At 39.7% G+C, this 72,089-nt stretch overlaps 1 protein-coding gene and 1 non-coding gene across 3 annotated transcripts; both read right to left on the reverse strand.

The window, feature by feature from the left end:
* Window positions 1-7,620: 7,620 nt before the first annotated feature.
* Window positions 7,621-34,047, reverse strand: LOC110735150. 2 transcript variants are annotated; one of them, XM_021915308.1, is made up of 9 exons: window positions 33,815-34,047; window positions 32,314-32,339; window positions 32,067-32,151; window positions 31,775-31,984; window positions 11,111-11,233; window positions 10,976-11,033; window positions 10,817-10,890; window positions 8,078-8,166; window positions 7,621-7,994 (listed from the first exon to the last, which is right to left on the reverse strand). In XM_021915308.1, the coding sequence occupies exons 1-9, from the start codon at window positions 33,905-33,907 to the stop codon at window positions 7,925-7,927; spliced, it is 828 nt and encodes a 275-aa protein (XP_021771000.1). In that variant the 5' UTR covers window positions 33,908-34,047; the 3' UTR covers window positions 7,621-7,924. The 2 variants fall into 2 exon arrangements, with proteins under 2 accessions (XP_021771000.1, XP_021771001.1); XM_021915309.1 differs by having other exon boundaries at window positions 32,314-32,365; window positions 33,815-33,986.
* A 4,633-nt stretch (window positions 34,048-38,680) lies between these two features.
* On the reverse strand, window positions 38,681-38,752 carry TRNAN-AUU. The gene has a single exon. It is a non-coding gene; the product is annotated as a tRNA-Asn (tRNA).
* Between the last annotated feature and the right edge of the window lie 33,337 nt (window positions 38,753-72,089).

Below are 72,089 nucleotides of genomic sequence, written 5' to 3' on the forward strand. Positions count from 1 at the left end.
CGTACTGCTGTCGAGGGAGTTTGTACTGCACCAGGTCAAAGTCGGACATGTTGGTCTCTCCCTTATGTTCCTGGTCCAACATTGCAAGAGATTTGTCTGAGTAAGAGAAAATAAATAGTGTTAGAATATTTTCGAAATGCAAAAAAATTCGAACGACTAAGTCACAAGGTTTCACCTTGGGGGTAGTTCTGGTATAGACCACAGGCCGACATGAATTCCGGGCTCCTAAGCCAATCGGCCAAGGGGATCTAATTGGGCGGCACGGTCACAGACTTCCTATCCCTTACTACCTTCTTGACTTGGAAGTACTCCAGTTGATAACTATAGTCAGGATGGACGGGTGGCTTAGTGGGTTTATGCAGCCCAAGACCGAGCTGGATAGGATCGGCGTTGAAACGATTCATCCGCAGGTTGAATGCTTCGTTGTCAGTCTTGATGCGGTAGAATCGGTGCTTCTAGTCGCGCCACTAGGACGGCTTGTGCATAACCACCCAGTATTCCTTCAGGGTGCTTTAAACAAACCATCCGTCCGTCCCAACATCCAACCGAACCATGGAATGCATTTCACAGAAAACTAGGACATCCGACTTGAAGCCTTGCCAAAGGTACGTCACTAGATAGCCAAAAATGTTTACCCAGCTGTTTGCTACCAGCTGGAACATTGAAATGTTGTATTCGTCCAACAGACCCTTGACGAATGGATGTAAGGGGAAGCGAAGGCTCATTTCCAAGGCGGCGCAGTAGACACTAAAACATTTCTTCCGCTGCCTCTTGCTCTCCCAGGCGGCCACTGAGTAAGAGCGGGTTGGCACTACGATTTCGTAGCCTTCTCCAAGATGGAGGAACTCTTTAAACTTCTCAAAGTTCAGATGCAAAAAAGCCAGGGAAACATCGCCGACTGTACAGGCGTACGAGTCCTTAAAATTTTTAGCGTAGGCCGCCTCGGCCGCCTGATCGGCGTCTGGGTTCTCAGCTTCTTCCTCGGTGGCTTGGGGTTCAGGGGCCTTGACTTAGCCAAATTCAGAGGACAACATTGTGTCCAATTCTGCAGCTTCGGCAGAGCTCCCTCCCTTGGAGCCCTGGCTGGCTTCAGCCACTACGGTGCCTTCAGGCACCAAGGGTTTCTTACCCTTATCTTGTTTTCCTCCAGCGTCCACCTGATTTCCAGAAGGAGGAGCACCATGAATGCCAGTTCTAAGCCTGGCCGACCTGGCTGGTAGTTTGGATTGAGGGTTATAGGGATTTTAGTCGGACGACCCCCCACGGCCGGAACTAGCATCCTCCTGATTTTGTGAAGGATGCCTTTCAAAAGATTACAGCTCGGACGACATCAAGACTGAGCTGGTATATTAGGAGAGGCATTGTACCGAATTTTGTCCGGACGCCTCCCTAGGAGAAGTGTCGTGCTGATTTTGGCGTTCAGAAAAGGAGGCAGTCAATTCTATTACGGAGCATGTACTACTACCACTAACAGTGGCGTCCGTGTCCTCCCCATATATATTACTCACATCATAAGGGACTAGAGGGTCCACCATATTTTCGACCGGATTCCAGGGGACATCCCGTTCGTATGTACCTCTTGTACGCGCCATGTTCTACTACAGGGACAGGGACAAAGAAGAATAAGGGGGATGAGTTGGTAAGCACTACAAATGGACCCACTCTAAAGATACAAGGAATCGTCTCCATCCACTCTAGACTCCTCGGTCCCAGGCGAACAACCAACCTCATGAGGAGAAACGGACGAAGCAGAATATTGTGCCAGTTCGTGTTTAAAAAATAAAACAAGTATGAAAAAAGAAAAAAAAAAGTAAAGAAAAGCAGGCGGTTACCTTTGTACGAGTAGAAAACTTGGAAAGTTTTTGAAGATCTTGAAGGTTGACCGAAAAACTCAAGGAAACTCGAACAGAAAAATCAAAGGCACAGCGGAGCTCTCGAAGATGTGAAGAAAACGCACTTTCTCTCTCTAAAAAGCTCTGACTTCTCTTAAAAAATGCAAAGTTCCAAAAAGTGAAGTCAAACAAGTCCTATTTATAGGCAAATTTATGGAGGCAAAAGGGTAAAAAACCTTTTCCTTCCCAGAAGCTCAAACGACTCTTTTTGAAAAAACATAACCTAGAAGCTCAAACAGTTATTCAAAAATGTTTCGTCTATATAAACGGGAAGATGTACGGTGACCCAAATGGCGCATTAAATTAAATGGTCAGGTCAGCAAATTTGAACCGTCAGCCTTGAAAACACGGAGACCAGGTATCTCACTTGATTACAGGCGGCACCCCTCATCCGCCTGACTTCAAGACTTAGGTCCAAAGAAGAAATCGGGCAGACAACTCTAGGAAAATTTCCCAAAGGATCTTTCCAAAAACTGGGCGGACGTTATAGTCTGCCACTTCCAACCAAATTGCTCACATAGCCTAGTACTCGAACGCATCCGGATGAGTGATTATCAGAGGAGGCGGCTTGTATGGTACGAACCACCCCCTCTGAGGGGCAAATATTTAGGGTAAAAATCACCCCAACACATGGTCCAATCCCATAGTGACACGTGGCCCAATAAAAGGGCGACACGTGTCCCTATAGGACGATGACATGTAGCTAGAGGTGTCCACCGTGCGAGTCGTGCGAGCTGGGTTAGGGTTAGGTGGGTCGCGGGTTGGGTTTCATGACACACGACACGACACATGTAGGGTAGGGTGGGCCGCGTCGTGGGTTGGCTCGGAGAAGTTGGACACACCAAGGTTAGGTTCGTGGGTTAGACGGGTCGTGGGTGGGTCGAGCTGGGTTCGTGGGTTAGAAGGGTCGTGGGTGGGTCGAGCTAGGTTTGTGGGTTAGGGTAGGTCGAGTGGGTTAGTGAGTTAGGGTGGGTTAGTGGGTTAGGTGGGTTTGAGTTGAGCTGGGTTCGTGTGTTAGGGTCGGGTGGGTTCGTAGGTTAGGGTGGGGTAGGCCAAATGGCTAAATGGGTTGTGTGGTGTTTTAATTTTTACAAAATTAACAATTTGATGGCTTGCTCAGTCGCTCTTAATTAAGATGCCTACGTATCCTTATATCATAAAATAAAGAATCAAAGCCAACGTAGTTCTTATATTGTACTTCTTTTGGATTTTGGGGGGAAGGGGGGCATGGACCTATTTTTAGAAAACTAAAATTTAATTTTGCAATTAAATTGTAATTTTCGAAAAACAAGTTGCCTACGTATCCCGAAAGAATCAAAGACCACGTAGTTCTTAGCGCACCTGATTTAGACTTTTCTAGCCACCCATGTTTGTTGCATCATCATCCCCGAAAGCTGCATCATCCGTTGATGACTCTAATATCATTACAGGATCATCTTCATCGTCTTCGTCTTCCTTTAAACCTTGAGTTCTTCTTTCAGTTTGATCCCAATCTTTCTTACAAACACAAATTTGAATGCTTTCCGGAGTTAAGCGAGATCTTTTTTCATCTAACACTCTTCTACTTGCACTAAAAGCAGACTCGGAAGCAACGGATGAAGCGGAAACTGCAAGTATATCTTTTGCAATTCTCGCCAATATAGGAAAACTTTTTTTATGTTCTTGCCACCATTTTATAATTTGAAAGTTGTTGTTGGTCTCATGTTGATATGACAAATAATCATTAATAGCAAGTGTTTAAGAAGATGATGATGAGAATGATGTAGATGCTTTGTGTTTTTTTTTTCAATAACTTTATCAAGAAAACCAAATCTAGAATCGTAAGTGCTAGTAGTAGTTGGTGTTGCCAAATCAAAACCATAAATATATGCATAATGATCATAAAGGTCTCCCAAAACAGATTTGCATTTGTTAATATATTTACTAACATCATAATCGATACTTAAACTTGTATAATAAAATTCTAAGAGATTTTCCAAACCTTCAGCTTTGACACCAAGGTCAAGAATAGCAGCAATTCCATAAATACTTGGAAATCACTAAAATAAGTATGCCACTTACGTTTCATGCCATCAAGAACGGGACGAAGTCCATCAATCTTCATATGCTCTTCAATGGTGTGAACAATTTTAACACACTCAATTATGACTAAATGAATGTTAGGCTCATAAATATAAGAGAAAATATGAGTTGCATCATCAAAAGCATTTAAAACATCACGAACAAAAGAAGCATTAGTCCAATGACTTTCGGTTAATAACTCAGTAGAATCAACACGAGTCTCATTGTAAAGTTGGGTCAAAATGTCACGATACTTTATAGCATCATTCAACAAATTGAAAGTAGTATTTCAACGGGTAGGGGTATCAATAGACCATTGTCTTTTCTTAAGACCTCTCTCTTTACACATAGCTATGTACTTTCTTCTAACTGACTGAGTAATCCTAATCCATTTTATAATTGTTATAATTAGGTTTAGCAATGGTCGCAACTCAGCGAGACCCTCTTGAACAGACAAATTCAAAATATGAGCACAACATCTAACATGCAAGAGACTACCACCCAACAACAAATGCAACTCAGAGTCATTTTTCAAATAGCCAATATACTTTGTGTTTGCAGTTGCATTATCAAGAGATAAAGAAAAAACTTTATTATTCAAGTGAAATTCTCTTAAACAATACAAAATACGAACTTTGATGTTAAAACCGATATGCCTTAGCTTGAAAACATAGTATACATTTTTTAATAAACCAATCATCATCCACCTAATGAGCAGTAATGCAAAGAAAAGGTTTGCCAAAACTAGAAGTCCATGTATCACTTGTAAAACTAACACGACCATCAAAAGTACGAAATAATTCAATCAAACCACTCTTATACTTATAATAAGAAGTTTGTGTATAACGTCTTAGGGTATTTCGGGGGACACGAGTAAATGCAGGTTGTAATGCAACTTTATTAAAATGCTCAATGTTTGCATTTTCACCGTAACTAAAAGGGTATTCATTAGCAATAACTAAAGTACTCATTTCATCAATCATTCTATCTTTATTATAAATGAAAGGTGTACCTCTGCCGGGTAAATGGTTCATGTATCCACCAATTGTGTTTGGACGGGCAACCCACCCCCCAAAAGATGGGGACCATTTTCGAACAAGTCGTGTTTATTTTGCAAATGCCGACTCAAGGTTCCGGTTCCATCTTCCATTTTCCAACTATATGACTTGACATTTGCACCTAGAGCCTTGCAAACTAGGCATGTACACGTGAACCTCTTTAGTTGACCGGGTTGCCATCCCAGTGGTGTGACCTCAACTCGTTCAACATGTTTCCACAACCAAGAAAATGGTGCTCGACCTCTACTTTCACGCTATTCATGAAAATAAGCTTTTAAATTTTAAATATTTTAGTTATAATTATTTAAACGCATTTTTCATGGTAATTATAAATCATAGAAAATTGGAAACTAAATTAACTTTATAATCATTAATAATAGTTTTTTTAAATATTCATAACAATAAAAATTAAATTAGAAATTACCTTGAGATGAAGATTGAGATGTTGGTTGTGATGTTGGTTGCGATAGAGGTGGCATAGTTGAACTCGATGATTGGTGGGAGAAATGTTGTGGTGGAGACGTTTGAATATTTTGCCCATTTCCTAAACCATAATCTCCATATTTCATTGACAAATTGGTTTAAATTTTCCGTATTAATTTCATACGAAAAATTTGCACCACCACTCCTTTGGCCACCATTTCGACCACCACTTTGACTCCTTCCCATTCCTCCTCTTGAGCCCTTTTTTTTTTATGATTACTAATTATAATGTGGAGAAGAACTTTTTTTTTTATAGAATCTTAAGAATACTAATAATAATATTGAGGAGATTTTTTTTAACAAAAATAAAACTTTATATAACACTAAATAACACTTGAGAATTTGAGAACAATTAAGAATTTTTGAGTAAGAGAGAAAGAAAGCTTGAGTTGTGTGGAAATTTGAGTGAAATGGAATTGGTATTTATAGGAAAAGTTGAGGGGATGATCATGCAATACAAAAAATTAGCCAGTACACTAAAAAAACTAGTTGTTACTAACAATTAAAAGTAGCTATTAACTTTGTTCATCAAATTCATAAAAAAAAAGTAGCCGTTAGTTTTGAAAAAATATGAATATGGCTGTTAGGCTAGGCGGGCCGTGCAGGTTGGGCGGGTCGTGTGGGTTGGGCGGGCCGTGCGGGTTGGGTGAGTTGGGCGGGTTGAGTGGGTGGGCCATGCGGGTTAGGTGGGTCGTGCGTGCGGGTGGGCTGAGTCGTGGGTCGTGCGGGTTGGGCGTGCAAGGTGGGTCGGGTTAGGTGGGTTCATGGGCTAGGTCTGTCGAATTAAATGAGTCAAAACGGGTTGTGCGAGTTGGGTCGAATCAAACGGGTTAAAACGAGCTGCGTTGAAATGGGTTGTGTCGAAAATTTTGGACCCACGACACAACCCGGGTTATATCCGGGCTGTGCCGGGTTGGTACAGGGCTCAAACCGGGTCGGACCCACGTGATCCACCAGCTGTGCGGGTTAGGGTGTGCTGGGTCCAACCCGGCCCACTGGCCACCTCTACATGTGGCAGAGCTAAGAGCACCTTAATGAGAGAAAGGCCTCCTTACATCAGGAGGCCCAAATCCCGAGAAAGGCGCTAAAACGGCGCCCCCAAAGGACACTTGTCCTTTGCTTATTGCGCCGTCAATCAGAGCACACATTTTTAGGGCACTTACCCTAAAGAGGCACACATTCCCACCCCTATAAATACCCCAATAATTTATGATAGGAGGGGTGAATTGTGACATCTCATTTATTGCACAAGCATAAAAGCTCTAAGTTCTCTCTCTAAATTACTTCGTTTTCCGATCACTAACTTGATCGTCGGAGGCGAATATTCCGTCAAACGAAATATTCGTTGTTTTGCAGGTATTTAAGACCGTCCGACTATATTCAAGACCTGTATCCCGAGGGATTTAAAAAAACCCCGAAACACTATACAAAAAACTTCCATAGAAAGCTAAACTAAAGAAAAATATATACTGTAAAATAGAAGCAAAGACCCAAAAATATTACTACGTATGACTCATGGAGGTTTGCCGACAATCAAACAGAGGTGGAGACGCGAAATTTGATGCCCATTTTATAGGAGACGACTCGTGAGCCCGTAACAATAGATTTTATATTTTACCTTGTTGGAGCTTGATTTTTGTAGGATTCAAGTTTTATAATGAAGGTCTTGGACTAGGAAAAATTGAATCTCAATGTTGAATTTAGTTTTTACATTAATATATATATATATATATATATATATATATATATATATATATATATATATATATTATTTTTTTGTTAACTTGCATTGATATGAAATCATCATTTTTGTATGTTTAACCAAGGTTGTTTTGGTGGAATTTGAAGGCTGGGTTTTAAAGTGAAACGAGATCCATTATGAGTCAATTGGTAGAAGTTTTTGTTTAGGCTTTTACTTCCGTTTATTTGCTCATGCGAAATGTCATTTTTGGAAACTGAAACTTGCAACTCTTTGCTAATGTGCAAAATCATTGCTGTTGTAAAAAAAAAAAATAATAAAAAAAAAAATTATATATATATATATATATATATATATATATATATATATATATATATATATATATATATATATATATATATATATATAGTAATAAAAAAAAAAGGTGTGAAATCAATGGTTAAGATCCTCATGTGGTATAGTAGTCAAATGTATCTTACAACTTAGTTTCATGTACCACCTATCTCTCTATCAACGACCTTATATAAAGCTAAAGATATCACTCATGACAGATCAAATGAAATACTTTGCATCTAACAATTGGCTTGAACAATTTCTTCTCTATACATGCACACCAAGCAACCACCAAAAAAAAAAAAAAAAAAAAGAGTATCATATACAAATACAAGTAATACAACATCGAAGATAATCTAAAACCTTGAAGACATGCCAACAAAACTTATGTGCAACGATCATGAGGGTTTCTTCTTACGTCCGGTTTGTGATATTCGTTTTAGATCTCGAGTACTCCTTTGCAATCCCCTACAGAATGAATCTCAGAGCATTAACCCTATTGGAGAAGATTATGCTAGAAAAGTAGAAAAGGCTGCAGAATGTATGATTACCTCTGGTACAAATAAACAAAGCCGTAGAACAGTGGGAGCAGCAGAAAAATCAACACTGAAATGGCAACATAAAAAGCATTCGTCCGTTGCTGCAAATAAAAAATCAAGACAACAATTAGGGTATCCGTAAATGAATAAATGCTAAAGCCTTGTTGCTGACTTATGTCTGATGCTTAAATCAGTTCAGATGTATATTGACAGCAAAGTTCTCTTACAACTCAAATCTTTTCCTTTATAATTCGAGTAATAATAAAAGATGAAGAGAATAATAGGAAGAATAATACACCCAATACAAAGAAACACCAGCAAAGGTATAGTAATGTATTGTTCATCACTGCTCTTTCAGCAATTGCAATGAACAATAAACAGAATGCTTTCAGGCTCCCCTTTAAGTCTCTTTCCTAGAATAAGCAATATAACATCCAAAATAATGCCATAAAAAAATCTGAGGATTTTTCACCAAATGCCCCTGAGTTTTTTTTTTATTCACCATATACCCATGAAAATTTTCAAATTCACCGTATAACACTGAGTTTTACAAAAATGTCACAAGATACCCAAATGTCCGTTAGTCATTAAGGCTAAAATTGCCACATGGCAACATATTATTGGCTCTTTTAAAAAAATTAATAAATTATTAAATAATTAAAAGGAAAAATTCATGGGAATAATCCCACCTTTGGGCCATTCGTTTTTAATAATCCCACCTTTGGATTATTATTTAATAATCCGACCTTTGCCTTTAATTTTTATTGGTCCCAACAGGTCATGTAACCTGTTATAACAGGTTACATGACACGTGGCGGCTTGTAATTGGTCAAATTTTTTTTTAAAAAAATTAAATTTATTTAAAGAAAAAATAAAAATAAAAGAAAAAATTAATTCCCAAGCAACCACCCACCACCGAACAACCATCACAGCCCCACCCCCTTCATATGAAACCACCGCAACCCCACTCCCCCTTCACCTGAAACCACCCCTTCCACTCCCAAATCCGACCACCCCACCCCCTTTCCCTCCCAAATCCGACCACCCACCCCCTTCCCCTCTGAAATCCGACCACGCCACCCCTTTTCCCTCTACCTGTTAGCCACCGGTGACCAGCCCACGTTCCCACGTTCCCCCACCCTGAACAAATCTCCGACCACTGCACCGTCAATCACGCATCAAGCCCATCATCACCGTCAAGCTAGTGGTTGCTCTGTTCTTTAGCTTCACGCATCATGCCCATCATCACCGTCCATCACGAATTTCAACAAAATCAACGGTGGTGGGCGAAAATGTTGAAATCGGTGGCGAATTGCTGATTGGGGTGGCGAATTGGTGGCGTTGGCTGTGATTTGATGCGCAATTAGGGAATTGGTGATGCGGCGTCACGGCGAGGCTTTTATTGTTGGTGCGAGGAGAGACAACAGCAGCAAGGCTGCTATTCATGAAGGAGAAGGGAGTTGTGGTAAGGTGGGGTGGGGAGTTCAGGCTCGTTGGTGGGGTTTGTGGGAGTTTTTGGTGGCGGGGGTTGGCTGCGGTGGTTAGGAAGGGGTGGAACCGGGGCTGCAGAAAGGTTGGGTGGAATAAGGACCGGTTGGTGCCTTGGTGGGTGTGTGGGAGTTTCAGCCTGGTGGTGGGGGTTGGCAACGATTGTCGGGAAGAGGAGGGGCCGGTTTTGATGGTGGGGATGGGACCGGAGTGGTGCAGTGGTGGTGGGTGGAGCACTGGTGGTGTTTCGGGGAAGGATAGAGAAAAGAAAAAAAAATTAAAAATTTTGACCGGTTTAACCGGTTTCTGGTCAAATGAGACCAATAAAAATTAAAGGCACCCAAAGGTGGGATTATTAAAAACGAATTGCCCAAAGGTGGAATTATTCCCATGAATTTTTCCATTTAAACTAAAAAAATTTTTAAAAATAAAAAAATCACAACACCCCAGCCAGCCAGCCACGTTCCCCACCGTCGTCGCCGCCCAAACCACCCTATCCCTGCGCCGGCGACTCCCGCCGCCTCTCCCTCGACGTCCCCCTACCCCGAATTCACAACCCACCCCGAAACCTCCCTCACACTCTCCCAAAACCCTTAGAAAATCTCAATCGTCTCTTTCCCAATCGCCGCTAGGGTTTTCAAGGGTGGGAGAGGAGCGGTTGGGGTTTTATAGTGATTTTCATGGGAGGGAAAGGGATTCGGGAGGCGGTGGTTTAGGGAAAGGGAAAGGGAGCAGGGGGTTGGCGTCGGTGGGGTACGGAACAGGGCTGCTGGGGTTCTTTTGTTCCGGCACCGGAGCGGGGAGGGGTCGGGCTTGTGCTAAAGGAGAGAGAAAGACTTGTGTTTAGGGAACTCAGGGAGGGGTGAGGATGTCTCGCCGGCGGGAGTAGAGCCTAGCGCCGGCGGCAGGGGGTTGGCCGGTGCTAGAGAGGCTGGCAGTAGAGAGGGGGAAGGTGGGTGGTTGGCTGGTGGGGTTAGGGGTGGTGAGTTATTTTTTTTCGGAAATTTTTTTAAAAAGTTTTTTTTCTTAATTTTTTTTATAATGAATGAAATAATTAAAAAAACTAATCAGGTGCTGCCACGTGGCATAATTAGCCCTAATGACTAACGGAGTTAACCACCGTTAGTCATTAAGGGCATTTGGTGACATTTTTGTGAAACTCGTGGGTATATGGTGAGTTTGAAAAATTTCATGGCTATATGGTGAATAAATAAATTACTAAGGGGTATTTGGTGAAAAATCTGAAAAATTTACATGGCCTACCTTGCCACCCCTGGAGAAAGGTTTCTGACTTCTAGAGCAAGTGTGTGCATCACAGAACTGGTGCAAGAAAAATTCTGCAATTTTCAAGGACAAAAGCAAACGTAAGTTACAAAAATGGTAGCACAGAAAAATGTGTAAAACACCGGTGAAGCGAAATACCATGAAGACGACTGGCTGATGGACCTCCGGTAACAGGAAAACAAGTATCAGCAAGACTCTGCACACAAGTTACTTTTTATTAAAAGACAATGCATAAATTGTTGAATTCTACAGCTGGGAACACAAGTAATGTACCTCACATAGATGGCGATTTCTCACTGCTGCAGCTGGATTACACTTGGTCTTTCTTGGTTGCAAATCCATCACAAGGTCACAGTGTAATGCTCCGCACAAGTTTGCCAGACAGTTGCCTTCTGTCTTCAAGCATATGTTCAGTTAAGAATGGCGCAAATCAAAAACAGAAAATGAATCACATTGGCTATAGAATATGTCTATCAATTCCAAACAGAAAACTGAAAAGAAGCGATTAACAGGCTGTTGCATACTAAAATAGCAGTATTGACAAACTTATGTACCTTGATTATGGGCAAAGTAACAAACGCAAAACTGAAGCACATTTAAGTATTTAACAAGTAATGTGAACTGATATATAAATTCTTCAAAAGTACTGCAAACATACAGTACAAATCACAAACTGCAACTGTGACGAAAACAAGTTCCTTCAACATAAAAGCAGGCTTTTTCAAACGGGTACATCCATGAAACTTACACCATTCCATTAAGATATCCTGCATTTTGATTATGCTTATCTAAGATCCCATGTAGATACAATTCTAACCAGGGTTGCCTGAATTCACAAGCTGGCCGCTATATCCCAAATATCAATATATTTAATCTACATTTTGGTCCACCATTATAATGCCCAGATTCACTAAAGAGTCCGATTCATGTATGTAGGGGTGTGCAAAAAAACCATAACTGTTAACCGCTATAACCGACAAATTTTATAGATTAATTAACCGAATTAAACGGTTACGGTTAAGCGAACCGTTAAATGTAGCGGCTAACGGTTACGGTTACAGTTTTGAGTAAACGGTTAACCATCGTTTAACCGTTAAGATAAAAAAAAATATTTTTATTTACTTTTTTGAGGAAAAAATTATATATAATTATGTAAATTAACCCTAAAAGAATTTTTATCGGTTTGTATCCAACTAATTGGAACTTATTATTGTTTATATTTAATATGTATTAGGGTTGAAACTATTAGAAGACTAAAAATGTATTGAAGTTAAATTTAATCAATGGTTAACCGGTAACCGTACCGTTAAGAAACAGTTAACCGTTGCGGTTAACTGTTCCTTAACGGTGCGGCTACGATTCGTGTTTTTTAGTAACCGATCTAACGGTTAACCGTACCGTTAAGGCTTAACAGTACGGTTAACCTAATGTGAACAACCCTACATGTATGAGTCAAAATATATCACTTGGAAAATTCTCAATTTGAAGATGTTCGCACATGTTTAATAGTGGTCCAAGTTAGGATGTGAGGATTGGGGAATGACAAATGAAATTCTATTCTAAAATTAGTACAAATGAATGCTAATGTGCTTTTTTCCATGAAAGAAATGAATAACTAAATTAAATATGCAGAAAAATGTATTATGGTGCCTTGAATCATCATGAGAAAATGAGGATAATATCATACACTATTGTGCGCTTTTAAATATCTCAGTATTTCCCATCTCCTTCTCATTTCTTTTGACTTAAAAATGCCCAATCTCTCTTTTTGGAGACAAACCAGTAGTGACCACAATACCAGCACAAGAGTTTAAGCCAGTAGTGATTTCTCAAAGCTGGGATGCCATTTCACTCATATCATAATTTACTGTTCTAATAAGATAGTAGCCAAGAATTTCCCTGATACTCCTGCAGTAATGTATTTTATAAATGCGCAACCAGGAAGATTTGTGATAGGCTGAGGGAGGTGCTACCTGACTTAAGCTGAGAATGAGGGTGGCATTATTCATAGGGAATATATATAATTTACATAGTGAGCAAGGATTTAGAGAGGACTGAGGAGTTGTGGAAGGAAGTCAGCTAAACTCTTATAGATTTAACCTTGACATCATTGACATGTGATTTTACAACTGGATTTTCTTTGATAATAAATGGCTCGCTTCATGGTTTTTTTGAATCATATAGTATGAGGCATACAGAACAGACACTCTCCCCCTCCCCTCTTTGAGTGTCTGTGTGTGTGTTAGGCATATAGAACTCTCGTCCCCCCCCCCCCTCCCCTCCCTCCAAAGAAGATGAGATTGGTAGAATTTTTTCATTAGTCTTCTCGTTTATCTAGGAGTTCCATCCTCCAACAGCAGTCTCAACTTCATATTGTGAATGCTTGGCATAAAAAAAAAAAATTGACCACCAAAATTAAAGTCTAGAACTGACGAGTGTTTCATATTTATTTTATGCTTTTTATAAGATAAAAACGCAACAGAAGAAGCTAAAAACGAGCATCAAATAAGGGGGATTCGAGTTCCATTTATGGCACTCATCAAATTCCCCACAACTAAACTTTTGGGAGATGGGGTCTTTCGAGTCCCCCGGAATTTAGTGATTGGTCTCATATCTATGAGGCGGAAAAGGCGGCCAAGCTTGAGAGGGAGCGAGAGATGAAGGCAAACGAGGATAGCATGATTAATGAGTTTTTCAATATGGGTGGGGGAATTTCTGCCCACATTACCGACCTCGATTGATGTCCTTGTATGGCTATCCTCCCCTTCGCTATGCTCTACTTCTTTCATTTAGGACAATCAATTTCAAGCTTTGGGGGAGGGTGGGGGGGGGGGGGAGGGTTTGTCTATTGTAAGCTTGGGGGGAATTCTTACTCTTGTGGTCTTGATATTTGGTTGTTTTGAGTTATGTTAATCAAGTTTGTTGATGATAGTATTGATGATTGATTTTTGATGATTAGTGATTGTTGTTTGCTTTTTCTCCCATGTTTCAAATTCCAAATTATTATGCTCTTGATTGGTTTCTTGATGACTTTATTTTTCTTTACTTTTTCCTTTGATTTTTCTTTCTTAACTAAACTTTTTGTTTTGTGAATAGTTTGTTTATTCTTTCTTTTCTCACATTGTAGGTTGCGTTAGAAGTTTGGAAGTGGCTTGCAAAGGATGGTTTTCTTGGCATTTCTGACTTCTTTTCATTCTAATTCACTTCTTGTGCGGAGAGACCATTCTATTTTTCATTCCCTTTTAATTTTCATTGTTGGGTGTTTAGGATAGGAGTAGTATAGATTGAAGTTGAATGATTCGAGGATGTTTGCTATAATACCTTAAGGGTATTTGGGACCATTGGCGTTGTAGTCGAACGACCATTGTTTGTCGATTAGCATTTCTATGTTCATGCATGGGTCCCTGAATTTTTCCTCTTCCATGTTTTCTTTCTACAAAAAAAAAAAACCAAAAGATTTTTGTTAATCTCAAAGAAAATTTGCAATGTTCGTTTGTATTGTTCTTGCTTTGACATTTTAACCTTGGACTTGTGTTCTTGAATATTTTTCTTCCAACAAGGTAGTGGTTCTTACGCTTCTTGGGTTGACTCTAAGATATTGGATGCTAAGGTAATCATTTGTTTTTAGAACTTTGGGAACATGAAGCCTTAGTTCATTTGTTTGTGGTAAGATGGTATTGCTCTTTATATTGGATATGAAACCTAGATTTAGTAATTGTTATCCCTAGTGAGGTTTATTTCTTCAAGCCTTCATAATATTTTGTTAAGCGGCGCATTATTAGATCCTTGGTTATCGCATTCTCATATCTAGAATTTGACTTTTAGCTCTCAAGATCGCGACCAAGTCACTTTAAGGAAGGACAAAAGCATTTCTTCGCAGATTATAACTTTCTTTTTCTAGAATAGATTTTCTATTTTTGGGATTTTGGTTTACATTTGCCCTTCTTGCTAACCCCTTTGAGCTATATCCTTTCTTTTCTCTAGCACATTACAAGCCTTTTTACATTTTTGTTTCATTCCACACCTTTACTTTTTGTGAAGCTATTTGGTTTTTAGACTTGTTTTGTTGATTATCATGAAAAATATATGGAATTATGGGCTCAATTGCAAGCAAGTATGTGCTTCATAAATGTATGTGAATATAAGCATGGGAAAATGGGAAAAAGCCGTTCAAAAGTTAGAGACATGCGTGTTTTCTGTGGTCTTCTTATCCTTTTTACACATTTCTTTGCTATTCTATGGCTTTCCCTTTTATTTGACGTGTTTTGTAGGTGTGTCGGGTTATCCTAGGATTCAAATATTGAGGAGGAAGCTTGAAATAGCTAAGGAAGACAACATGACAAGTTCGATAAGTTAGAGCACAAGCAAGACATGTTTCAAGGCAAAGCATAACACTTGGGGCAAGTACCTACTTGCCCTAGGATTAGGAACAAAGTTCTTGTTTTGGGCAAGTTTAACCCCCGCGCCCGCGGCCACCAGCTTGTTGAGCTCCCTCATCAACGCACCAACCATACCGGCCTAGCAGCACGCAAGCAGCGGCATTACAACTCGCACGTTGCAGCCAAGATGGTCGGCATCTTGCCCGAACCTAGAAATGGGTATCGCGGGCAAGATACCTTGCTGCATCCGCGGCCACTTGACCTTCCCGTGATCCCTGCTCGGCTTTTATGCTTAGTTTTCTTCTTATTTTCTTTTAACAATAAATAGTATATACGTATTACTTTGTAACTAACTTCATTTTAGATCAAAATTTTTGAGAGAATTAGGCTAATTAGAGAGATAAAGTCTTGATTCAACAAGTTTTCTCCAAATTCCTTCAATTCAACTTTGAATTTCAATATTGTAAATCAAAGATTAGTGAGTATTCTTCTTAATTCTCATTTTCAGCATAAGTTTGATAGTTTGATCTTCTTAATTGTCAGATAACTCAGATTTCTTTTGTTTTGTTGAGAATTCAATTACTTGCTTGATTACTAGGAATTAGATTGTAGGATTCAAGTATTGATGATGATGATGCTTAAAATTGATCTTGCTTTCACATTAATCAAGCTTAATGAGTAGATTCATTGCTAGAGATTAGGGTGAAATATGTTGAATTGATCAATTTGAGCTTAATTTGGAAATTGGAGGATTTTTTATGGTAATTAAATTGATTGGATGAGGTTCGCTTTATGCTTATATTGATTGGATTGGCCTCCCTTGATTATAAACATGTTTGGATGATTGGATTCAATTGACATGGAAATTAATATTGACTTCATCATAATTGGTTGAAAATTTGATCATGTTTCTTCTTATTGTATTGCTTTAGAGGGATCTAAGCTATATAATATCAGGATGATTGATTAGATGCTCCTACTACTAGCTTGATTTGATTCATTATTTGATTTCCATACGTAGCTTGATTGATCAAGACTGCATGTGGATCCTGATTCCCTAGTACTTTTTATTGATTGAATTTCCCTAGCTTAATTGATACTTGGCTCGGTATAATCAAAACATTTCAACTCTTGATTCCAAAATAGCTTAGTCATAGACCTTTTACAGTTAGGCTCACCTTTCCTCGCAGTTTGACCTTGGACCTGCCACTGTCACTAGTGTCTAGTTTGAGTTTAACAAATTTTGTTTGATATCTGGGATTTAGTGACGACCTATTTTCTAGCATGTCAGGAGCACAAGAAACCTCTCATTCTCAGCCGGTTCAGTTGATCAACTCAGTGCTACTAAGGATAGGCATATCTGGAACAAGTTTATGCTCTGCCTAAAAGTGTTCTGCTTAAATTTACCGTCATAAGTGTGGTTATGTGGCTTGGCAGGATGTATGTAGTCCATAAGCTAATATAGGGCTAGGAATATAAAATGTGCTCTACAAAATATCATAATTATGGGAGAATATGTCAACCTGTGGATTAAATGGGTGAGTAGTGCATACATTAAGGATTCTGAGTGGTGGAAGACCTGGAAGTACTACACTTCTCCTGACAGCAGCTCGTCTAGGAAGAGAGTTTGTGCTATTAGAGAAAAGATAAAAACACTATTCTCTTGCTGAGCTAAGAAAGATGGTGAACTATAGTGTGTATCAGAAAATTTGAAGGCGAGATATACCAATTCTTGGGCTAAGAGCATCTGGAATAAGATTAAACACATGATTATTATTTGTTCGCTAGCTATGCTAAGAAAATTACAGATTAGAGAGAAGCTGGTAAAGGTGGGTGTTAGGGAAATACAGGATTGTTTGATATGTGCTGTTGAATACAATTAGCACTCTTTTTACCTCCATTAACAGTTTGAAACATCTGATCAAAGTCAAGATTGAGTAAAAGCTCTAGTTTTCAGAGGAATGTCCCTAGGCTAAAATTACACACAAACACAAGTGATGCAAGTATTTAGGAATGGAGAGATTATTAGGCAATGGCTTTCACAGTTAGATACGGTAGATGGAGAGTTTACCACATTTACACCATAAAAATGATTTAGGAGGTATGAAAGGATTTAGCTTCTTATTCGAAGATAATGAGGGCAATTGAGAAAATCTTGCAACTCTCATCTAATCTACATATACAATAAAAAAGCTACTAAGTTTCTTTCTTCTTTTTCTTCTTTCTTTTTTCTTTTTATGGCTTGCAAGTGTTGGTCGCAGTGGATAGAAGTGGATGAAGAGGATCCATGTGGATGACCTCAGGTTATTGATTCTTGATCCATGCAGCTGACCCCATCCATCTACGATTAAAGTTTTGGTTTAGTTTTTTTGCTGCTACGCAAGAATTATTTGTATTGCTATCAGTATATATATAAACATATCTAAGATGAATTTTGTAAGAGAGGGAAGAAACAGACTAAGAGCCTCAGGCTTATATCTATAAACAGAAATAAACTTTTTACAGAAACTTTCTTTGGTGAAACACTCTTTTCTCTTATCCTATGTACACTTGTACTCAGCATGCTCAATTATGTCATCTTATGTTTCTGAAATGAATCATTTCTTGCTTTCCTAGCAAAATAGCCAACTACTACCACGGCTGCATTGCTGCAGTAGTTAGGAATTCATATGGGAGTGTGGGCAGGAAATGGAAAAGAATACACTAGTATGCAATTATGCATGTGGGTTGATGAGAATATATTGTTGCACAACTTTCTAAATATCAGTGGGGACCAATGGGGGAGATAAAATCAATCAAATAACAGTGATTTAATGTGAAATTAGGAAGTGTTACAAGTATTCAAAAACAGTCAAAAGAGGCAAGTGGCAGTATTTTAGCATTATTGAATATGTACCGCATCTTACTAACATTACCCCAAGAGTATAAGTGCTGTCTAATTGTGTGTAATTACCCAAAGGCCAAAGCAGCATATATCCTCATAGATGCCTATCTATACAACTTTGACCTTCACCAAAAAAAGTGATAGTCAACATTAAGCCTACCCTCAATAATGATGAAATTATGACACCTATGGGCATGAACCTATATGAATAGAAATCTGCAATAAAACTGTCTTAGAGAAATTAGAGTAAACAAGCCAGACAATGGTTGAACACATGGACAAAAGATCCTGAATTGTGACTGAATATTTTTTATGATGTAAATGATATCAACTCTCCACCTACCAACTCTACTATGAAAAGTCATCGCTCCATAATCTCATACCTGGTTAGCATTGAATACCCAATAAGCCATTCAATCACTTCAATGCATATGCCAGACTCCCAAGTGGCTAATCCATGACGTAAATCCTATTAACAGATTTAACACTATCTGAAGAGTAAAATTGTAGTGTAAGATTACCCAAAGGCCAAAGAGGCAAATATCTTCATGGATGCCTTTTCATATATAAATAAAAGCTTTACTCTTCAACAACCAAAAAAAAAAAAAAAAAAAAAAAAAAAAAAAAAAAAAAAAAGAGTGAATGTCAACCTTAGCCCTACCTTAAATAATGATGAAATTTATGTGAATGAACTTGTACTATTGATAGAGATCTACTACTTTGTTTGTTTTTATTTTTATTAATTGTAATACTTTTCATTTCATGTTTGACAATACGTAAATTCACTTACATTTATCTCTAATAATTACGTAAAAATTTTAAATTTGATATTATGAAAGTATAAATTGAGACGAATCTAACAAGACTGCACGTAACTATATTTTAACTTGAGTATAAATCATCAAAAAGAGTCAAAGTGAAATGTGTGAATAGTACAAAAGTCAAACCGTTTCAACTAAATAAAGACGGAGGAAGTACTAAAGTTAATATAAGATATCAGATTAAACATGCTTCATGCTGACCATATCTTATGAAGGTGGCAGGCTTTACCATTTTCTCTTTCTTTCTGGCAGTGGTTCTTCCTAATTTTTATCATTCAAGTAGTGGCAATTTACACTCTACAATACAATACAATAGCCGATATATGGTCATTATGGAATATATATTTTAGTGGGAATAATGCTGAGGAGTAAAACAGATTCAATGATGGTATTGAAATACCAAGAGGAGGAAAGAGACGGGTCTGTCTGTTTTGTTGGTGGGTATGGAGCCTGTGGGTAGAATTGCCTCAGATATTGTCGCATCCACGGTGTTTCTTAAGGTTCCTCCTTAAACATCGCTCTGGTGAACATTGGAATGGTTATTTGACTTATGTTCTTTAGTTTTGTAATTTGTCCCGAACAATGCCTCAATTTTTGTCAACATCAGGGGATACTATGTTTGGGAAGCTGGGAAAGTTGTTACATAATTCATTTGTTTAGGGTTTTTGTCAGCTTACTTGTCATGTTATATAAATGTTTTAATGGTTTTTCCCTTTTTTGTAGGGGTATATTTTGCTCATGAGAACACAAGAGGCTTTCTTGTCTATCCTAATTTGGAAACCAATACTTATTAGGGTTTTTTTTTTCTCATTTAATTGGGTTAATTGATGCGATATCTATTCAGATTTATTATCTTTTAGTTGTAATTTAAGGATTCTGGCAGATGCTTCTATTCTATTTTTGAAAATTTGAGCTTAGAATGATATATGTCAATTTTATCTTTTCTTTGCAAAATTCACACTTAGAAAGTGAACAGTATCTTTAAAGCACTACATTAATTTGACCAATAATGTTTTAATAGTGATACTGATACATGCAGCCGATGCCGGTTCTGTGGGATTACTGCAGCAACCATAGGTCCAGTCACTTTTTCTATCAATTTGAAGTTCATCAATTTATATATATATATATATTTTTTATTATTTTAATTTTTTTGAGAGAGAGGCTGCAACTCAACAATGAGGCTGTCTCAGACCAGCAGGAAATTGGTGCAGCAGGTTAGGGTGACAGGATGAGAAAGAATTGTAATAGTTCTTGATTTGAGTATTTTTACCCCGCCACATGGACCAACCAGAGCGTGACACGTGTCACCCTAGGGGGAGCCCAAAGTGGACCTACCAGGGCTAGCAGGCAGATATCCCATGTGGAATTGGCAGTCTACAAGGCCCAATTCCTTAAACTACCCGGAAAACCGCGCAGCCCATAAGTCCTAGGTTTCTGTAACCTAGTACGGGTGCGCGAATCCCAATGACCCTATAAATAGGGAGATTTACCCCATCTTGGAGAGGACAATTAATCTAATAATTGAATACACCGAATTCTCTCGAAAACGGAGAAAAACACCTGATCTTGGAATCCGAGAAGATCCCACTTTACTTTCCGCACTTTTTTACATTCTCCGGACACGTTCTAACTCGATCGCCTGATCAGAACTCCACCCAACCGGAGTCTCCGTTGTTTTGCAGTTACCGGCGCCCGGAATCCAGTCTTAGTGACGTAACTCTCCCGAGGGACACAGAAAACCCCGAAATATTTGGCGCCGTCTGTGGGGAGAGTACCTCTAAGATGGCTTCACAAGAACTTGTACCGCCTCCTAATGAAAAACGGCCTACGGCCGAAGCTGAGGTATATTCGGACCATGACACTGATAACGACTTTGAAGTCGAAACATATGTGGCCGTTGATGGGTCACTCAAAACCAGATGCACCCGTCCTATAGAAAGAAGGGAACGGGGTGATGAACAAGCTTGTCCTACTAAATCATCCGGGCAACCGTCGCAGAAGGTACAGCCCTAGTCACTCAAGACGAACTCATGAAATTCATGACAAGTTTCAAGGGGGAGATAGAGGACGTCTGGCTCCAACAGGATCAGTCGGCCAAGAAACCTTCTCTCCCTTTGAGAAGAACAAGCCGGGGACCAACAGCCCACTCCGCATCCTAAATCAAAGGAGGGGAAGCGGTCCTTGATCGATCTTACTAAAATCCGATTCCCTGAGACAGGGAAGAGGAAGGCCATCCGGCATGTCTAGCCGGATGGCTCAAAGAAGTCATACTCTGATGCCCGGTTCCTAATCGAGCATAAGAGAAACCAACAACAGTCTGAGTCGGCTTCAACGTCTTCTCAATCTGCACAAAAGAGTCTTGCGGCCCGTCCGTCCACACTGGCCATGATCCATTCGGTCCTGTATGTGCCTCAGCAGCCATACATGTCGTACGGACAACCTTACATGCAACCGGCCCTCTTCGGGGTCAGGCGGCCCAAAACATCCAGCCTTTGAACTGGCAGCTTCGTCTGCTAAAACTTGGGGAACAACCTTCTGCGTCCTCCAGAGAAATAGCCGAGGCGGCACAGCCGGCCAAGGTTAAAAATGTTATGGTGGGTACTTATGATGGTACCACCAACCCAAAGATCACCTCATGGCTTACACCAACCTCATGTACTTGCAGGGGTTGGATGACGCCACCTGGTGCCAATGCTTTCCGGCTACATTGAAGGGCATTGCCCAACAATGGTTCGGCAACCTGCCAGCCAGCTGCATAAACAGCTTCAAGATGCTTGCGTTCTTGTTTGCTTCAAACTTCTCTATGAATATCCCTGCGAAGAAAACAAGTCTAGACTTAGGTGCAGTGCAGCAGGGGGATAGAGAAGGGCGTCGGTCATACGTCAAGCGGTTCAATCTGGTAAGAATCCAGATTTATCTGACGAGGTGGCTTATACAGACTTCTTCAAGGGTTTGAAGGACGGGTCGAATTTTAAATTTGACCTAGTCAAAAAGAGGGTTGCCACCCTCTAAGAAGCGCTGATGGAGGCGGAAGTATATATACAAGCGACCGAGCTCTGCTCCATCAGCAAGCAGTCGGACTCCAAGAAGTCTGACAAAAACGAGAGTCGGCAAGCTCAGCCGGCTAAAAAAAAGCTGAATAGAACAAGAAGAGAAAAGAGATATGGCCGGTTAATGATTCTGATGAGCCATCCCAGAAGAAAAGAGATCTAGCCGGTTAATGATTCTGATGAGCCACCCCAGAAGAAAAAGAAAGAGTTTAAACCGTACGTCCCAAAGTAAGAGTTTAACAAAGACTGCTACTCCATCCTCATGGAGATAGACTAGGTGACCATAGAGAAGCCGGCTGTTATGAAAGGTTCCGTAAAAAACCGGAACAAAAACAAGTACTGCCATGTCCATAAGGACATTGGCCATGACACCAACGACTACTATAGTCTCAAGCGGCTGTTGGACCGTCTGGCTGATAAAGGGGTGCTGAAGTCTTATATTCTGAAGTCTAACCCAACCTGCTGATAGTTCGGACACTGATCAAGAGTCGATCTACACAACAGCAGGCGGCTTTGCTTGAGGGGGCCCAACCATCCGGGGCACCAAAGATCATGTTAGGCGGCTGGACGTTAGTTCAGCTGATGAGGGTCAAGCGTCTACTGACACCTTTCCTTAGGTCATCATCACTGAAAAAGACAGGGGCAAGGTCAGACGACCGCATGATGACCCTATTGTCATTGAGTGCAAAGTGGCTAACCAGAAGGTTAGCCGGATCCTCATAGACACCGGAAGCTCATCTGACATCAGCCACAAGTGCTTGTCAAAACTGAAGTACAAGCCTGGCAGCATGCACAAGGTGTCTCACCCCTTGGTTGGTTTTTAGGGAGTTGTGCATCCGGTAGGACGAATTGACCTACCCATCCGGCTGGGGAAGAAGGGCAAAAGAACGCCACATGGTAGTCCGATTCTTGGTCGTTGAAAAGTTGACCGCCTATAATCTGATATTGGGTCGTCCAACTGTAAATGAATCCAAGGCCGTCATTATTCCATCCCTCATGCCGTTGAAATTTGAGAAGAATGATAGGTCTGTCGGCTTTGAATGGGGATCAAAAGACAACTAGAGAGTGCTACCTCTCAGACGTCAAGCCCATAGTTGCCGCAGCCGGCCAGAGTGAGGAGCCAATAAACCTTGGCGATGTCAAGGAAGCCGAGCCTGCTCCAAAAGCAGCCGGCAAGAAGAGAAAGGTCGACTAGTTGGTGGCCTTGAAGAAGGAAAAGCAATAGAAATCATTGACCAGAGAACGGTCAGATGAACTTCGTCCCTAGCCGGCTGGTGAACACATTGATATTGTTCTGGATGACACACATCCGGAGCGTGTTGTTAAGGTTGGGACGGTTGCTTTTGCGAAATTGGGTGCAGACTTGCACAATTTGTTGAAAGAATTCAAAGACATCTTCGCCTTTGAAGTGGAAGAGATGCCAGGCATCAGCCCGGATCTAGCTGTCCACAAGCTTGCCGTGGATCCCAAAAAGAAGCCGGTTAGGCAAAAGAAAAGAAACCACGGCGAAGAAAGAAGTCAGGCGGCAGCCGCCGAAGTAAAAAAGTTGTTAGACGCCGGGTTCATTCGACAATGTTACTTCCCAAATTGGGTTGCGAATGTTGTGCTCGTAAAGAAGATGAATGGTACCTGGCGCATGTGTGTTGATTACACTGACTTGAACAAGGCATGTCCGAAGGATAGTTATCCACTTCCAAAGATCGACAGTGTGGTCGACTCTACAGCCGGACATGCTTTGATGAGCTTTATGGATACCCTTGTGGAAAAAAGAGCAAGAGAAGACGGCATTCGTCACTGATCAAGGGTTATTTTGCTATACCGTGATGTCGTTTGGCTTGGAAAATGCGCCTGCTACTTCCCAACGAATGATTAATACATTCTTCATTAATCAAATTGGAAGGAATGTAGAGACGTACATTGAAGACATGATAGTCAAATCCAAGCAATAGGCGGATCACCTTGTTGACCTCCGAGAAACATTCGCCACACTCATGCGGCACAAGGTCATGCTCAATCCCAAGAAGAGTGTCTTTGGTGTTGAGTCTTGGAGTTTCTCGGATTTTTGATTCATCAAAGGGGGATAGAGGCCAACCCAGAGAAGATACAGGCGGTCATTGACATGAAGTCACCCCGTCCTGTCTAAAAAGTTCGAAAGCTAACAGGTTGTCCGGTGGCATTGGGGAGATTTCTGAGTCGGTCAGGTGACAAGTGCCTCTATTTTTTCCAAGCTATCAAATAGAAGACTATGTTTGAATGGGGGGATGATGTCAGGCAGCCTTTCAGAAATTGAAAGAACATTTGCACTCATTGTCGAGGCTTGTTAGCCCTCTGCCAAGGAGGTGCTTTACATGTGCTTGGCCATCTCAGACCATGCTCTCAGTGCTGTCCTCCTCGCTAAGAGAGACGACACCCAGCTCCCGGTCTATTTCATCAGCCATGTTCTTCGAAATGCTGAACTACAGTACCCAACAATTTGAGAAGTTTGGCCTTGCTCTTTTTTCATGGCAGTCAAGAAGTTAAAACCATACTTTTTGGCACATTCGGTTGTGGTCTACACAGATGAACCTATCAAGTGGTCAATGACAACTATGGAGTCATCCGGCCGAATGATCAAATGGGCTATTGAAATACAAAGCCTTGAGATCTCTTTCGAACCAAGAATAGCAGTGAAGGGTCAGGCGTTTGCCGACTTCATTGTCGAAATGACAAGGCTGGTTGAACCAGAGAATCTTAACCAGGTTTGGAAAGTGTATGTGGACGGGAGCTCTACTATGAACGGTTGTGGTGTAGGGATTATAAGCTAGTCCCCTGAAGAGGATAAGTATGAATATGCACTACGGTTCAAGTTCCAGGAGGCGGAATATGAAGCCCTGTTAGCCGCTATCCGCATGTGCAAGGCAGCAGGGGCAAGAAAGATTGACGCTTGCTCTGATTCACAGCTGATCGTTAGCCAATACCATGGTGACTATGAGGCCACCCATCCGACTATGATCAAATACCTGCAAGCGGTCAGAAAAGGGCTGGGACTCTTAATGAATTCCATCTAAGTCAAGTGCACAGGTCAGAGAACAATCAAGTGGATGCTCTTTCTAAGTTGGCATCTTCCGCCTCCTATGATACACCTCAGTCGATCTATTGGGAGGTAATGGAAAAGCGAAATATTGAAGAAGATCCCATTGGAATACTAGACCAGAGTTCAACCTGGATGGATGGCATCCGGGCCTATCTACTAGACGGCACTTTGCCGAATGCATATCCAGAAATGGCTGCAATGAAAAAACGCGCGGCTAACTTTGAGATTCATAATGGAGAGCTTTTCAAGAAGGGTTATCTGCAACCTCTTTTGAAATGCATCACCCTAGAAAAGGGGCAAGAGGTTATAGAGGACCTGCACTCGGGCTTTTGTGCCTCCCACATAGGCGGCAGGTCTCTAGGAAGAAGGGTCCGGCAAGGTTACTTCTGGCTTACTCTTGAGGCAGACGCCATGGACATGGTTAAGAAATGTGATAAGTGTCAAAGATTTTGCAAACTCATACACCGTCCGGCCACTGATCTGACGGTCATTCACAGCCCAGTATCATTCGCCAAATGGGGCATGGATATTCAGGGTCCGTATGCGCCGCGGACGGCGGTATATTCTAGTCGCTGTTGACTACTTCACCAAATGGGTAGAAGCAGAGGCGGTCAAAGGCATTAAGACAAAGGATGTCATCTCCTTCATCTGGAGGAATATCATCACTCGGTTTGGGGTACCTATGTCTATGGTCTTTAACAATGGCCCTCAGTTTGAGACGCCTGCTCTCATGAATTGGTTGGGAGACCAAAGGATCTCTCATTACTTTGCATCAGTCGGCCGTCCCGAAGCAAACGGCCAGGTTGAAGCCTTCAACAAGCTAATCTCAGACGGCAATAAAAAGAAAATCGAAAGAGCTGGCGGTCTATGGGCGGATGAGTTGCCTCATGTCTTATGGGCCATCAGAACAACTGAAAAAGGGGCAACCGGTGAAACCCCGTTTCTCATGGCATACGGCGCAGAAGTCGTCTTGCCCATTGAACACTATGAGCCGACTCTTCGAGTCATGCTTTATGACGAAGAGGCTAACTAGGAGGCCATGCGGCTAGCATTGGACTCACTCTCGGAACGTATGGGCAATGCCGCCTTGCGTCATGAGATTTACCGTCTGAGAATGACAAGACCCTACAACAAAAGATTACACAAGCGGCCCTTGAAAGTAAGGGACTTTGTGTTACGAAAGATGGAGGCAACCGGTAGGGCCAATGAACAAGGAAAGTTGACTCCCAATTGGGAAGGCCCATATCGGATCTATGAAGAAGTCAGAGGCAGCACGTTCCGCCTAGAAACTCCAAACGGCAGACAGCTAGCCAGAACTTAGAATGTAGATAACTTAAAAAAGTATTAATTCTAAGACTAGTAAATTTTTGTAAATAAAGAGCCCATCAATAAAAAGTTGCTTTTTAAAATCAATGATTGTATTGCTTTAACTGTAAACATCTCCCAATGGAAAAAACTGTATGTGCAATGTACAAACGGCCTTATTAAAACTCAACATCTGCTCCAACATGAGTGGATATAAGCTAAGTCCAAAAACTTAGCAGCTAAGCATTGGTCGTTAAAACGACCTGATGAGGCCAATAGCCGATAGCCGGATGATATAAAAAACCATCATCTGCTCCAACATGAGTAGACATCCGGCGATGCTCATCTGGGTGAATTCGTCACAGAGGGTTGGGTGATACGTTGCTCTATAAACTTAAAAAACAACGGCTCTACCAACTGTCTGGATTAAGATAAGCTCGCAGTTGTTTAAACTGAACTATCTAATGAGACCTAGATAACTAGAGACTACCACCTGTTCTATAACAACTGGTAGCCGGCTATTATTTCATTTAGATAAAAGAACTTACTTCTGTACTTACACCATTAAGACGCCTATTATTACTCAGAAGCAATACAGAAGGCTAAATTTGAAAATATAAGCTAAGTCAAAAACTTAGCGGCTAAACATGGCTCGTTTAAAAACGACTTGATATGGCCAATGGCCGTCTGTTACTAAACGTTTACCCATCTACTCCAACAAGAGCAAGACATCCGGCGACGCTCATCCCGGTGAATTCGTCGCAGAGAGCATCTTCCATCCTGGTGGCACATTGCTCTATAAATTCAAACACAAGCGGCAACGACTGATTAACCCAATAAGAGCTAATTCACAACCATTAAACCAGAATAATCTAAAATGGAACCTAAACGGCATAAACAAAGCCGCATGTCTTATTGACACCAGCCGATAACCAGCCGTTATTCCAGCTTAGATTAATATCTCATGATAATTGAGTAACCTAAGAAATTCCCACAACGGGGCAAAGGGACTTTGAGCAGCCTATTCTAATACAAACGGTCCAAGATCAGAGTCCCTTTGGCAATATTGATACGGTCAATGATCGTCTGATACTATATTCGGATGCTTAAATGGACGACTGTCCGCTTGATTTGGGGTAATCAACCCACTTTTGGAACCAAGTGCACATCCGTCCAGGGCAATTACATTCGGTATACCGCATGTTCTACGCACTTAGCAAAATTGATGCACATAAAAAAAAATGCAGGGAAAACCGACCCAATGGCCGGCTGCTTCATATAAAACCGACTCCATGATCGGTCAAAAGTAAGTGTTAACCGATTTTACAATCGGTGAGAAGAAGAAATTGTTAATCAAACCCGACTCCTCAGCCGGTAAAGATACATATATACTCAGCGCGCAGGCCGGAAAAGTAATTGTCAAAGATTTATATTTGATCTGGAGGGGAGGACTCTTCTACATTCTCATCCGGCTTTTCACCAGCATCAGCCGGATGATCCTCTTCAAGCTCAAAGTCCTCATTCTCAGCCATGTCCTCTTCATCATCAGCTCCGCCATTTTTCTTCGCCTACAGCCGCTCCTCGTCAAGCTCTTCGGTGGCTTGCTCAAAACGATACTCCCAAACGGAGTAATCGTCGTCAGGATACAAAGCCTTCCAAGCCATTTTCATCCGGATGGCAGTCGGCTTCGTTCTCCTTGACCAGCTGCCTCTTTTCCTCCTCGGGCTAGCTTGGAACTTCTTTCTCGGCTGCTCCTCCTCCTCCAGGTTGGCGAGTTTTCTCTTCAGATTCTCGTTCTGGCGGCGGAGGCTATCTATTTCCCTACTGACATCCTCATGCTTATCAAGCTCGCCCTCAAGCTCAGATACCCTCTTCTGGGCCTCCAGGTTGGCCTCCGCCAAGAATGCAGGATATCACGAGTCAGTGCCTCATTTTTTAATATGTCAAACATGGCTTGATCAAGAACAGAGGCGGCCCTTTCTTTGGTTCTCTTTACCTCTTTTTGTTTGTCTGAGAACGGCTTTTTGAGCCCGTTCACTCGCAGCATGGCCTGCATTCGGCAAAGAAGATCATCAATAAAGACGGCATGAGAGGGGTTAGAAATATTTTCTAACTTAAAAACAAGTTACCTCAACTAGAACTGTCAAAATGGCATCAAAGTTCGAGGGTGTCAACCCCCCTCACAGTAGCGGTGAGTGGCTTGGCTTGGCTTGCCACTCTTCGAAGCCGCCCAAAGGGCGTCCGGATTTTTAAGGGCTCCAAGAAAAGCAGGCGACTTGCCGGCAATGGAGGGGTGAGAATCATTCCCAGTGGCAGCAGATGGATTTTTCTGCGTCACGGTTTTCCTCGATTTAGAGGGCATCCGATCCTCCTCTGCAAACAGGTGCTTCAGTGGCTTGTCGCCAAAGGCAGGCGGCCTCATTGATCCCTCCTGAAAATCAAGAAAAGCCGTCAAATTTAAGACTATAAGGTCCGCTTGACTGCAACAATTGTAGAATACTTACATGTTCCGGCTGGTCTTTTTTGAAGATCTGGTTTTTCTGCCGGATCATTTGGCGATAGGTGGCAGCAGAGCTCGCGGGTTTCTTACTCAGAGATAGCTGCGACATTGCTTCTTCTACAAAAAAAGGCCGGATGAGCGTCAGTAAGAATTAAATAAAAATAAAAAAATAAAAAAACAAGAATCAAATATATATATTGCTAGGTGTTTTCATCCGGCCAGCTACCTTTTGTTTTTTCCGTGCTAAGACCACAGGCGCCTAAATAAAAAGGGTCCCTCAGCCACTCAAACCTAGGGATGTAACTATGGGGAACTATCTCCCTTTCGTTCCCACCCTCTAAGGTTTTAGTGGAAACCTTAACAAGCCGGGCGTCAAAATTTAATCCTAGGCGGGAGGATCGCCTTCTGGCCTAGAAGGTGTGGGTTCCTATTCCAAGTGTTATACTTCCGGTTCTACCTAGGATCTGGAGAAGAGATGACGTAAAACCGGCTTCGCCAGTCCTTTCACTTTAACTCCTTCCCCAGGGTCATCATGAACCCCTTGTGACAAGTTAAGGTGTACCACCCAGGCCGGCTGACTTAGGAGCCTTGCTCAAATAATGCATTAAAGCAAAGGCCTCAAAGCCCGGATTCACCCCCTACATCTTACAGGCGGCGACGTACCCCAGAATGTTCACCCACGAGTAAGGGGCGAGCTGCCAAATACCCAGGCGGTATCCGTCCAGGATTTTCTCAACATCTTCATCAAGCGGGAAGGCACCTGTATCGCAGCTTCATAACAGCCGAAGCATTGATCCCCGTAACTTTGATTGAATGGCCAGACGACCGTCAAGGACATGAATCTTATATCCGGCCCCCATGACATAGATGTCTCGGATTTCCTTGAGTTTTTTCAGCATATTTCTCTTAATCCCAACAGAGACATGGGTGAAGTAGGGGGTGAGTTCATTTTGACTAGAGGAAGAAGCTTCTCCTCTTTCAGGAGAGGCGGCCTCCTCCTCAAGTCAGGGAAGACTCAGAGCTTTTTAGCTCTTCATGGGACACAGGCGGCTCAGTTCTATCTTCGGAACCGCCTGAAACAGCATCCGACTGGGATGACCCTTGTTCAGAGAGTCGGATGCACTATCATCAGCCCCATCATTTGACTCGTTCAGGATGGAGTCATCCGGCGTGCTTGGAGTCCGGGTGGGTGATCAAAAACCTCATCTCTTGGCACCCTAATAGCGCCGGCATCTTCCTCATCAATAGGGCCCTGGGCCGTCTTTTTAGTTCTGACCATAGTGTCCTCCACAGAGACGGTCGGATTCGGGGATGTTTGCAAATGGGAGTCCAAGTGGGGGCAGGCGGCACTCTTAGTTCTAGATTCAGCCGTCCCAGGTGACCGCCAAATAGCTATCCTTTGTCGTGCCGTGTGTGTTTGTGAAACCATTTTGAAAAACAAGGTATAACAAACATAAACGGAAAATTAAAGAACAAGAAAGAGATGAAGCAGGCGGTTACCTTGTATTAAAGGTACTGAAGGAGCCTCTTGGAACGTCTGTAATGTAGGCGGATCGAACTCAAGCGGCAATAAACAAATTCTCTCAAAAGTCAAAGATTCTCTTGTCTGAAAATTTCCCGTGAATATGCGAAAATGAGGGGATAAGGACATATATATCGAGGGGTAAAAATCCATTTACACCAGAAGGTAAAGAGTAAAAATGTTGTCCACCCATGCATGCGTGACACTTGTCACAGGCGTCACATAGCGTACCACGTCACCCCTGCGAGGGGCAAATAATTTGGGTATTATTACTCCGCCACGTGGACCAACCAGAGCGTGACACGTGTCACCCTAGGGGGAGCCCAAAGTGGACCTAACAGGCAGATATGGGATTGGCAGTCTACAAAGCCCAATTCCTTAAACTGCCCGGAAAACCCGCAGCCCATAAGTCCTAGGTTTCCGTAACCTAGTACGGGTGCGCGAATCCCAATGACCCTATAAATAGGGAGATTTACCCCACCTTGGAGAGGACGATTAATCTAATCATTGAATACACCGAATTCTCTCGAAAACGGAGAAAAACACATGATCTCGAAATCCAAGAAGATCCCACTTTACTTTCCGTACTTTTTTACATTCTCCGGACACTATCTAACTCGATCGTCGGAGGCAGAACTCCACCCAACCGGAGTCTCCGTTGTTTTGCAGGTACAGGCGCCCGAAATCCAGTCTTAGTGACGTAACTCTCCCGAGGGACACAGAAAACTCCAAAACAGTTCTCATTATGGATGAAAGGGAGGCAGTTTGCGCTGACAATGAACAAAGCTTTATGGAAGCGAAAAATTTATAGGATAAATATAGCAGTGTAACATAAAATTTCAGATGTAAGAGATAGCAAAGTGAGTCAGCAAGATCAAATATGGTTCGATAGCTTATAGAGTATTGTATGTTAAGACCAAGCTAGACAGCTTTGTTTGTTAGTCTTGTCCCTTTTCAGGACTTTGGAGTCCTTCCTACAAGGTTTATCTATTGGGACAAAGACTTACGATGTAAATTTTTGTAAAGATGGGTAAGTAATACAAAAGCTTACTTGCTCATCAGAAACTATATACAATATAATTCTAATAATTAAATCATTATTCATTGCCATAATCTTTACTTGTAGACTCAATTTCTTATTCGATATCTACGAGTATGGCCAAAAACAACGATGGAACTTCATTCCAACAGCCTTTATATTCATAACATGCAGAAGTTGGTCTTCCAATTAAGACCATAATTTAATATGTATGACACCAACTTCAAATTACTAGGCTACTAGCTATTCTACATATTATCCAAGTTTAAAAGGGTGTAAAGACTGTAAACAGTAAAAGACATAGTAAAACACCAATAGAACCATACTAAAAATAAATAATAAAAAAGAAAAGAAAACTCACCGAATTTAACAAACTGTAATGTCTGTTATCAAAATGCTTATCAACATACTTTTCTGCATAAAATGTCTTTTTACAGTAGCCACATTTCCATTCATTTACGTCAGGATTTATCTTGTGCATTTCCTGATCCCTGAACATGTCATTATCTGGGTGAAGTCTACACTTGGTTGATACATGATACTTCTCTTTCTCCACAAAAGGCATGAGATACTGCATTGATAATATATTACTCCTTAGGATTTTAAAAGTAGCATTCAGAACTTATTTCCTACTTAACAAAGTAAAAATGCACCTCATCAATAACTTTCCATGCCGCCCTGCTCCTCTCTCGTGAGCAATGTATCTCATGAGCATTCTCCTCGTGTTGCTGAATTTTTCTGACATTCAAATCCAAAGATAAGAGTAAAAAGGAATATGGCACAAGTTTAATCAGCACATATATTTCTAAGCACCTACATTCCCAAAAATAAATTGTAATGAAGCTAGGTGAAAAAGTAGTGACAGCACATTCTGCTAGAAATTACTGCAAATCCTATTACCTTATACCTGTACGATCTTCAAGTTCCTGCATATCATCGTAAGGAAAAGTCACTGTTAATCATCACAACATGCAGTTATTAAAATAGAATAGTTTTAGAACAAGATATCAACTAAGATAAACCAATCCAATACAGTATAGACAGTTCACTTGCCTAAGTAAAACATTATAGTCACAATTCAACCAATAATGAAATATCGTTAATGTTTCTAAACTAAATATTTTCTATAATTGCAAATGAGGCACACTTTACAATGTTTACTCAGCTGCCTGACTAAATTCACCTAGAACTCTAGCTTCGGAATTTCTAATAAATGTGAGTAACACCCCTTGAAACCTGCATTGAAATCCATAACCAATACAAGATCCAGGAAACCTCTTGATCAAAATTGGATTAAACTGAATACTCAAGCGGTCAAGCCTCATTCAAGAATTTCAAACCAATAACTGGAATCGCAAGTGCTTTTCGAGAATGCTATGGAAACTGATTTTGGGTTCCATGAAAAAGCAAGGCTGCAAACCCCCTCCACAGGTGAACTGCTTGATATCCTGAAGAATTTGCAGATTTTTATATAGAAAAGATGGAATAATATCATGATTATCATCCTTACATCCTTAGTTCTAACTCAAGTTAGGAAACTTCTTACCCATTGCATCCAAACAGGCCCCGAAGATCTCGAACCTATAATATTGTATCCAAATACAAGCACCTGATCATTGCGACTACCTTATAGAACATTCAACTTACCCAAAGAAATCCTAACAGACCGGCGAATGATTTGGATGAACAAGGAAAAAAAGAGACTGATCCAATTTTTAGCGCTAATTATCATACCAACCATTGATAGAATAAACTACTACTAATCTGGGTATCACAATCCTTCTGTGAATGACTAACTAATCACTTTTATTCTATCCAAGTTCGCTTTGCATACATAATCATTGTAATGATGGTTTCCAGCTTTAATCTTACTACCTCCATTCATATAATTTGGAACGATTAGACTCTTACTACTCACACTTTATGTCAAATCGTTGCAAATTATATGAAACAGAAGTAGTACAACAAATCAGCATTGCCAATAAAATTGATAGAGCAGGTATAAACCATCCATCTAATTCAGCCCACATAAATAAATCAATTGGGGCATATGCAGTCTTTTACATCACCCCTCATAAAACACAGAATCGCCAACATCTTTGGTTTTAATAAAGTCATATACATTACATAGCTAAGATTTGTGTCCCTAATGTCAAAGCTATGTTTACTTTGTCGAATTTAGTTGTCACATAATACACGATAACTTTCTTACTTTTACATAGTTACTTGTCCGAATTTAGTTGTCACATTACAAAATCAAGTGAAGCGCAAAACTTGCTCATCATAGCTCAAAACATGACTCCCATTACCCAATTCAACAATATTCGAAAATTACAAAGGAAGGTACTCAAATCAGGAAATATGCATACGATACATTAAGATCAAAATCAAAAGCAATCACCTGAGATAGGAGAGAAGGAGATGAAGCTTTGATCCATTGGAGAAATGGGAAAAAGCAGAGGAGAATGACAGCGAAAACGAACTGGTTACCCATTTCACGAATAATTAGGAAGGGATTAAGGAGCTATTTTCGTGGGATTTCTGCTACCATTTCTCTCCGATTCACATTTACACCATGTGTTTTTCTTAATCAAACTTTTAGAGCATGGTTTGTAAGAGTAGGTTTGAGGGGAGGATCTCAAGGACTCTATTAATTAGAGTCATAAATGACTCTAATAAGGGTATATTCGTCCATTTACTTATACCGCACTTGGAAAAAAAATGTCATAACACGCGTTGGTATTTCACATGATACCAATAACAAATTATATTAATATCAACAAAACATTTTTGCATTCGTTAGTATTACTAAATAAGGTTATTGGTATCATGATGATACCATCTAAAGTATAATAAAATTCCAACGCGTGTTATGACAAAAAAAAATTTCCTAATGCTGAAATATAAATAAATGGACGAATATGCCCTTATTAGAGTCATGTAATTACTAGAAATCCTCATGTTTGAGGTTGGAATTTGAAAACAAATACTAAGAGCAACTTTAATGACAAGTTCAATTTAGTTTGTCATGCCCACATACTTTCTCTGTTCTTTTTTATTTGGCTCTCTTTGACTTTTACATTATTCTCCAACGTTCTTTTGACTGTCTTTTGTGAATTATGTTTAAGAAAAAACATATTCACGTGAGATCTTGTTAGAATTGTTTTATTGAGTATTATCATAATATATAACTTTTATATTTATTTACGTTGGGAGAATAAGAGTGATTGATGGTTAAAGTTTTGTATTGGCAAGCGTGATAAATGAAACGGATAAAGTAAAAAAGAACATAGGTTATTAGCTTATTATTTAAATATATACTATATATTAAAAGGCGTTCATTTCGAAGGAACGGTGCCACGTGGCACTATTCAAAGTATTTGCACAATGCCATGTCACTATCCAAAGGTTTATGCGCCACATAAGCTTGTCACTTCATTTAACAAAATAAATTATGTTTTGAGCGAAAATCGAACCCGTAACCTCCAAAATACAAAGGTCATACATTTACCATCTCAACCACCTTTGATTAATGTCTTAAATTTCACATAATTAACATTATATATTCCTTTAATACATTAAGTAAATTAGAGGTTGTATTATTTTATTTATATTTCACAAGATTAGAAAATAAATACATACAAGGTAATAATAATAATAATAATAATAATAATAATAATAATAATAATAATTATTATTATTATTATTATTATAAAAAAAAAACAATAACATCCGAAACAACGCCCGAACCACATACTAACTATACAAACAGTAGAACATAATTATCAAATTAAAAAAGTACAAACTAGCAACCCAGGGCATCGCCCGGGCCACACACTATTTATTGCATTAATTTATTGTTTTCATCTTAATCACTAATTTCTTTTGTATTTTCTTTCGGGCAAGTTAATTTGTTTGGTCAACCAATTGCATAATCTAGCTCCCATGGTCAAGCTAGTAGTTAGGGACTATTTAAATTGTTAACAAGTCCATAACTACAATCACTGGAGTTGCTCTAATAAAATCATCAACCTTTTATTTGCACTCGATGCGTGCAAGAACATATAAACATCAATAATGATATAAATAATACATAAAAGTACTATAATTTTATCATATTAGGTAATTATTGTTTTGTAGATGAAATTTTGATTAATGGAGGAGTAATTTTACCATAATATGAAAACATGATTTGATTTTATGGATTGATTGATTTGTTAAATGCACTGACTGTGGGTTTGATGAAATTATGAGGATTGATTAAAGATTATGGAGTAAAACATGACATAATCTAATGAGATCATTTGGTAGAAGATTAAAATTAATTGATTAAATTAATTAAAGACATAATTGATTGATGATTAATGAATGAACGATAAAAAAATTAAAATGTAAAAGTATTCTTTAAGAAACCTCTTTTTTGTACAAGTCTAGAGGGGTTTTAAAGTTTTTTCGGGGGGGTTACAACAGTCTCATTCCTTAGCTTATATAATAGAGATTATCATTACCGGGTGTTTAGTTACAAAGTTTAGGTAACAATTAATATTACCCCTGGATAATGGTTTCCACCCATTTACTTCCTAGCCAAAGCGCAATTCACCACGTGAAAGTTCGTTACTACCAATAGATCCTTACTTAGACTCTTCCTTCCCAATAGCCACTTGCTCACGACCTTTCGACTCTCACTAAAGAAAAGAAATTCACCCTTAACTTCTCGTACCGGATAGGTTCCTGGACTTGGAGCTGACAAATGCGCCGTTTGAGTGATCAAATCCGCTGTTATGAGCTAACGAGTTTTCCTTTTTTTTTTCTGCTGAACTCGGAGAAGAGGAGGTAGCGGTTCATGCTTGAATTGAATCACTTGACTTTGGCCCATCTTTTTAAAACCTAAGGTCACCATTACTCTTACCGTCGTCAAACAAAAAGAAACAGAACTATATATATTTGCAATTTACCAAAGAGAAAAAGAGGAAGTTGAGTGTTACCAAAAAGAATTTCTCTAAATTTTTTTTCCATTGTTAAACTTCATAAATGAAAATACAAGTGATGCCTTCCCTCTAAAAATTCTAAGGTGATAAAAAAAATTTGATCACCATAATGTGTCTTATGTGGCAAACTATAGTGGTCCCTCCCTTTATTTTTCGCCTCAAAATTCATTTATGTAGTAAATGATTTTCAAAAATGTTACAAAAATGTTTTCAAAATCAAATATTAATATTTATGAATATCAAAAGTTGTAACATAATTAATTAATTAATTAGTTTATTAATTAAAAGAAGATAATGCTAATTAATCTCTCTCTTAAGGTTACTTTACCCCTTTATCTCTCCTCCCTATCTCTCTCCTCAATCATCGTAATCTATCGCTGACGGCTTTTTGAAAATGGCAAAGTCGTGGTGAACATCACCATGGTCTTTATAAACGTCTTAAATGGAGTTCATATTCGTTGAGTCTATCTTAATCTCTCTCTCTCTCTCTCTCTCTCTCTCTAACCCCTTTCTCTTTCCTCTTAGCCACCGTACTTCATTTTTCAAATACGACAAGGTCGTGTATAGAAATCTTATTACTTGTGTTTTGGGTCTAAATTGTCCGAAATTGAATTTTAGATCTTAAAAATTGCAAATTTGATAAAATCATTTTTTTTTAATAAATGTGTTATTTAGAGTTATTATGGCGTTTTCAGAAATATTAACGACTTATAAGGTAGAAAATTACTTAAAATATCCAACAACTTACTTCCTCCGTTTCTTTTTAGTTGACATGTTTCTTTAGTCGCGTTTGTCAATGCATAAATTAAATCGTTAATATCTTTAATTACCGATAAGAAAAAATTATAAAAAGTTGATACTTTGAAAGTATATATCATGACAAATCTAACAAAACCCCACATAACTATATTTTTCATTACGTATAAATCACAAACCCTGGTCAAAGGAAAGTGTGTAAATAGTGCTAAAGTCAAAACGTGTCAACTAATAAAAAACGAAGGTCGTATAATGTACTCCATATTTACCAAATAATCATTATGTAGGCGTTGTCATATATACAAGTGGTAGTTACTAAAAAAATATTAATTCTAGTGATCCAAATTACTTATCACCTTAAGTTATTTTTAAGTGATATACGAGCCCCCTCAATTTTTTTGGTAGAAATATACTTAGCCATGTCCAAAACTTATAAGGTATTTTCCAAATAAATTTTATGTAGGTATTGTCCATAAATACAAAATGGTATTTACCAGAAATATTACTTGTGGTGATCAAAACACGTTAAGTTATTTTTTGTCACCATTAGAAATACAATGTGATAAGCACATATTATATAACTAAACTATTTGAGTTGTTGTTTCGATGGCAAATACCATCTACCATGGTTGGAAGTAACCATAATCCAATCTACTATAAAACCAAAATAATAACGGCATCAAAGTTAGGTAATGTCCATATACGTTGTTGGTTGTAGCCAACATACATCTTAGGAAAATATTTGATCACAGATATGGAAAGTACGTAAATCAAAATTATCACAATTATGTAATTTGGTGAATATTATGTGTCTAAGTTAGATTCCAAAGTGGTAAGTAGATGATATTGGCTAAAATATGTGCATATTATAAACTCTAGCTCTAAAATATGTGCATGGTCTATAAACACTAGCTCTAAATCATGTAATTGTAAGATATTCCAAAGCATCTTGATGGACCTGGTCGTCTCCGGCTGCAATTATGCGATAATAATCTGGACCTGCAACACCAATAGAATTATCATGTACAGAAAATCCATTTTAGATTACTAGTTGAGTTTGTCATTTGCCAATCATTTATATATATATATAGTATTCAAAAGCCACAAGCATATTTTTTTGTTTTATGCCCCAAACCCCTTCCTCCGCCAGGCTTGGGCAGAATAGCAGAGCAAGTACAAGTATTAGTAGCATAGCAAAAATGCGTTCCTCGTCATGTCATTAATATGTTTTATGTTTGCTCGCGGTAATTGCAGCCTCTCGGGAGAATCAATGACTGCATCTTTGATGCACTGCTAGTACATCTGAGAATTCTTAGTTGGCTAGTTGTAAATAGCCTCGAACAAAAGATTATTCTACACCTACACCGAAGTATTGACGGAGATTTTCAAATAGCTCAGAACAAAATGAGAATGTGATATGACGAGATAGAAATAAAACAGGGATGGGGTCACTCACTTACCTACTCTTAACGGTCAAAGTGAGCCCCTTCATTCTGAATTAAAGAATGAAGAATGAATCCAATCTCCCCAAGTAGGATTCAAACCTACGACCAATTAGTTAATAGCCGACCGCTCTACCACTGAGCTACTGAGGAACAACGGGAGACTCGATCTGATAGAGTTCAATTCCCGTTCTCAAACCATGACCAATATGAGCTTGAAGCTTCTTTCGTAACTCCCGAAACTTCTTCGTAGTGGCTCCCTTCCATGCTTTATTATATAGGGAACCTCAAAGTGGCTCTATTTCATTATATTCCATATTCCATATTCCATCCATATCCCAATTCCATTCATTTAATATCCCTTTGGTGTCATCAACATAAGAGATGTGGGTTCTAGTCTATCTCTTTCCTATATATGGAAAGTTAAAAAATCATCATTTAATAATCCAGAAATTGCAATATAAAAGAAAAAGGGAGGTTTGTGATGATTTTTCAATCTTTTCTACTACGTAATCTAGTATATTTATGCATGAAGATAATCAATTCGGTCGTTGTGTCGGACTCTATTATGGAGTTCTGACCACATTCTCCATAGGGCCCTCTTATCTCTTCCTTCTCCGAACTCAGGTTATGGAAGAAGGAGAAGAAGGAATCGAGAAGAAGGTATCAACAACAACTGGTTTTATTATGGGATAGCTCATGATGTTCATATTGATCTATTATACGCCCCTGCATCTAGCATTGGGTAGACCTCATACAATAACTATCCTAGCTCTACCTATCTTTTGTTTCATTTCTTCTGGAACAATCACAAACACTTTTTTGATTATGGATCGACTAGCAGAAATTCAATGCGTAATCTCAGCATTCAATGTGTATTCCTGAATAATCTCATTTTTCAATTATTCAACTATTTCATTTTACCAAGTTCAATGTTAGCCCGATTAGTCAACATTTATATGTTTCGATGCAACAACAAGATGCTCATTGTAACAAGTAGTTTTGTTGGTTGGTTAATTGGTCACATTTTATTCATGAAATGGGTTGGATTGGTATTAGTCTGGATACAGCAAAATCATTCTATTAGATCTAATAAGTACCTTGTGTCATAATTGAGAAATTTTATGGCTCGAATCTTTAGTATTCTCTTCTTTATTACCTGTGTCTACTATTTAGGCAAAATGATGTCACCTATTTTTACTAAGAAACTGAACGAAACTCCAGAAACGAAAGAAAGTGAGAAAGAAACAGATGTAGAAATAAAAAATACTTCCGAAACGAAGGAGACTAAACAGGAAGAAGAGGGATTCACCGAAGAAGATCCTTCTCCTTCCCTTTTTTCGAAAGAAAAGAAGGATCTGGACAAAATCAAAATGGATGAAATGGGAAAGATCCGAGTGAATGGAAAGGACAAAACAAAGGATGAATTTCACTTGCACTTAAAAGAAGCATACTATAAAAATAACCCAACTTCTTATTCTGGGAATCAAGATATTTCGAAGTTCGAAATACTTGAAGAAGAAAATGAAAACCTATTCTGGTTTCAAAAACCCCTTCTTTTTTTTCTTTTCGACTATAAACGTTGGAATCGTCCAACACGATACATAAAAAGCAATCGGTTTGAAAATGCGGTAAGAAATGAAATGTCACAATATTTTTTTTATACATGTCAAAATGATGGAAAACAAAGAATTTCTTTTACATATCCACCTAGTTTATCCATTTTCTGGGAAATGATAAAAAGAAAGATTTCCTTGGCTACAACAGAAAAATTCTTATATGATGATGAACTATACAATTATTGGATTTATACGAACGAACAAAAAAAAACAGCTTAAGCAATGAATTTGCTAAACATTTTCAGGTGTGTACAGAAGCCCCCACTTTGACTGAGTTTGTAGAAACGTAAGTTTCGAAAATGATAGTCAAAGTAGTCGATAGGGACGCAGAATGATTTAAGACGTTCTGCGATCTTAAATCACTCTGTACCTGCAGAAAAGCGTTAGTTCCACAGATAAAAGAGTGAAGGGTATAGAATGCGTATCTGACACCAGTGCATGGAAACAAACACGTTTAGTAGTTTTCTACGTAGACTCCTACGCCTCGAGTAGCCTATTAAATGATGATCACTAAGTATTTGAAGAATGATGACTGTTTGATTATCCCCGAACGTGGGCCGAATATGGTTCACTTATCCCCTAACGTGGGTCGTATATGGTTTGCTTATCCCTGAACGTGGGCTGTAGATGGTTCGCTTATCCCTGAACGTGGGCTGTAGATGGTTCGCTTATCCCCGAACGTGGGTTGTAGATGTTGATGGTTAGATTGTTGATAAGTCTATTATATATACATATATATATATATATATTCCCCGTCCCAATGGTCATAATTGTGTTTATATGAACTCTACGAAGCTACTTTAATTACTAATATACGTTTTCTAGTGTTTTTGTAGTTTTGGTACTATTTTATAGGAAATTTCAGATTTTGAGCATTTTCCCGTACTTATGATAAGCCACTACGAGCATTGGAGAATTATGACCATATTTCATAGCCCAAGACCGGTTAGAGTCGTCAAATCGGTGATTAAGGGCTCGGCAAGAGGAGATCGAGGCAATGGACCAAGTATTCAAGACCCAAGAGGAAATTCGGAATTAGGCCGAGAAAATAGCCCAATTGAAGAGGTCCAGCTCTTCCGATCGGGCAAGCCCTCGCCCTGAGGCGCACCCGGCTGGGCGAGGCATATAGAAGAAAAAGAGGCTTCGCCTTGTCTCGCGCTCGACCAGGCGTGAGTGAAGATTCAAGAATTAAAAGGCAGGCCCGGTCGGGCGAAGCTCCGCTCGACCGGGCGCGTGTTTCTGAAGAGTTTTAATGATTTAATTTGTTTTATCTTTTTAGCCTAAGTATAAATACGTTTTAGTTTAGGAAGTTAAAGGACGTCTATCCTCATTAGTTAATTTCTAGATTTTAGTTTTAAGCTTTGGTGAATATTCTTATTTTTTCTCTACACCTTTGTCTTATGCAATTTATTACTTCCATTAATTTTGGTAACGATTCCTTCCCTTTCATTTTCAGCAATTAATTTCTTAGATTAATTATGTCGTATTTAATTGCTTTGCTTAGTTTAGATTTTAATATGTGTGAGTAGTTTATTTTCTTGGGTTGTGGGGATCCATAAATAATATGAAGGGGTAATTTACTGTTGTTGATTGTTAATGTTTGGTTGATTTCCTATTGATTGAATTAATGCTATGCAATTAGATTAGGCCTGGTTTAATTGTATGAGTTATGCAATATTGATTCGAGATTCGAGAGATGAGAATTGATGTTTAGGCTTAGTTTTAATAGGCAGGTTAATTTATAAATGGTTAAGTCAAGATTCGAGAGATGTGATTTAATACCGGCAAATTAATTATGTGATTGTATACGTAGAGAAAGCCCTTTATGATCTGATTAATTGATACATTGATAATTGATTGTTGTGTTTTACCGTGGAATATTATTTATTGGTGAACCTATATCCTAGGCCTTTTATTATTGATTTCTTCCCTTATTCAATTTGCCTTAGTTTAATTATTAGTTCAATTTTTATAAAAACAAATTGGTTACTTGATAATTTAGATTATATTAATTGATTAGGAGTAGAAAGACTTGTTTCCCTGTGGATTCGACCCTACTTCTCTATCTATTTTAGTTAGTGGTTTTAGGAATTACTTTTGATTAGGTGATACGACTTTAGCCTGTCAAAATTTGGCGTCGTTGCCGGGGAAACGATTTTATTTTTATTTCTGATTATTTTTGTAGTCTAAATTATTTTCTTTAGTCTCAGAGAACGCAAGTTCTGATCTTTGGGACAGTTTCTCATACTTGTTTGTTCAGTTTTGTGTTTATGCCCAGGAGTTCTAGATTAGGTTATATCCAATTTGATCCTGAAATCGAACGTTCTTTTCATAAGCAGAAGAATATTTTTAGACTGGTACGAGCTAATTCCGAGGGTATTACACCTTTGGAACCCCCATCTGATTCTAGTGATACAGAAGTTTCTTTAGAAGTAGAATCAGAGATGACGACTCAACCACCTCGTAAGCTCAGCGATTTCTCGCAGCCGTCCCTGGCATATTTTCCACACCTTGCCCCTACACCCGATCTCGAGGGAGTACAATTCGAGATTAAACCCCAGTTTATTACCCTGATCGAAAGGAAGCAATTTAGCGGAGCTAAGGGTGAAGATCCAAATCTTCACATCTTGGATTTTTGCCAATATTGCAACACTATTAAGCAAGTTGGGGTCACGTAGGACCAAATCAGGGAGATTCTTTTTCCCTTTTCTTTATGTGGTAAAGCTAAATTGTGGTACAATGGTTTAAATAGAACTGCACTTGGTATTACTGACTGGGAAACTCTTGTTTTGAATTTCTATAACAAATACTACCCTGCAGAGTGAACTGCCTTGTTAAGGAGTAAGATCCTAAATTTTTCCCAAGAAGCGGATGAATCTTTATTTGAAGCTTGGGAAAGATTCAAGGATTTGCAGAGAGAATGCCCCCATCATCAGCTAGCACAGTGGCAGATAATGCAAGCTTTCTACAACGGGCTTGGATATAATTCAAGAATGATTTTGGACTGTGCAGCTAAAGAAGATTTATGAATTTAGATGTGAATATAGCGAGTAATATTGTTGAAGAGATGGCTATTCATAATTCCCAATATGGGAATCCAAGAGGATTTGCAAATAAGGGAAAGCACCAAGTCGATTCTATATCCTTTTTGCAAGCACAATTGACTGCTATTAGCCTGAAACTAGACAATATTATAATTCTAATTTATCTCCCGTTGCCAATGTTTCTACTGTTGGTACTAACTCTGCTATAATTTGTGAAAATTGTGGTCTTGTAGGTCATTGGGCTCAGGAATGTACCAGTTCGCTTGAGAAGATTAATGCTTTTCAAGCTTATAAACAAACTAGTCCATATTCTAACACCTACAATGCAGGGTTGAGAAATAACCAAAATATGTCATACAATAGTATGAATGCGACTAACCCCCCATCATAGGTACAACAGCCGCAATAGAGGTACTATCAACCTCCATATCAGAGACCACAACAGACTGTTACTCCTCTTTCTGATTCTTGCTTATCAGAAATCAAAACGATGTTAGTTGATATGCAGAAACAAATGCAGAGTAGGGATGCGCAAATTGATTCAATTCTAGCTCATAATAAAATCATGGACAATCAAATTGCGCAACTTTCCTCTGCTCTACAAACACGCCAGCAGGGAGCCCTACCATCGCAGCCAGTACAACCTACAGATCACGTGAATGCAATTACCCTGAGAAGTGGTTCAAAATACAATGGGCCTTCTATGCCCAAAGATGATGAACCTATCATCACAAATATTGCTAATCCTGATTCTGTTATACCAAATATTGTTGTTACTAGCCCTGTAGGGCTCCAGGGTAAAACTAACATTTCGGATGATACATTGCAGGGTATAACTCCAAAGAAGGATAAAAATCAAGACAAGAGTGGAGATTTACATAAACCAGCTATCAAACTACCATTTCCAAATAGACATCTTAAAAGTAAGCTAGATAAGCAGTTTGGTAAATTTCTGGAGGTTGTGAAGAATTTGCAAGTAACGGTTCCTTTCACAGAATTAATTACTCAAGTTCCTACATATTCTAAATTTATGAAAGAAATCTTGACCAGGAAGAGATCTATTAGTGAGGTAGAGACAGTTGCTTTTACCAAAGAATGTAGTGCTATGTTATAGAATAAATCTCCACCTAAACTAAAAGATCCGGGTAGTTTTTCTATTCCTTGTCACATTGCTAGTGTAAGTGTCATGCCATTATTTGTGAGCTCTAGATTAAATATGGGTAATTTAAAAGCTACCAATATTACTCTGCAAATGGCCGATCGTTCTGTTAAATACCCCTTAGGTGTTTTAGAGGATGTTCATGTTAGAGTAGGTAAATTTAATATACCTATTGATTTTGTTGTTCTTGATATGGAGGAAGATTCACAAATTCCGATTATTTTGGGTAGACCATTCCTTCATACTGCAGGGGCAATAATAGATGTGAAAAGTGGTAAACTTACATTATGTGTAGGGGATGAAAATATTACTTTTAATCTACATAATGCCCCTAAAAGCCCTATTTTAGAGGAAAAATGCTTTAATATTGGTGTGGTTGATGTAAATAATTTCTCTAATAAGCACCAAGCTCTCGTTAGAGATCCCTTGGAGCCGGTATCTTGTGTTGCATCTTCCGCAGGAAAAACTACTACATGGAAAGATGAAGTGGATGCTATAAAAAGAGCTCTAAATTGTGTAGGGCTTGGGTTTGAAGATGAACAAGTGGAGGAAAAAGAGTAAGTTGCGATAATTGAGCCCGTAGTGAAAGTCCCACCCGATCGGGTGGCATTTGCTCAATCAAGTAAAATTACGAAGAAATCCAAGGCCAAAGAGAAATCTCGAGCAGCTAATAGCAAGAAACCACCTGTCTTATGTCAAGAAGCGGCTACGATTGGTGCAGTTGAAGAAACCACCTGTCTTATATCAAGAAGCGGCTACTTCACCTAATCGATTCCATCTCATCTTGATCGACATATGGGGTACAAAGGTCGTGCGGGACCTAGATAAACCAGCGCTTTGCGGGAGGCAACCCGTACTTTCTTGTTTTTCAGAATAGTTTTTTCCCTTGTTTTTGTCTTTTGAAAGGAAGAGAGGAGGGAATTTTATGTGTTTTAGAGTATTGTGTATAGGTAGGAGAAAAGAGTTAGCCAAATTTTGAAGAAAAGAAGGAATAATTCGAACTCATAGTGCTGTAGCGTGCCCGACCGGGCGAGTACCCGCCCTACCGGGCGCGAGAGAAAGAATGATTTTGGCCTATAAATCGCCCAATCGGGCGAACTTTTGCCCTATCGGGCCCGAGAAAAAAGAGGGGAAAGGATTCAAATTCGCCCAACCGGGCGAATTGGCGCCCGACCGAGCGCGCCTATTTTACACGGAACCCATCCTTTTCTCTCTCTTCTTTCTCCTTTCTTCTTCTTTCTTTCTTCTTTCTTTCTCTTTCCACCATTGTTTCTCTCATTACAAACCTCCATTTTCATTACCTTCTCTCTTAGATCTCTCCTCCAATTCTAAGCCAAAATAAAAAAAATTTTACATCCTCTTACTCCTTTCTTCATCCTCTACATTCCTATACCAATTTGGTTCGGTTTTGAGAAGATTTTTTTTAAGACCCATATTCAAGATGACTATAAAGAGGGCAAGAAGTCAAACTGGTCGTGGTTTGGGGTCGAGTACTTCATATGACTCGAATTTGCAACTAGAACAATGGCCAACGATCAGGATTACAACCTTAACGCAACGTCAATGTCTCATCAACCTATACGAACATGAGGTAACTCCCTCTCGGTGGTTACACTGAGATACTCTTGAAACTTTGGGATTGTTTGAACATGTTAGGAGATTTATGAATGACATCGGAAAGCAAAAATTTGTTGATATGCATTATCTGACCTATCGTGAAATTACGTGTGAATTTTTGTCATCATTAAATGTTGTTCAAACAAATAATGGACCAATTATGCATTTTAGATTGAACAATAGGAATATTAGTTTAACATATGTTGAATTTGCCAAATTGTTTGATCTTGATCCCCACCCCCCCTACTCAACGGCATGAGGACTATAAATTGAACGATATATATTTTGCTTTGACGGGTTTGCCTTGTCCAAACTCGCAACATGCCAGTGCACGAACCTTTCACCACCCCGTCCTTAAAATCTTTCAAAGATTTTTGAGGACTTATTTCCTAGCTCGTCATGAACCCCACAACGCCCAAACTAACGAGCTAGCTATCCTAGGACACTATGTTTATGGGTACGGGAAATTAAACATTGCCAAATACATTATTTCCCATTTGAGTAGGCATGCCACCGCTTGTAGCAGCTCTGCCAAGACCCCCATTCGCTTTGGAGGCCTAATCACTAGGATAGCACTTAAAAAGGCAGGTTTTGTCGAGTCTAGATACGAGGGGTTGACCAATTGTGGGGGCGGGACTCTCATGAACTTGCCTATTTTCAGAGCTTGGAACGGGTCAAGACAAACTTCCAACAGATTCTAGAGTGGCATGTGAGGGTAGGAACAACCCCTTTGCCCATATTTCCCCTTCCTAACCCCGAGCTAACTGCCTTTCCCCCTGGGCAAGAATCTTATACTTATGAGATTCTAGTTGCCCATGCCCAGGGGCTGCCAAGACCTCCGCCCCGTGCACCATCGCCACCACAACCACAGCATGAGGTACCAATACCTCATCCTCATGTACCTCGACCACCCCCTAGACCAGACCCCGAGACCATTTGTGACCTTCAGAGCATAGGTCAGGCTATAGGTCGCGTAGAGCAGGCCTAGGGAGACCTTAGGAGGATGGTTGGCTCTCTTGATCAGAGGTTAGGGTACGTTGAGAGGAACCAGGGTAGGGCCCTCTTTCCCATGTATGATGACTATGCTCGTCGGGGTGCTATTCCCGACGATGTTGTTTACCCCGACTGGTACTAGCCACCACCCCAGGGATATGTGGATCCCACCTCCCATGGCATTTACACTGACTATTTCGCATTTGCTGGCTATGGCCATGACTTTCCTTTTGGGGGGATGGGGGGGAATGTTAACCCTAACTATTTTGGTGGTAGTTCTTATGGTGGTGCAGGTGGTAGTGGAGGTGGTGCCATGGATGAGGATGGTGATGATTAACCATGCTTGGCTAATTCCCGAGTCAATGAGGACATTGTCTGATTTTGGCTTGGGGGAGATTTTTGGATTGAGGTTTCTTTCTCTTCTCTCTCTTTTTGTTTTTGATGTGTATAGTTTAGTTTTATTGCTTTTTAGGTTAGATTTTATTGCTGTGAAAAAATTAAAAAAAAATACAAAAATACGATCCAATGAATGATAAATCATGCTTCCCTGTGCCCCATACATGAAAATTGTTTTGATTCTTGGTATATGATGATGAGTATTGTGGATAGGTTAACCATGATTTTATGTTTAATTGCTTGGATGCCTTAACATGAGTCAATTTTGCCCAACTACTTGTGAATATAGTGCTTGACTAGTTGATTTGGTTAGGAATGTGCGTTAGTTCCTGGTATGTCAATGAAGTTGAGTATTGGTTTATAACTTTGAGTAATGTTTGTATGACTCATTATTATGCACATTGAGGAGGAGGAAGGCATTTGTTCTCTTAGGTAGCCTTCAGATGATTTTAGATACATTTGTTCCCTTTTTGCTGCCCATGTTGTTGCTTGTGCCCTTTTATTGTCTATTTAGCCACATTACAAGCCTATTTTTCCCCATTGGTTACTAATCCCAAGCTTGGCTTGGGGGAGCTATTAGTAAGTGAGGTGAGGGAGTTTTAGTGTGCACTTAATTTGCACAATATGGGTGGATTTGAGAAGTTATTTATTTGTTCTTATTTTTGTGGATTGGAAATTGAGAAATTGTTGTTCAGAGTTGAAAAAAATTCCAATGTGAGATAAAAGAAAAAAAGAGCAAAAGAAGAAAAAAATTGTTTCAATGTTCAAATGTTCTAAGTGAAGGTTGATCAAGACAAAAAAAAAAGAAAAAAAATCAAATTCAAAAGAAAAAAAAAAGTTCAAAGTTTGTTTGTTCACTCAAGTTCTATAGTGTTATATTTTGTATATATGAGTGAAGTTGTAGGTGTTGGGAATTTTTTATATAGTTGGATGTTTGGTGAATTTTTGGTAGGGTTGAGTTGTGTTGGAGATGATTTGAACATTATTTATTTTTTACCTTGGTTTTATTTATTAGGATTTTGGCTCCCTTAAGCATGGCTTTACTCTCACATTTTCCCAATTATTTCCTACCCTTTACCTAAGCCTTACATTACAAGCTTTGAAGACCTTCTGACCTTTGTGCATAGAGTTGTATTAATGTGAAATTAGTTGTTTATCAATGCAAAGAATGATTTGATATATTCCGAGCCGACTACTAGGTTGAGTGTATGTCTCTTAAACACACGAGTGTTGTGAGTTGGTAGGGCATTGTTCACATATAAAGGGGTTGGATGGAGAGTGATCGGATACATTTTATATCCGCCACATAAAAGAGTGAAGAGTGCGTGAGCGCTAGTCTTGAATTCCATATACACTTGTGGTTCACTCTACTTGACAATTGTTAGGGAGGATGAGTAGTTGGATGGATTTGATTGGTTGACTTTGATGCATAATTGTTGGATTTGCCTTGAATCGATTGTGCTTGATTTAAATTATTTTTGGGGTGAAGTTTTGGTTTATTTATTCATTGCTTTGCTTAGGGACAAGCAAAGGTTTGGCTTGGGGGAGTTTGATAAGTCTATTTTATATATATATATATATATTTATTCCCCGTCCCAATGGTCATAATTGTGTTTATATGAGCTCTACGGAGCCACTTTTGTTACTAATATACGTTTTCTAGTGTTTTCGTAGTTTTGTTATTGTTTTATAGGAAATTGCAGATTTGGAGCATTTTCCCGTACTTATGATAAGCCACTACGAGCATTGGAGAATTATGACCATATTTCATAGCCCAAGACCGGATGGAGTCGTCAAATCGGTGATTAAGGGCTTGGCAAAGATTAGATCGAGGCAATGGACCAAGTATTCAAGACCTAGGAGGAAATTCGAAATTGGGCCAAGAAAATAGCCCAATTGAAGAAGTCCAGCAAGCCCTGACCCTGAGGCGCCACCGGCTGGGCGAGGCACATAGAAGAAAAGAGGCTTCGCCCTGTCTCGCGCTCGACCGGGCGCGAGTGAAGATTCAAGAATTAAAAGGCAGGCCCGGCCGGGCGAAGCTCCGCCCGACCGGGTGCGTGTTTCTGAAGAGTTTTAATGATTTAATTTGTTTTATCTTTTTAGCCTAAGTATAAATACGTTTTATTTTAGGAAGTTAAAGGACGTCTATCCTCATTAGTTAATTTCTAGATTTTAGTTTTAAGCTTTGGTGAATATTCTTATTTTCTCTCTACACCTTTGACTTATGCAATTCATTGCTTCAATTAATTTTGGTAACGATTCCTTCCCTTTCATTTTCAGCAATTAATTTCTTAGATTAATTATGTCGTATTTAATTGCTTTGCTTAGTTTAGATTTTAATATGTGTGAATAGTTTATTTTCTAGGGTTGTGGGGATCCATAAATAATATGAAGGGGTAATTTACTGTTGTTGATTGTTAATGTTTTGGTTGATTTCCTATTGATTGAATTAATGCTATGCAATTAGATTAGGCCTGGTTTAATTATATGAGTTATGCAATATTGATTCGAGATTCGAGAGATGAGGATTGATGTTTAGGCTTAGTTTTAATAGGCAGGTTAATTTATAAATGGTTAAGTCAAGATTCGAGAGATGCGATTTAATACCGGCAAATTAATTATGTGATTGTAATACGTAGCGAAAGCCCTTTATGATCTGATTAATTGATGCATTGATAATTGATTGTTGTGTTTTACCGTGTAATATTATTTATTGGTGAACCTATATCCTAGGCCTTTTATTATTGATTTCCTCCCTTTTCAATTTGCCTTAGTTTAATTATTAGTTCAATTTTTATAAAAATAAATAGGTTACTTGATAATTTAGATTATATTAATTGATTAGGAATAGAAAGACTTGTTTCCCTGCAGATTCAACCCTGAAAGGAATGGTGTCCTTCCAACAAGTGTATTCTTCCGATAGAGGGTTCAAAATTATTACAGAGCTAATTCTTCAGTAAGGTCAAGTGATCGGAATGCCTAGGTGGAGGCCGCTTCCGATCAGTAATATCAATGTGCAATTGATGTTACAGCTTAATCTTAACTGAACCTTTCGGGTCGAACCCAATCGAATCACCGATCCAAGACGATGAATTAATCCGAAAGGATTTAATGAGTCGACAGAGTTTTACGAATACAGACGTCGGAAATCGAGCCTAGGGCGTCGAGACCGAGCGTCGCAAAATCACAAGCAACAAGTATGAGCGTAGCCGTAGCTAGGCTAGACTAGCTCATCGCAAGCCTAGGCGCACCATGTGTATGCTAAGTGCACCATGGTGTGCTAGGAACTATCGCAGCCTAGGCGCGGCCTGGCAGCCTATCGCAGGCACCAGGCGCACCCAGCAACCTATCGTAGGCACCAGGCGCACCTAGCAACCCATCGCAGGCACCAGGCGCACCATCGCAGGCACTGGGTGCTGCGTGCGTGCGTGCCTGGCATGGCAGCACCATCGCAGGCACCAAGTGCTAGCATGGGTGTCTGCCTAGCATTGGCGCACCATGTGTGTGCTGGCTTGTGTGCTAGCCTTCGCGTGGCAGCACCAAGCATCGCACCATATGCGAGGGCCTGGGCGCCAGCATAGTGCTAGGCCACGCACAGCAGCCCAACATCACCACGCACCAAGACTGCTTTGTGATGCGTGGGCGTGCGTGTGGTGCGAGGCCAATGCACGTTGCGCATGGTGCGTGGCTAGTGCGAGAGGTGCTGCAAAGGTGTGTGCGTGGTGTGCGAGACAAAGGGGGCCAGCATGCGTGGCTCGCTAGCAGCACGCATGCTGGGAGTGCGAGGCATGTGCGTGCGTTGGGGAGTGTTAGGCAGCCAGCAGCGCCCAGCAGCTAGCACTGGCCAGCATCAGCGCCTAACACAGCCTAGCACCAAGCATGCGAGGCTGCTGGGCAGGCACATGCTGGCTGGCTGGGCTGGCTGGCACATGCTAGCTGGCGTGCTAGCTGGCAGCAGCCCAGCACCCCCTTGTGAGTGGCGGTTTAAGGAGAGGTGGGGACCAAAGCCACCAAGCTTCCCTTGGGGAGCAAGGCAATGGTCCTCCCCATGGGATATGGTCCTCACCTAACCCATTCTCTCCTTTTGCCACTTGTTGGCTTGTGATTGCTTTTGCCTAATTATTTATTTTGGGATTAAATAAATTATTGCAATTGCACATGATCCCACATTGATCATGAAAAGGGGTTTCAAGTCCCCATTCTCTATAAATACCCACTTGGTTGGGATTTTGAGAATACAACCTTGAGTGGAATTAAAAAGGCAACTCTAAGAAAGAGTAAACCTTTGATTCGTAAAACTCATAGTTATTTTGTCCGGGTCTTGACTAACCTTCAAGACTTAGGACGCTCGGGTCGGGTCGAGGGTACGATCCGTCGGGGATCTCGTCTTTTCGGGATTTTGAAGTAAGAGCTCTTTGGGAGCGAAGCACGTGTCAAAGGTATAATTCTTGTTCTTAATCTTGTTTGATTAAGTTTATTATGCTTGTTAATTGCTTTAATTAAGGGGCGGGTCTTGGTGGGTTTCCTTCCGCGTAGTGTCGGGTCACTACGAAACCCTACAGCGGTATCGGCGCCACGCTCCTTTTAATTTTTGCAATTATTTTTTAATTAAGGTGTTTTAAAAGAATTATAATTTGCTGGTTCATGTTCATCTAATTGGATTAGATGCTCGTTTTAATTAATTTTTAAAACTCGATTTTATTTTCGATTTGGCTGTTGAACCCAGATTTTGGCTCAAAAATAGTGATTTTTGGGTGGAATCGATATTCTGGAACAGATTCAACCCTTTCAGTTTTGTCCAGAAGCCAAATTCAAATCAGAAACCCATTTTTTCTGGGGTTTTTCGTTTTTCAACGAAAATTTTAATTCTTTTTAAGCCTTGATTAATGCAAGCATTACAAGGTTAGATTATATGCACATTTGCATCACTTATCTACTAGTTTTAAAATATCCTTGAGCATAATAATGGAGTTTTTTTATTAGTGCTTAAGTTGATATACCAATTTTTCATATAAACTTGTTTTCACAAATTTTGCAAATAAATTGCAATAAAGTGTGAAAACTTGTTGTGATTTTGTATTTTAAGTACCCAAATAATGTTAAAGTTCTAATCTTTAAAGGTTTAAATGATTGGAACCCTAACCCTAAATTCCATGTTGAACAAAGTTTGGATTTTTTCATGTGTGGTTGATTAAAATCCATTAAGTTCAATTACTTGTGAGTAAAATTTGATTAATCTTCATAGTGGAAGATGTAATCTTGGTATTTTACACAAGTATGCAAGTTGGAAATTTTTTATCATTGGATGGTTAATTTATTTTTCCAACTCCCATTTGTCAAATCCATTATTAATTTGCATATTGGCAAGATTAATTTTGGACATAGCTCATTTTATTTTAAGCATAATGTTTGACCTAATTTTTGTTCAAAATTGAAATTTTGGATAAATTTAGGCTTGTGCACCAATAAAATAAATTTATTTAAGTTAGAATTTATTTTATTTTATTTTTCCCTCAAAATTAATTCTAAAATGTAATTTAGAATTGATTATTTTCACACACAAATCGGAATTAAAATTCCAAGTAAAATGCACGCAAATCGATGCAAAACTGCAAGCGTCACCAAGGCTAGCCAGGCTGCCTAGCAGCCCACATGCAGGCTGCCTGTGGTGCGCATATGGCTGTGTATCGTTTGGTGCGTGGCTGTGTGACGAGGGATGTTATGGCTGGGCTTGGGCAGTGGCCTTGGCTGCTGGGTGCATGGAGGCGCTGCTGGGCAGCGTGGTAGCAAGCACCAGCCAGCCCCCACTTGCTGCCAGGCGCCAACATGCGTGCAAGCAAGCGTGGTGCTGGCCAGCGTAGTATGCTGTGCAAGGCGCAACATGCTAGCACCAAGCGCCAGCCCACCCCCTTCAATGCTGCTAGTGCATGTGAATCATGAGCTGCTGGCGGGCTTGTGCTGCTGCTGGGCAGCAAGGCAGCAAGCCCCAGCCAGCCAGCACACACTGCCTAGCAGCCATGGTGCGCTATGCATCATAGGATGGGGCCTTGTTGCTTAAATTTGAGCTATGATTTTGCGATAATTTTTGCCGTTTTAATAATTTTAAATAATTATTTTAACGAGGCTAAAAACCTCGATTTTAGATTTTGCAAAATTTTGACGAATTATGGGTTATGCCGACTTAATTAATCGGATTAATTAAGTACGGATGCGGAATTTAGTGGGAGCTTAATTAAGTGCGTAAGCATTTTGCGTTTAGAAATAATGGATTAAACCACTTTGACTAGTTTTAATTAGGCGCGTTAATTGGATTAACCACCTAAGTTAGTTACTAGTTTTGCGTGTTTAATTATGTATTTCGTAAAATTGCATGGGCCATTCACAAATAGTGAATGGGTGAATGGAAAATTGTTTTTAAAACAGGTCTTTGAAAATGGCAACTAGTGGGGCCCGACTGGGATAGAAAATACGGACTGCGTTCCGTTATGTATTTTTGTAAATCTAAATACAGTTTGCGAACCGTTAAGTATTTTTGTACTATTAGATTAATCTTAGTCGTTCTAGCTAACTTCTTTTATTTCATTTTGGCCAAGATGTCTCAAGACGGCGTTTCGACGAAGACGAGCCAAGATGAAGACCCATGGAAATTGAAGATTTCAAGGGGTCATGCTAGTTGCCAAATGCATCTATTTTTATGCCTTATATATTGTTATTATATATATATGATTGCTAGATGCATGTCTAGGATTTCTATTATGTTGCGACGATTAGTTAAGTTCACTTAAATCAACCAACATAGAAACCCTAGGTCCCTTAATAATATTGAGCTAAAATTTGCCGTTCCAAGAACAACACTTATCGAACTAATGCGCGTACGTGATGGATTACGCCAAAGCGAGTCATCACTACTTCCCTAGGAACGTAAGGTATACTAGGTATACAAGTTGTCTTGGTTAAGCTCAACGATATCAGTAAGGAGTCCTTAGATGTCGTGGCAAAAGAGATAAAATGTCAAGAATGCATTAGATGCGACATTTTATCAAACCGAGAGTAGCTTGGAGCTATTAGAAATTGGATTGCTTACCTTAAGATATTTAATGATTAAGACAAGCCAAAGCATGCTTAACCATTTCTTGATCTTTGGGATCTCGGAATCATTTTATTCTCGCCCATAAGGGACAATTTTAAATGCGTGGATAAAATGTTCAATAAGTTTGAATATATGCATGAACGTTTTAAATTTCAACTTGTTGATGTATGAATGGTTTTTCACTTCAAATTCTTTCAATTGTAGAAAAATGTCTGCAAGTAACTCAAATAACAACCAATTGTGCCCGACACTCCCCGAAAAGTTAGCTATCAAGCTTAACTTAACAAACCTTGATGAATGGGAAGAAGAACTCAGGAGAACTCTCCGGAGTTGTTCCAAAGAGTATGTTTCGGATACTTCCCTCCCAACCCTCTGTTCCAAGACCCTCTTGAGTGACGAAACTTATTGTGCATGGTCGAAAGACTGCAAATTAGTGTCACAACTCATGGCTAATTCCATCCCGGAAGAATGGAAAGAAAAACTTCCATTCTCTTTCCCGGACTTGTTCCTTGGAAGACTAAGGGATGTTGTCGGTGTGAGATTCTCTAAGAGTTTCAACGACAACAATGATGGACTCTTGTTTGAAGTGACTAGGTCACTTACGAACATGAATGTAAAGCCATCAGATCAAGGTTGTCTTGCGAAAGAGAGGTACCATCTTTGGTCTACAGTCTGCAACACTAAGTTGAGACCGGGTATGCCCCTCCGACCCCATGTGGCAAGAATGACTAAGCTCTTCAAGCACATGGAACTCCTCAGAATTCGACTAGAAGATGGAATGGCTGGTCATATTTTGCTCACTTCACTCCACCCAGGATATGATGCGTTAAAGGCATATATTTCTGAATCAAAGGAGACACATTCCTTGAAGAATGTGGTGGAGCTACTTCACCGGGCCAACTCATTTGGGGCAACCAAAAGACCGTCAAGAAGGAGGGATCTCAAGGTTAAGGCTAAGATGCGTTGCTTCTACTGTGGCGGGCAAGGCTACTTCAAGAGAGAATGCAAGCTCTTTCGGGAAGAGGAGGAGAGGAATGGAGCATCCGCCTCAGGTATCTTCCTTAAAACTTGTGGATTAAGCTTATCATAGGTATTAGATACCAAGTATGACTCACTTAATGTTGCCTTTTCAGGGACCAAGTGAGAAGCTTATCAAATGTTGGTGCATGGACAAGAAGACGACGAAGATGGTTTTTCGGTCGTGCTTGCATGCACTATTTTGTCTATGATATGTAATTAAACTAATTCTAGTTTTTCATCATGCCTTTGAACATACTATGATCCACGGTGTTGGACACCTAGGAATTTTAAGTGTAAGACTTTGACAATAGTTGTTTCAAGTTTGCCTTACAAATTTATGTTTAATTAAAATTGCATGATTTTGCATATGATTAGACAAAAGTTGATACCACTAGCTATGACCATCGAGTCGAATCAAACCTACTTGTGGCATTGTCGTCTTGGCCATATTAACATCAAACGCATCAAGAAACTTCTTCAAGAAGGTGTTCTTGACTCATTCGACTTAGAGTCGTTTGAAAATTGCGAAGGATGCTTATTAGGCAAGATGATAAAACAACCATTCTCCAAGTTGGGAGAAAGGGAAAGTGACTTATTAGGTCTAATACACACGGATGTATGTGGACCAATGAGCACACCCGCAAGACAAGGTTACCGATATTTCATCACTTTCACCGACGATTATAGTAGATATGGCTATGTCTACTTAATGTCGAATAAATCTGAATCCTTTGAAAAGTTCAAAGAATTTCAGAAAGAAGTTGAAAATCAACTTGGCAAGAAAATTAAAGCACTTTGATCGAGTCGAGGTGGTGAATATTTGAGCCATGAATTCGACGATCACTTGAAATAAAATGGCATTCTTTCAGAGTTGCCACCTCCCGGAACTCCTCAATGGAACGGAGTGTCCGAACGGAGGAATCGGACCTTGTTAAACATGGTTCGATCAATGATGGGTCTTAGTGAACTCCCTATCTCTTTCTGGGGACATGCGCTACAAACTGCAGCACTAACACTGAATAGAGCTCCGTCAAAAGCTGTTGAAAAGACTCCATATGAGTTATGGACTAAGAAACCTCCTAGGTTGTCTTTTCTCAAGATTTGGGGATGCGAAGCATATGTTAAGCGATTAATTTTGGACAAACTTCACCCCAAATCGGATAAGTGTTTCTTTGTGGGATATCCAAAAGAAACCAAAGGGTATTACTTCTACAATAACTCCGAGAACAAAGTGTTTGTTGCTCGTGATGGTGTCATTTTGGAGAAGGATCACCTTTCCAAAATGACAAGTGGGAGGAAAATCGAACTCGACGAAGTTCGAGAGGACGAACAACAATGTCAACCTGATAAAACTGACAATCTAGATACTTTGGAAGCATCTAAGAAGACTGGTCAGAATCAAACAGACAATGTAAATGCTCAACCGATTACCCTACGTAGGTCGCAACGGCAAAGATCTCAACCAGACAGATACCTTGGTATCGTCTTAACCGATGATCAGGACATCGTAATCATGGATGGTGATTAGCCGGCGACATACAAGCAAGCTATGACGAGCCCTGACTCTACAAAATGGAAAGAGGCCATGAAATCCGAGCTGGACTCCATGTCTGAAAATCAAGTCTGGGACTTGGTGGATTTGCCCGAGGGTTATACACCCATTGGTTGCAAATGGATCTTCAAAGTGAAGACAGACAAGGATGGAAATGTATCAATATACAAAGCTAGACTGGTGGCAAAAGGTTATAGACAAGTCCACGGGATTGACTATGATGAAACTTTTTCACCAGTTGCAATGCTAAAATCCGTCCGGATCATCCTAGCGATTGCTGCATATTACGATTACGAAATATGGAAAATGGATGTCAAAACCGCCTTCCTTAATGGAATTTTGGAAGAAATTGTGTATATGACACAGCCAGAAGGTTTTGTCAATCCAGGCAATGCTGGAAAGGTTTGCAAGCTGAAGAAGTCCATTTATGGACTAAAGCAAGCCAGCAGAAGTTGGAATTTGCGATTTGATGAAGCCATTAGCAAGTTTGGTTTTATCAAGAATCCAGATGAGTCTTGTGTATACAAGAAGGTCAGTGGGAGTGAAATTGCATTCCTAGTTCTGTATGTCGATGACATACTGCTCATTGGAAACAGCACAAAATTGTTGGAGTCTGTAAAGGGCTGGTTGAGAAAGTGCTTTTCAATGAAGGACTTAGGAGAGGCACAGTACATATTGGGCATCAAGATCTACAGGGATAGATCTAAGAGGATGATTGGATTAAGCCAAAGTACTTACATTGATAAGGTACTGGCTCGATTTAACATGGAAAATGCCAAAAAAGGGCATTTACCCATGTCCCATGGCGTAACTCTCAGCAAGAAACAGTGTCCGCAGACACCTGTTGAGCGAGAAAGAATGAATCAGATCCCATATGCTTCGCTAATCGGATCGATCATGTATGCCATGATATGTACAAGGCCAAATGTATCGTATGCCCTGAGTGCAACGAGTCGATACCAAGAACCCAGGAGAGGCGCATTGGACTGCGGCCAAGAACATCCTTAAGTACCTGAAAAGGAATAAGGATAAATTCCTGGTGTATGGAGGCCACAAAGAACTGGTTGTAGAAGGTTACACCGACGCTAGCTTCCAGACTGACAAAGACGACTTCAAGTCACAGTCGGGGTACATATTCTGTCTGAATGGAGGAGCGTTTAGCTGGAAGAGTGCCAAGTAGCGCACCACTGCAGACTCTACAACTGAAGCCGAGTACTTAGCCGCTTCAGAAGCTGGCAAGGAAGTTGTTTGGATTCGCAAGTTCATTAGCGAACTTGGTGTTGTACCCTCAATCAAGTGGCCGATAGATCTCTATTGTGATAACAATGGAGCTATCGCTCAGGCCAGGGAGCCAAGAGAGCACCAGAAGGTCAAACACGTGCAAAGGCGATTTCATAAGGGAATGAAAATTCGAAGGTGAAATCAGAATTTGTAAGAGCGGCAGAGATGATAATGTAGCCGATCCTTTGACTAAACCTTTGCCTCAAGTGAAACACAACAAGCACATTGAGGCAATGGGAATCAAGCATGTTGGAGACTGGCTTTGAAATTCCCTGTACATGTGTTTTAATTAAATAAGATATTTAATGTAAGACACTGTATTAAAACCATTCATTAATGGAGTAATTAATTTTTGTGCAAAATTATCATTCACTCCATTACTATTTAATTGTGGTTTAGAATTAAATAATGAGTCCATTCGATTTACGGAAATATTCAAAACAGGGTATCAAGACCATGTCTTGGATAAAGAAACACCTGTTAAGTGAACATTGAATATTTAAATCGAAAATTATCCCTAATCGAGGTCATCTAACAGATGGACGATTGATGACCGCCATAGATTAGTGTGTAGTATGATTTACAACACCGTTTCTTGTGCTGCGAGGACGTGACAGTCATAAATCATTTGCACAGGCACAGTTTGGAACTGTACTGGATAAGACCTATGAGAGTACTTTAAGAAAATTTAAATTTTGTCATAAGTACATTTCTCATTATGACTATCGGAACTTATTTCCTCTGACCATGAGTACTGTAAAGTTTTCTTGTTTGAGTACTAGACTCTTTGATGTTTCCAAACGTCTGCCGTAACTAGGGATCATAACGGGAACACTCAGGAGACTATGTCCTCTTAGTAAGAAGAACTTACAATACAAGACTGGGATTGTCCCCCTACTAACAATAGGGAAAAATGTTTTGTTGTTTACAAGGCCGCTCGAAGAGCGAGACTGTGAAAATGCATGGCCGTGCTCAGATGGATTTTAGAAATCATCTGCTTATTGACAGTCGAACTCGGAGATCGAGAAAAACTTCTGAACGTAATAAGGATGACAAAGAATCTTACCTTATAGTTCACGAAGAAACATTAAGTGACATAGGAAATGAGCTACACACTGTATGCACACTTATCTGGAAGGAAAAGTGGGAGATTGAAAGGAATGGTGTCCTTCCAACAAGTGTATTCTTCCGATAGAGGGTTCAGAATTATTACAGAGCTAATTCTCCAGTAAGGTCAAGTGATCGGAATGCCTAGGTGGAGGCCGCTTCCGATCAGTAATATCAATGTGCAATTGATGTTACAACTTAATCTTAACTGAACCCTTCGGGTCGAACCCAATCGAATCACCGATCCGAGACGACGAATTAATCCGAAAGGATTTAATGAGTCGACAGAGTTTTACGAATACAGACGTCGGGAAATCGAGCCTAGGGCATCGAGACCGAGCGTCGCAAAACCACAAGCAACAAGTATGAGCGTAGCCGTAGCTAGGCTAGACTAGCTCATCGCAAGCCTAGGCGCACCATGTGTATGCTAGGCGCACCATGGTGTGCTAGGCACTATCGTAGCCTAGGCGCGGCCTGGCATCCTATCGCAGGCACCAGGTGCACCCAGCAACCCATCGCAAGCACCAGGCGCACCATCGCAGGCACTGGGTGCTGCGTGCGTGCGTGCCTGGCATGGCAGCACCATCGCAAGCACCAAATGCTAGCATGGGTGCCTGCTCAGCATTGGCGCACCATGTGTGTGCTGGCTTGTGTGCTAGCCTTCGTGTGGTAGCACCAAGCATCGCACCATATGAGAGGGCCTGGGCGCCAGCATAGTGCTAGGCCACGCACAGCAGCCCAGCATCACCACGCACCAAGACTGCTGTGTGATGCGTGGGCGTGCGTGTGGTGCGAGGCCAATGCACGCTGCGCATGGTGCGTGGCTAGTGCGAGAGGTGCTGCGAAGGTGTGTGCGTGGTGTGCGAGGCAAAGGGGGCCAACATGCGTGGCTTGCTAGCAGCACGCATGTTGGGAGTGCGAGGCATGTGCGTGCGTTGGGGAGTGCTAGGCAGCCAGCAGCTAGCACTGGCCAGCACCAGCGCCTAGCACAACCTAGCACTAAGCATGCGAGGCTGCTGGGCAGGCACATGCTGGCTGGCTGGGCTGGCTGGCACATGCTAGTTGGCGTGCTAGCTGGCAGCAGCCCAGCACCCCCTTGTGAGTGGCGGTTTAAGGAGAGGTGGGGACCAAAGCCACCAAGCTTCCCTTGGGGAGCAAGGCAATGGTCCCCCCATGGGATATGGTCCTCACCTAACCCATTCTCTCCTTTTGCCACTTGTTGGATTGTGATTGCTTTTGCCTAATTATTTATTTTGGAATTAAATAAATTATTGCAATTGCACATGATCCCACATTGATCATGAAAAGGGGTTTCAAGTCCCCATTCTCTATAAATACCCACTTGGTTGGGATTTTGAGAATACAACCTTGAGTGGAATTAAAAAGGCAACTCTAAGAAAGAGTTATTTTGTCCGGGTCTTGACTAACCTTCAAGACTTAGGACGCTTGGGTCGGGTCGAGGGTACGATCCGTCGGAGATCTCGTCTTTTCGGGATTTTGAAGTAAGAGCTCTTTGGGAGCGAAGCACGTGTCAAAGGTATAATTCTTGTTCTTAATCTTGTTTGATTAAGTTTATTATGCTTGTTAATTGCTTTAATTAAGGGGCGGGTCTTGGTGGGTTTCCTTCCGCGTAGTGTCGGGTCACTACGAAACCCTACAGACCCTACTTCACTATCTATTTTAGTTAGTGGTTTTAGGAATTACTTTTGATTAGGTGATACGACTTTAGCCTGTTAATTGTCCCCGAACGTGGGTAGTAGATGGTTTGATTGTTCTGAACGTGGGCTGTAGATAGTTCAATTGTCCCCGAACGTGGGTTGTTGATGGTTCGATTGTCCTCGAACGTGGGTTGTACTTGAGACCTGCAAAACGAGATTTTCCAAAGGACTCGTATGGACTGTGATTGACTTGACCAACTGACTTAACCAAGCTTAACTTGACACGACATGACATGTGCCTATGTGTGTATATGTATAGTTTGAGTGTGTGCGCAGAGACAAACAACTGAAAATGCGAAAACATTTTGACATTTTTTGTCATGAGTGGAGGGTACCGACTTTCTCCCGAAAAAGAAAGACGTGAACAATGAAGTAAGAGTTTTCGAACTTCCCTCAATAAAAATTTTGAAAAAGTTTTTGAACTTCCCTAAAAGAAAAAAGATGAAAAATAGAAGAAGTTTTGTACTTTCACGCCGAGAAAAATTTGAAAAAGTTTTTTGAACTTCCCAAAAAGAAAAAACATGAAAAGGGAAGAAGTTCTGAGCTTCCTCATTGAGCAAAGTGAGACGAATCGCATGGATTTTCTTCTTGTCAAATTGAATTGCTCATCTTGAAATATTGTATGCATGATGAATGTTCGTAGGCCAAGAGGTTAAGGACAATTACATCACGTGATACGATCAATGAATGCACTTAGGTCATGAAGCTAAGCATAGTAGTTTGTTGACAATGCATGTTGCTTAGGTTAGGAAGCTAAGCATCATATATAGTGTGTAAAAAAAAAAAAAAAAAAAAAACCCATCTTGAAAGTTGCTTAGGTTTGGAAGCTAGGCACGTATACAATGGTGATTGCTGAGTATTGCTTAGGTTAGGGAGCTAAGCAAGTGTAATAACGGATCTTGATGAATGTACTTAGGTCAGGAAGCTAAGTATATTTGTGATAATGCTATCGAATGATGATGATGATTTTACTGGATGCTGTCGTGAAGCATGCTGGTGTGGGAACAAGATTTCATGATAAGGGGTTCCTAAGGGAATGAGGATATGGCCATGAATTTGTGAATGAAGTGTGTGAAAGTGATACTAAGGCTGGCTGCAAAGGTTATGGTGATAGGAATAGATGTGAGAAGAGTCAAAGACGATGACTCCTTAGGCTAGGTAAGCTAAGTGATGTGGGTTCAAGCCCCCAAGTCTAGATCTGGATGGACAGGGATGAGCATTGGAAATGTTTAGACTCGACCATATATGAATGAATGTGAATGTGGCCGCACCTCGATGTGAGGTTGCCTACGTATCCGTTAGGAATCAGGCCGAACGTAGCTCCAGCCGAACTTTGCACAAGTGTATGTACACCTCAAAGAGGTCTTTTAAGGGTTGAAATGTGGTTAAGCTGATGGTTTAAAGAAGAAAAGGGTAAAAGGCTAAAGACCCGAGAGAATCCCCCCAAGATGCGTGATTGTGTATTTGAAATTTGAACTTGCAAGTTTTATTTTTCACACATTTTTTTTGTTTTGATTTTTTGTTCTTTTTTTATTTTTTTTTATTTTTAATTTTTTTAATCAATGTGGGCAATCTCGGATCATGCGATCCATCACTCACTTAGCATTCATGTTTCTCAGGCATAGTACCAAGCACTCGATGAGAGACGCAATTTGAGACGTGTTCATATCAAAGACAATGGAACACTTGCCCTTAGACATTGTTTTTTGTCATTCTTCTTCTTCTTCTTCTTCTTTTTTTTTTTTTTTTTTTGGAACTTGCTTTTGACTGTTACACAAATCACACACCTTCCCATCCCAGGGTTAGGTGAATGTGGGTTGAAGAAATGAAGGCCAAACGTTAGACGAGGCCTCAACATGGTTAGTGAAGAAATGAAATATGTGTTTGAATGGTTAATGGGAATAATGGGTTGCAAAGGTGCCTTTAATCATTGGTGTACCTTGTGCTTGGTTCGGCAATTATTTTTTTCTTTTTTTTTTGATGGAGATGTAAGGAAATAATGCTCATTTTATTGATGGAAATGGTGAATAAACTAGCAAAATGATCAAATTACAGAAATGGAAATCTATGCTAGACTTGAATTGGGGAAAGAAAGAAAACATCATGAAATCTTGGATAAAGGGCTCGCCGTGCGCCTTGTCTTCATTGCTGCTTATCACTTCTTGTCGCCTGGAGGGACAAGAAGTTTGTTGGCATCCACTAGATCTTGAATAGCGTCTTTTAAGTTCCAACACTGCTCGGTGGAGTGACCCCTTCCTTGATGGTACTTATAGTGAGCATTGGGGTCCCACCTGGCACTCCTTTGTTCAGGTTTTGGCTCTGGAAATGGCCCAATTGGTGTAATAAAACCTTGATCGTAAAGACGATCAAAGGCGGTGTCATATGTCATTCCTAAAGGAGTGTAAGTTCTCCTATTCTTTTGAAGGGGAGCATCAAGAGCTAAAACTTCATTGAGATCCACTTGGTTAATATTGTTGGTAGTATTTTCGGGCCTAGAAGACGAAGAAGAAGGAAGGTCGTTCTTCTTGTTTTTCCAAGTGTTATTATTGTTACTACTCGCGGTCTTTATTAGCTTGTCCTCGATATTGATGCCGATATCATATACAGCTTCGAAAGTGTTCAAAGGCAAGAACCTAAGATGTTGCTTGTACTTGTAAGTTAGGTTCTAGATGAAGAGGCGAACCATCTCTCTATCTTTAGGGGGATCTACCAAGAGTGTAGCTGTTTCCCTCCACCTGTTCAGGTAAGTAGTGAAACCTTCATTCTCTTTCTGTTTGAGAATGGAGAGTTCACGTTCAAAAGTTCTGGCTTGAATATTACACTTGTAACGATTCATGACATCTTGCCAAGTTTTAGTGTGCTTGGCATCTAGAGAATAAAACCATTGTTGGTCGGCATGCTCTAAGGAGAGAGGGAACACCGTAGGGAAGAGTGTTACATCCAATCCCTTGAGAACCATGGTTGTAGAAAATGCCTTCAAGTGGAATATTGGATTGGTAGTGGGTTTGAACTTGGGTATTTTAGAATTGGAGAACTTTTCAGGGAGCTTATCCTTCACATCTAAAGGAGTGGAAGGTTGTTCTATGTAGGTGAACTCTTCAGAAATCTTGCTCACTTACTCTTTGATCTTATCAACTGCAGCAACTGTGACCTTGGTTTGCTCTATGGTATTAACTTGGTAGTGAGCTTTTGCATCATGGCAGTAAGAGCCTCAATGGACTTGTGGATTCCCTCAATATCTTCCTTAGTGGCCATGAGTTGAAAATAAACTAGAGATGGAGATGACCTTTGTGGAGACTCTTGTGGTGGTTTCCTTGTACGCCTCTTAGGTATAAGAGGTTGTTGTGGCAGCAACTCGAATCGTACCAATCTACCCTTGCTTTTTAACCAAGTATTGCGATATAAACTGAATTCACTTAATGGTTTGACCCACTGTTCAAAATAGGGAAGGAAGAGGGAAAGACAGACATTTGAAAACAGGTAAGAAAAACTCCACTCTTTTTTTTGACGGAAAAAGGAGACACATGCATGGACCTAGTGTGCGATCATAAACGACATGGTGCACAACTCGAGTCAAAAATAAAAAAAGTGTGTGGACTATACTTGACTCGTGAGTGATTAGGTGATGTTATAAGACTCGTGGTATGATCGCATGGCTAGACATGTAAAGAGTGTCAAAACGACTAACGCGTGGACCAAAATTAACACGGAAGACTAAAACAAGGACTGACTAGACTTAAACCTGAGCACCGTGGCACGGTACAACTTTCGCGCATGGTAAACTGTACCGTGGTGCGGTACAAGTTGTCGTGACAGGACACTGATTGTCGTGACGCGGCATTTCTGCCGTGGCACGGTAATCAGTTCCAGGTTGTTTTTGTGTGTTTTTTTCTAGTTTTTTCGTCAATTTTAGAGTTTGCGCTAAAAACTGAGTGAGTACGGTCCATTGGCATTAGTTAGATATAAAATAAACCACCATAGACAAAGAAATGATCATTAAGGTTAGGATCAAAATGATCAAATATACACACATAGGGCTTCTGTAGACACAATGCTGTAAAGAAGAGTTTGCAACCTAAGGTCAAGTTCTATGTTCCACTATGGTCAAGTTTATTTGGTGTCAAAAGGGTACCATGGTTAAGAGTTTGGACGCGTTAGCAGGGCAGCCTCCCTTGAGGGTGTATGCCAACGCGCGGCTTCGCAAGTTCGTAATTAAATCGAACTCGACTCCATGGTTTGGGTGGATTTAATAACTCGGATAACCCTTATTGCCATGAGTGTTTTTGGGTTGATAAAGCTTAAATCCCCCGAGGCTAAGATGAATGTAGAACACACGCATTTTTTCAGAAAAATCGAAGGAAGCTAATAACGAGAAAATTACAGAGCCACTGGAAAAATTTTAGGACTGTCGTGATACGGCAGAACTTACCGTGTCACGGTACGGAACGCCGCATGACGGTATTTTGTAACGTGACACCGCATAATTACCGTGGCGCGGTAGTCTGGAAATCAATCGAGTGCCCCTGTTTTTTCGTTCGCAATTAGGTTATTCGAAATTTTCCTACAGGACACATCTAAAAATGACATTAAACGTCAATGCATATGCAAAAATGCTGATTTAATCACAGGAATACGATTCAAGAATCTTTCAAGTCTCATCCACTCATCTCAATTAAATACCGATCACTCAAATCGATAAATAACCAAGAATCCTCCCTAGTGGAGTCGCCAAATTGTAGGTGTCATTCGAATCGCACCTACGTTAAGCATGTGGTGAATATGCTTGGCACTCATAGGAAGTGGGAATTGACATACGATTAGGGACAAGGAAATTAGGAAGCCACCAACAAGTTTTAAGGAACTTGTAAACCACTCACGGATCATTCAAAAGCAACCACGATAAATGGACAACTATAAGCAACAACGATTGACCCGTGAAGGTTACAACCCATTCATAATCCATGAGATTACTAATTCCATATAGTTCGAAACCACGAAGAGGAGGATCGGGATGATGGTACGAAGTGAGTCATTGGCCCGTATTGGCCTCTACTCGATTCTTTTTGTGAAAAGTGATTCCTGCGATCTCAAAGGCATGCAAACAAAGATTCAATTTGCTCCAAACTAAAATTAAGCTAAATTGGTTTAATGTTAATGCAACATATAATTCTAAAATATCGTGATCACTTCGATTAAACAACAAGATTAAAAAGGAACCTAAATCGGTCGTCCAAATTATCTTATTAGGCGTGATATTCAATTACATATTCCCTTTAAACATGCAATACGGTGATCAATAAATATAATAGAATCAACATCAACATTGGAAGCAATTTAACCATAATAACATTAGCCAAATCAAATAATGATAAACCTAATCATGATACTAGCAACAAGAATAATAAAAAGAGTAATTAAGTGAATTAACTACTTACGTTCCGCGTTTCCTTGAATTGCAACATCATGAATAAATTGTTAGTAACTTCAATAAATAATTAATTAAATTGAACTAAAATTATATGAAAAGTAGAGTTGATTTGGTCCAAACCCTCAGTTAATTCTACCTTTCACGCCTTGGTTTAAGTATAGAACTTTAGGTCAAGTATGGATTCCTTGGAGTGCTTAGGGTAAGTATTATGAGATAATAGGGTGGCTAGTGTTTAGGCTAAAGAGAGAAGAGAATGATTGTTGGTGCCCCCGAAACTGGAGAAATCAGGTTCGTATATATAGAGAAAATAAGAGGGGTGAGGTACAGAACCCTAGAAAAATACCGCGTCATGGCATGTGTGTCGCGACACAGCGCGGAATACCGTGACACGGCGCAAAATACCGCGACACAGCGCAAAATACTGTGACGTGGTGTGTCTGCCGAAAATAGTCCAGATTCATTTATTTCTTGCTTAATAATTAAGTACGTGATATATTATGCACCATTTCAGCTATTCCGGATTAATTTCAGGCTTAGGGTTTTTATTATTTATTAATCGGGCTTAATTAATAACTAACACGAAATGAATTAAAAGGGTTTGGGCTAGGATATGAGTTGGACTGAGTTTGAATAAATGGTTTGACTGATTTGTTGACTTAATATAATTGACCGAACATGGATTTTAAGCACTCCCGCGATTAAATACTTGACCCGACCAATAATGGCGGTGAAAGGTTGTTCATCATCGGGTTTGGTTTTGTGGAGACATTTTCAGATGTCTACACGGTCATATGAGTGTGCTCCATATCCAATGCTCGTAGTGGCTCGAATAAACCCAAGAAATGCTCTAAATCCGCAATTTCCTATAAATAATACCAAGGCTACGAAAAACACTAGAAAACGCATATTAGTAATAAAAATAGCTCTGTAGAGCCAAAAATAACCCTAAATATGACCAAGGGATGGGGGTAAATCACTATATAAATAGACATATCAATAATCAACTGCTTCTAACGTTTCAGAGCCCCGACAAGTGATGGTTGAGATGGGATTTGGCTGTCCTCGTGGTAATGATAGTACCTTGTACCACAATGACTATGGCTATCAACTGATTGAACAACCAACTTTCAAAGCAGCTGATCTAGATACAAAATTGAGCTTTTTTTGCCTAGCTTAATAACTTCATTTTCATGATTAGTATATCATCTAAAACATTATCTAAGCCAAAATAATCCCTTCATTTCTTAATTACATTCTTATTTAGATTAGAATCATACTTATTTTAGATAACACAATCATTAGAGTTGAAGTAGTGTGAGGAATCCTAGGCACACCATGTATATCTTTTGATCTTTAACTACTAAAATCATTATAGTAAGATTGTAGTTCATGACAAGATACTCAACAAAGATTTATTAAGATCTTTAGACATATTCATCTTCAACAACCCCGAAATCCAATTTCTTACACATCACACTCTTGTTTCTTTATTAAAAGATTAACAATATAGGTTAATGAAGGAGCACTCAACTGACTATAGCTATTCCAACATTTGACATATCATGTGGAGTAATATTACTACAATAAAAGACATTAAAAAAGAAAAATTAGTACAGAAATAGAATACTATAAGATACTAGTTCCCTGTTTGATAACATATAAAATTTTCATTGACATAAACACTTATACCATATATATAATCGATGTTATTTTATGGAGGAGTAATGTCCTTTGAACAAGTTTATTATTCCAATAGATGGTTCAAATTAATTACGAAGATAATTATTTAGTGAAGTCAAGTGATCGAATTAAATGCCTAGCTGGAGCCTGGAGGTCGCTTTCGATCAATGAGAATAATATCATTAGTCTCACAGCTTGCTCCTGACTAAAACTATTGCATCACACCCTAAGCATAAACCAAACCGTAAGGCAGATTGGGCCAAAAAATCCATATACGTCTATATATATAGTTTAAATCAATATATTGGTGTTTGGGCTTGGAAGTGTCAAAACCAAGCGTAAAACGTTAGACCAATCCGAACGATCGACTAACTTAGGAATAAACGTTAATCAAACGATGTGCTAGGCCCAAAGGGCTAGCACGAGGCCTTGCGCACCAGAAGATTGGGCACAAGGCCTAGAAACGGCTAGGCAGGCCATTGGTCAGGCGCAAGGCCCAACCTTGGCTTAGGGTCAGGCCTCGCTTACTCACAAGAGTAGCAAGCGAGGCCCCGGGGCCAAGGGATGCTAGCCTGTCGCAAGCCCGAGCAAGGCAACAGCAGTGCTAGTAGCACACAAGGCCCAGCAGCAGGCTGGCGTATGCTGCATGGGCTAGCTGGCTGGCCTGCGAGGCAGCCTGCCTGTGCTTGCGGGCTCGGTGTCTACGTACGCAGCCATGCCTTGCCGCACAAAGCTGGCTGCTCGCCTCACCTTGGCGCGTAAGGCTAGCGTGCCTTGGCGCGAAAGGCTAGCGTGCCTTGCCTTGTGCGCAAGGCAAGCCGTCTATGCCTTGGCGTGCAAGCTAGGCATCGTGCTTGTGTGTGTATGTGCGTGGTCCGCTTGCGTATTAGCTTTATAATTAGTCGTTCTACGTCGTGGCGATTAATTATTAGTTAATTAATTTATTAAATTAGTAATTGATTAATTCATTAACTAATCCTATTCGTACGTACTAGGTTATACTTTAAGAAGGTTTATTATATTATTATACATTGACCACGACTCATTAGATGATTATACAATTAAGTGAAAATAAATATTGCATCATCTAAAGTAAGAACCTAGATCTAAACACTCTACCTTGAGGGATCTTGTTCGGTATTCAAAGCTAATACACTCAAGGCGGGTTTGATTATGCGGGTTTGATTGTGCGGGTGAACTTTCAATAGAGGGATTGTACTTACAGTTCTGATTCTTGGCTCCGTTCATTTAACAAGCACGCTTCAAAGGTATAATCTTTAAAATAGATTATGTAACGTGTTTAATCTTGTGAATTAATCATGAATCTGGACATACGATTTGTTTCAGCACTCAGAATTAGATTAGAGTAAAATCCAACATATCATATTCTTATTTCAAAATGAATTTATAAAAAATGCATCTAATACCTATCAAATTCAAAAATGCATTTAATAAACAGAAATCTAATATCTCAAATCAAAACGTTCTTTCTCCAATTTTCTCCTTTTTCAAACCTTTGGAGCAACATCAATATTTTTCTTAAATTACTAAAAGAATTCTTTGCTAATATACTACAGAAATAGATAAAATATAAGGAAAACATATAAACAAAATGAGGACATCATAGACAATGATGTTATCATAAACTTGGTAACTCAACTTGATGTACCTAATTTACAATTACTAGGTGTAATTCAGTGGGATATGGGTTGTTATTTCCACTATCTGCCTCAACAGACGCCTAAGGTTTTAGATACTCGAGATGCTAACCATCCAATAATGAATACCCTTAACTATTCCCATATCCAATAATGATTACTAATGATGAGTTTGAGGCTTATCTCGACGATCTTGGTTTGAAAAATTCTCTAGCAAACATCAAAGATAATCTAGGCTACTAGGGGCTACACAATAAATATATTTATGTATATATTTATCCTTAAATCTCGAGATCATACACTATTCAAAACTGCCATGTTTTGACATGCTCTTCTTCTGTAATGTTGTAATCCTATACATAAAATGAAGTTGATGTGTTAATGCTTTGTGTTATCTCTATTGGCAATTAGACATACAAAATACTTCTTAAATTTTGCAAGAAAGTCATAATTTTTTTGGTTTCAAACACCATTAACCATATGTAGACACCTAATTTTGGCCTCCTGTCCTGACGGGAAGTGCGATGATGTTACTAAAACCCGTTCTTCATGCTAGATCAAAGTGGAAGTGTTTATGGACTTTGAAATGTATTATGAAGTAAGTTAAAACCTGTATTTGAGACCAAGTTATCCTAGATCCTTGTCCGGTTACTAATTAGGCCTAAAACGTGCTCATACATGTTTAATCTTGATTTATAACGGACCTAAATGCGTCATATTCAATGTTTGGATCAAATGGATCTTACATTGTTGAAAACCGAGCCAATCAGATAACTTAAACATCAAATTTCCATGCAAGGCTTATACATATGGGTAGCCCTTTCAAAGAGCATTCCAACGGTATATTATAAGCCTAGTTCCAAGTTAAAACGAAGAAATTATCATCAAAATACTAAACCGGGCCCTAAAGTCGACACCCTTGCACTCAAACGGCCATAACTTTGATCCATAATAAATTTTAACCTAATTCAAATGGAATTAGAAAATAGAAATTTATAGATTTCCAATGATATCTTATTTTCCTTAAACCGACTTTTCAAAAGTTATGGAAGTTTTAAAAATGCATTTTCGTATAAGGCAAACCGCACTACGCGCAACTCTCAAAGTTGTGCGCGCCTGCCGTGCGCAAGTCTTAGAGTTGCGCTCGGCACTCCAGCGAGACTCTTAGAGTTGCGCACGCCACCTGATGTCGCGGCTCTAAAACCCTAAACCTAGATTCCTACGCCTATAAATAGGGGTTTTAAACCCTAAAATTCTGAAAACCCTAATCTCTCAAATTACATTACTATCATAATACTTTTCCCCTCTCTTCCCAACTACTCTTCAATCCTAATCCATTCCATTGAATTCCTTAGAGGCAAGAAGAAGGAGGGAAGTCCATAAACGCATAAAACGGAGATTTAGCATATAAAGGACAACATTTAGTTTCCTGGGCACTTAGTTAAATCATTTTTTTTTCTTGTTTAAATAACTTTAATTGATTAATTAGTGTTGTTTGATCACTTTAAACAAACTTTAGTTAATTAATTTTACATAGTATTCTTGCGTTAATTAAAGACTAGAATTGAATAATTAATTGTTGTTTTATCACCTAAGTCAAGGCGAATCTTGTTTATTTATTGTTCTTTTCACGAATTTAATTAAAAAAGAATAACGACATTCGTTGCAATGTAATCTCATAGTGATTAATGCTTGCAAATAAAATCAACTAACTTAGTTTTAGGTATCACGTTGCATATATTGTTTGGTGATGTAATTGTGAAAAAGGAAGAGCTAGTAGAGGCCGCACGGCTAGGATAGCAATTCCCTCCTAAAGGGAACGTTATTTTAGTACCCTCGCTCCCGAACTCATTTCTGGTACAAGTAGACCAATTTGGGAATGGGTAAACTTATGATTCATGCTAAATATCCCTTGAACTCTACTTGGGAGAAAAGCACGAACGAGGTTTTTGAGTTTTCCTAAAACTCATTGGTGACTCCCATTAGTTTCTTAAAAAAAACGTAATGATATCAATTTAAGGTCCCCTAAACAGTCAGGAATTCAAATCCTAACACAACTTCAAAGTATAAATTCCTAGGCTTTTAAAGGGCCATGGACATAGAGGAAAAGGATCCCCAACGACGGGCA

Source organism: Chenopodium quinoa, unplaced genomic scaffold (genome assembly GCF_001683475.1).
Source record: "Chenopodium quinoa cultivar QQ74 unplaced genomic scaffold, ASM168347v1, whole genome shotgun sequence".
NCBI classification, from domain to species: Eukaryota; Viridiplantae; Streptophyta; class Magnoliopsida; order Caryophyllales; family Amaranthaceae; genus Chenopodium; species Chenopodium quinoa.

Excerpts from the sequence above, each read along its gene's own strand:
- LOC110735150 (XM_021915308.1), bottom strand. The coding sequence starts at position 33,907 with ATGGGTAACCAGTTCGTTTTCGCTGTCATTCTCCTCTGCTTTTTCCCA. Across the intron at positions 11,234-31,774 it reads ATTACAGTTTGTTAAATTCG|ACAGAAGGCAACTGTCTGGC; the intron begins GTGAGTTTTCTT and ends ATATGCTTGAAG. Across the intron at positions 10,891-10,975 it reads ATCAGCCAGTCGTCTTCATG|AATTTTTCTTGCACCAGTTC; the intron begins GTATTTCGCTTC and ends TGAAAATTGCAG.